A 72,089-nucleotide genomic window follows, 5' to 3' on the forward strand; every position below is an offset into this window, starting at 1 on the left:
CAATTCTCCTTAATCTATATGTTTGTATATATATATATATATATATATATATATATATTTGGCAGTCATAAACTCAGACACCGCTGAACCGATTGCCACGAAACTTGGTACATACGTGTAGAATTTCATGGAATAGGTTTATACACCATCAATTTCGTGATCCGTCGGCTTCGCCCCAGTGGCTCTGGAGTTTCCCATGTTAACCTTATGAGAAATGGAATTAATGAATCTTAACAGCTGTTTCAATTAAACAAGTTGGTTCTGTTCTATGATGTTCAATAGCATTAAAGTTACAAGGATTACCAACAGGGTGCAGCACTATTATTTCTTTTACATTTATGACAACAGCTAATTTGCAACCAAAAGGTGAGTGAGCATAGCGAACGAACTTCAACCTGAAGGCAAGTGAGCGCAGTGAACGATCTCCAACTTAAAGGTGAGTGAGCGTAGCGAACGAGCTCCAACCTAAAGGCGAGTGAGCGTAGCGAACGAGCTCCAACCTAAAGGTGAGTGAGCGTAGCGAACGAACTTCAACCAGGACGTGATTGAGCCATGCGAACGAGATCATCTTGAAAATTAAGAAGTTAAACGGGGCAAAGCTAGTGGGTTACAGCTAGTCTACAATTAAAAATATAGACTGTGAGTCAGAAAATGTCTCAATGATACATATCAGGGGTCTTTTATGTATCTCACAACTATGTACACCTTCGATTGAGTATAAAATGAAGGAAATAAATTACTCCATGATGAGGAAACTAATAAGTAATTTATTGACAAAAAATGGCACAAAAACCAATTCAGTATGTTTATAGTCTCTTTTAGTGTTACTGTCATTCATCACTAAAAACTGAGTTTCTGTAATTAATAAAGGGCTAACCATAAATTGTCATCAGAATTTTTAAATTTTCAGACCTTCCCTTTGATTGACTAGTTATTATATTTCACTGAAAGAATTATTTAAAAATATTATGGTATGGTTTAAAGTGTAGGTTTTGGCTGTTTTAAAAAACATCACTGTTGTTTTTAAAAGTATTACATTCACTTATCTTCGATTAATCAATTTACAGAAAGCCCCTTCCGAGTTAACCAAAACTTAAAACTAAAAATATCTAAGACTTAACTTAATCTTTTTGAATTTCACATATCTACAATTATTTATTTATATCCTAGCTAGTTAAAAGTTTGATTACTTTTTAAATCTCTTCATCAAAAATTAACATTAAAATAGTCTCTGTTGTAATATTATGTTGTATTAAATATTAAATTGTAATGATTAATTAGACACGAATTAGTTACTTCACTAAAAGCAATACTAGAAGCAAAATTATGACAAGAACAAGCACAAAAAATAAATACATAATATCATAACAATAACATCTCGTCGGTGGAAACAAACAAAATCAATTTCTTTATTGCATCTTAAGAGTTATAACAGGAATGTAAAGGTCTTAAAACTACAGATCGCCTAGTATCAGATACGGTTATAACAAACTATATTGTAAAAATAGAGTTACTAATTTTATAAGTGAAAATGTGAGCAGTGATGTCACATTAAATTTGACCTGAATTGCAAAAATATTTCAAGCAGAATAATATTATCAAACACTTATCGGTACAACAGCCAGTGATTTTTGTTTGCATATATATAAACACATTTTTAATTTGCTGTAAGGGCAAAACTAAAATTATTTAAACTTAATTATTTTTTTACAACAATGTAAAAATTTTAACATACAATAACAATGATACCATTCCTCTTTGTTTTTAAGTAAGTAGCTTTTTTCACAAAAAGGTTTTAGACATCACTAGTTTAAATTTGTAATAGGAAACCTGAGATATCTTTCACACTGATATATGCAATTTTAAATTATCTGCATTTACAGTCAACTCCCCCTCGTTCAAAAACCTCAAGCTGGACTTTTGACTGAACTAAAAACACTCTAAACTATAAAATAATTAATTGAAACTGTTTGGAATGGCTATATTTTTAGCAACACATCATTGGCAAAATTAGTAAACATTGGAATATTGCAAGTCTGTATGTATTGACGATGCACGAAAAACATGTTTGGTAATTGTGTTTACACATAGATACAGACACAGGTGTGTGTTGCACGTGCATGATTTATAAACCACACCAAACATCTAAAGACTGAACCAAGCGAACAAGAGGGAGTTATCCGCACTTAAAACAATAACCAACAACAGGTTGAAATCTTTGGTTCACCCAGACAACCATTCAAAGCGTTTCTCCCAATAGAACTTGGGTTCACAAAAATATAACTCCTCACCACATTCTAAGGCAATCCCTCATCCCAACGGACAAGCTGAAAACACCTACGATTCTCCTTACAAAGGAAACATTCAAGCAGTGCGTCGCCGCCACATCTGCATCTACTCTACGGATAATGTTCGTAACGCGAGCTGTGAATCAAGAAGCGGGGGTAATAAATAACTTTATTCTAACAAATCAACAGCGAATAGAATACTAAGGATTAGAAACGTCGAAAAACTAACATCAGAATCAATACTGAAAGATGACTTAGATGTATCACAATTAAAAATTTCTTGAATGTGTCGAGATTGAAAAATCGGGGGATAAAATTATGCTAAAACTCGGGTATATTGGTGCTGCTGGTAAGGTTGTGGATGTCGTCCAGAGTTTTCTTGGCGGAGGTAGAGAACTCGTCCATAGATCTGCGTGCACTCTCCAGTGACTTCTTCAGCTCGTCAGTGCTCTTAGCTGCGCTCAGCTTCAGGTCAGTGACCTCCTTGTCAATGATGCCGATCACCCACTCAATAGCTTGCCGGCCCTGTACAATCAGAAGAAAATATTCTACTATGTCAAATCTTGGTCTTTGATAGAGAAATGCATCATTGAATTGGCGTGAATTATGGCCAACATTTTAGATAATTTGCAGCAATTCATATTTGGGATGATTAACAATTCAACTGGATTGTAAACTAAACTAACAGACTGTCAATTTTAGATTCCAAGGTTCGGTATTGTACTTCTATTCAAAAGCCTGCCTTTTAATCTTTAATACCCATTTACTGAGTGTATATGTTGGCATAGCTTTAAAAATATTTTGCAACCATTCATCAGACAAGTTGGAATCACTTATATTTGGAATTCAAATACAATTGACTGAAATTTATTACCAACTTTAGGAAGTGTAGGCTGAGGTTATGTTACTAAAAAAACACAAATACAAAATTATGTGTATAGTTTTAAGACTTGACACTATTAACTATTAAGCTTAAAAAACTCACCACTTTTTAGAGAAAACGTGAAACAAGAAAAAATAAAAAGATAATTTACTAGTGATAGTTTGATAATTTACTAGTGTACATGTTGCTCGAAATCGAGCAATTGAAAAGAAGTAAAGTAGTTCTTTAAAAACAAATAACTCATTTAAAAACTAATAAAAGTCATAGTTTCCGATTAGTTTAAGACTCGACTCATTGATTACGTACCTAACAGTTCCATAAACAAAATCAGTAAATGTACCCAATGTGTTTCATTGATTTAAAAAATAAATAACAGCAATTAAATTATACAGCTGATCAAAATGTAAACAATTATGATCTTCATAAGGATAACATGGGAACTTTAAAAGCCGTTGGGGCAGAGATAAAGGGATTTTTTCAAAAATGTAAGGCCAGTTTGCAAATCTACGTGACCCGCTCTTTCCAATGAGACGTTAATGGATGAATTCGGTTAAGAAATGGCGGAGGAGTTCAACCGACAAAGTTTCATGTAGCGTATTAATTATAGATAAGTTTTAAAAAAAGCAAATCTTCAGGTCACGAATGTATTGGTCTTACCTTCCAGTGGCACTATGTCTCGTGCCCAATCAGCGTCTGAATGACCAGTTCTTTAAAAATGTATTGTCCTGTGTGTTGTAATCATTTAATGTATTTCTCATTTTATATCAATTTCTCGACACGCTCCACATGACAGATCATTTGGAAGACATATGTGACCTGAAGATGTGCTTTTTTTTTAAAAGCAAAAAACAGCTTTAGTCTATGTACTACCAAGGATAATTTTGTCAGCAAACAGGTAATCTAAACCTATAATAGTTCATTCAGACAATCCAGAGGCCATTTCATAATGAGATAAGACAGTTTAAAATAGAGTAGGCCTACATAATTTAAATTGTGGGTAAAAGGAAACATACTGGGCAAGCGAATGAAGCATGTACTGAGTTTTGGGAACAGCGTGTGAATCAAGTTTGGCAAAGACTCAAATCTTCAACATGGTAAGAGTATTGCAATTAGAAATTATTAGAAAAATATAGAATATAACATTTCTACAATTGACTTGTCCTAAGAAATCGACAGATGGATTGGGAGGGAACTTAATTCTAAATTTGAAGTAAAGAAGGATTTTCACCAAGTGGAAGGGAAGCAAACTCAGAGAGGTCACAGTTTTTTTCAGCAGAACAAAATGTCAACCTCTTTGAATATATCTAATAGATTTTAAGGTGCAGGGGTTCTCCTTCGTATGAACTTTACTGTTATCCTAACTTTGATTTTTTTGGTCTACAGCTTAATGTGAGTATTGCTAAAGTAAAAACGCCTCTACTGTATATGTACTAATAAGATGAAGCGATACTAGTCCCACTGAGCTCCAGGTTTCCGATCATACCATCACTATTAGTGATTATAATAATTAACACAAGAGGTAGCAAAGAAATGTGCACAGTACGTGTGAGGACTTTACAAACGATGAAGTATGCCTACCACTAAAAAAATAAGAAAGTGCAGTCAAATGCAGGTCTCCCTAAAGCCTAGAGCGTATTTTCAGAGTACAATCAGAAGCGGCAAAAGTGGTTGTCTCGACCCACTATGGTATAGTAACACCACACGGAAATAGTATGAGATTCCACAGTACAGTTTAAACTCACTAGAGGCCTAATCCAACAACAGCTAGTACGACTCTTCGCTTGATCTGACTGTGCCTCGCCTATCGGTGACAATGCCCTCACAATAATATAGTGACCATTTCCCTTGGTCAAGTAGTCAACACTATCTCTTGCAATCACAGAAAAAATGTTGTTTAAATACCCCGCGGTCTTAAGAACATCACCATCTTTTTTAACAATTGCAGAAACATTATCGCCATCCCCCGCAATCGCGCCCAAATCTAGTACATCTCCTTCGGTTAGTGATGTGGGTCGGGTAAATACCCAGTGGGTAGGTAAATATAAATTGGGTATTTACCCGGGTTTTTACCCCAGGCCCGGGTAAATACACAAAAACTGGGTATTTATAATTTTTATTAAAGTTAGAGAAGATTTAGATGTTGTTTTGCAATTATTACCCTGTAAGGATAGTAAAATGTGTTAAACAAAATTTCATATGGTCACTACTAGCATTTTACTTATGGATATAATCGCCATAAATACCCAGGTCTGAGCATATAGCATTATCGGCATAATACCCTGGTCGCATGGTTGCACTGGTCCTGACTCCTTATGATTTTGTAATTTCTATGATAGATAAATGAATTTATTTTATTGGAATTGAAGAAAAATAATTTGTAAAGTAATAATTATTATTTAGAAAGAATGACAGGAAGATTTAACCTAGTAGTGGCCTATGTGTAAACAACTTTAATAATTAAAATTCAATCTGTAGGATATGGCAGGATTTAATAATATTTTTGTTCTAGATCTTTTGTTGGTATCAATGGTATCAAAATAAAAAAAACCTAATTTCATAAACTTGTGAAACAAAACATTTGAATCTATAGCACAATAAATCTTTCAAAATTATATTAAGTTAGACCAAAAAACAGGAGTTACATTTTTTTAGTAGGTTTATCCAAATATATTATTGTTTCCAACTAAGTGGTAACACAGAAAAGTTTAATTACTTTTAGTATTCTGCCATTCTGCCTATGTCAATCAGGCTTAGGTCTGTCTAGCCTTCCAAGCCATTTATACAATAGAAATTTTAACTATCATAATTAAATAACAGTAAAAGTAGGTTTAGGTTCACTATTTCTCTGATGAGGTGTTGTCTTGATTTCATTTCATAGGGAGTGTTTAGTTTCTAGCATTCTCAATCAAAGGTAGCATCACAGGCTTGTTTTATTACTGCACACCTGCACACCCAGCCTGTTTATGTTATGGTTATAAATTTATAAAATGATAAAAATTGAAATAGCCACAGCCTTTTTTAATATCCTATTTTTTTTATGTTAAATTTAACTGATGTTACTCGATTTAAGACACGAAACCCCATGCTTATTAAGAAACTTTATATATTATTTACAAAAAAAGTGCTAAATCATTAAATAAAAGGTACTATCAAAGCTTCAAGTTACTGTAAAAGGTGTTATAGGCTATCCTAATTTATCATGTAGTGATAACAATAACATATTTAGGGGTAAATATAAACAAATTTAAATTGATTTCATAAATACCCAAAATACCCGGGTATTTATGGATTTTGGGTATTTACCCGGGTAAATACCCAGGGTATTTACCCCGAGTTTTAAATACCCAGATATTTTACATCACTACCTTCGGTAACAGAAAAAATTATCATCTAGCCTCCTAAGAACAAGGCAAAATATGGGGAACATAATCATCCTCTTCCACGATCGCGGAAAAATCCTTGACAAACCCCACGGTCATGGAAAAACTCATCATCGTCTTTGGCGATCGATTAAAAATATTGAACACCTCCCATACTTGCTGCACCTCAGATAATCCGACCTTTTCACTGTTCCGGCCAAGTTTTGGGTCCAGTAGGGGATGAATTAGAGGGGTAGTCCTATACTCAATAGTTTACAAGGAGTGTAATTAGTTGTGTCGGACAGTTATTTTTTTACTCAGACCTTGACTAACCTTGTTAGCATTCAGCATGATGGTCTTAGTAAGGATGTCCTCCATGTAGCTGTTGAGGGGGATCCCCTGCACTGTCACCACAGCCTCTTGTTTCAGCAGAGTTTTAGTCTTGTCCTCGGGATGTGGTTGGTAGCTAAGAGTCTCGTCTACTGCGATAAAGCTTCCGAACGTCAGCTGAAATATGTTCGATTTAGTAACAAAGTCCCTCCATATCAATAGCGTTCTCCTTGATATTCACAGGTTAAATACATTTAACGCCTGATCCAGAATAAGTCAAGTATACAATCAATTTCTATTTGTAATTGAAATATGACATGACATGAGTTTTTATGTTTGAAAAAAAAACAAAAAAAACTACCCGATAAAGAATTGTAACCTTGCTTATAAATTTTTGCCTAAAAAATTCAATGCACTATCTGATGTAATAGTATTAAATGAAGAATCTTGACCTTTTGTACGTCAGTGAGAAGAACATACGGTTAATCTTGAATTCCTTTTGGAGGCTAATGTTGCAGACATCAAGAATGAAAACTAATAGAACAACAGTTGGATAACTTAATGTTTTTAAAGGAAATCATCTCTACATTTCATGAATTTTGACCGAATGTTCATGACCACCAAATGTTGGTTCCCACAGCCCATCTGTAAAACATTGTACAATCTGCACTAATTGCAAAATAATATTCATACAAACACTTTTTTCTTTAAGTAGGTAGCTAGCTATAAATAACCTACATTCGTATGGTCGCCATTTTTAGATTAAAGTAACTTATTAGTCAATTGTCCAGTCTATAGTTAGCTTGATAAGATAGTTATATACGCTCAGTGAGTTACGGTACAGTATTTGAATACTTGCCGCCCTATCCAATTGACCTTATATCCTAACAAGTTATTATAAAACTCACGTTTCTAGTTTTTAGCTCCATGTGTCGTTTAGTTGGGTTTACTTCGGATTGTTCACTGGCATAACAAATGTTTGATGGTCCAACAAGCTGAAATCAAACCACGAATAATAAATAATCAACAAATACATCAATTGATGGTCACTAAAAATTCTCAGGGTGCTAAGAAAAATAAATATAATTGATAGTCATTATGAGCTATCAACATAATGCTAAAAGATTACTTCCTACTACGATATGTATTATGTATGCAAAACTGCATACTGGAGTAGTTGCTAGCGTAACCACAAAGCTAAAGCACCACTTCCACCTACAGGATTCTAAACTTTTTCGTAACAGATGACCTAAGATCATAGTTTCGTCTTTGCTCAATAAAGGCAAAAAGCAACTCATAAATCTGAGGTGGTTAATGCAAAATTTTAATTTGTTGAATGAAATCTCCTCGGGACATGTAAGGGAGAGGAAAGTTAGTTTACTAAAAAAAAATGTTTACTTTACCAGGCTTATTTGCTCTTGAACACAATTTCAAGGTAAAAGCTCGGCTGTAAATATTGTAATAACCCATGACGAAGATAAGGAAGAATGTTTTGAGCAAACAAGTGTTGTATTCATTATACGGGCAACTAAATATACACATGCATAAGGAAGAATATTGTTGTTTACAAAGAGCTAGCAAAATTATTACATAATATTCCCGCTCCTAACTATTGAAGCTGGGAGACAACTAACTTTTGTTTAGTAATTGCTTAAAGTTTATACAAAATTTTTAATTTGATTACTATTAAAAAATAAACTAAAATTACTGCCTTATTGTTATTAAATCAGAATTTTAACATTACTGAAGTTCCTCATGGATATTCTTAAAATTCACTTTTTTTGCTGCCCCAACCCTCAAACTTTACTAGGTACATATGATGAATCAGGTTCATATCAAATGATTTGAGTATATCTCTCTTTATGATGTAGATCTACAATCAAAAAATGTAATTTATTTTAAATCAGTAGTTTTAATCACCTAACTGTCTTAATGAACATACTCTTCGAAAGATGAATTGTATTTTTTTGCCTTGCAGACAAGTTTTGAACCCTGAAATGTGCAATTTGCACAAGGTTTCCCTTGTACAATTATTTTAATCCCGGTACATCATTTTATTTTTATTCCAAAATTTTTTAGGTTATAAGATACATCAATCCTATCAGTTTAAATACGAATGTGTTGCAATATTTTGGTTGAGTTTATTGCAATTGGATCCGTGGTGGATAATATTTTTGGCTGAGATGAGCTTGCCAAACTGCTCTGAAGTACAATGCCACGTGAGATGTGTGTGAACAGGCCAGCTGGCCTTGACAAAGGCCATCACCTTAACTAGCTACTGTTACACTCGCTTTCAGTAGCTTTAAAGTGATCCCATTCGCAAATCAGATAGAGACTAGTTTTTCTTCCATAATATAATTTCCAAATTGATCAAATATTTTAAAATTTCACCGGTAAAAAAAATAGTACCGTAAAAACTACAAATTTGGTTTGAAATTAAAATGTTACATCACTATTCATATCTGTTGTTGACAATCTGCATCACATGTTGCACTGCCTTCTTTTGACATTATCTATACACTGTAGCCTATTTTGTGTTTACATAATTATAAAGATTTGATTTGATAGAATTTCAGATAATGGCTCCTGTTTAACTATCATAATAAAATGATGAATTTAATTGAATAATCCTTCTTTACATTCAGACTTACAGACAATATCTGTATTAAATAAACGGTATCAGCATTCTGACACATACTTTCTCCCATAAGTTTGTCAACAACCTTTATCATGTGTAAGCGGTGAGAGTAAATATACAGTAATGGGATTGGTAAAATTTTGATCATAATTGAAAGGATTATAATGTACAAAATTATTATCAAAATAGTTCGGGCCATTTTTTGAAAATCCGATTTTCCCGTTATTTTACGGGGTTTTATGGGAAAATAACATAATCTGCAATAACTTTTGAACGGTAATTTTTACAGAAACGGGATTTGTACCATTTTGTTCAGAATATTAAGGACTATGACATACTAAATTTGTATCAAAATCGTTCGGGCCGTTTTTGGGAAAATCCTATTTTTCCGTTATTTTATGGGGTTTTATGGGAAAATCCCCATTAAAAATACAAATTCTGACAAATTTAAAAAACTATGAAAGTTGTAAGGACCATAACATACTATGTTAAATAAAACCGGATTTTTTCTAAAATATAATTTTTTGTTATTTTATGGGGTTTTTATGGGAAAATAACATAATTTACCATAACTTTTGAACCGTAATTTTTACAGAAATGGGATTTGTACCATTTTGTTCAGAATTTAAAGGGCTACAACATACTAAATTTTTATCGAAATCGTTCGGGCCATTTTTGAGAAAATTCGATTTTTCCAGTTTTTTATGGGTTTTTATGGGAAAATCCCCATTAAAAATCAAAATTTCAAAATAATGAAAAAAACACCTAGAGATACCATGAATTAGAACCTACATTCCAAATTTCATCGAAATCGGACCACAGGTGTAGTCCCTAGCTCTGTACACATCCAGACACACACATACGGGGTTTTACCGAATACTCGCAAACACCTAATTGTGGCATCTTTCAACCTGCGGCCACCAGTGGATGAAGGAAGGTGGTAGAAACATGTCTGCATCGATATGTTTAATGAACACTCCATTTTAACATCTAACATTCCAGTTTTTAAATTGTGGCACCATACCACAAATCGGTATATATCAACAGTGTGTGGACAGGATGCCACTAATGCGTTGTAGTGCTTGAGCGGTGTGTGCGCCCCCCCTACTTCTCGCGTGCGCTGTTGCCAGTTCTCCGTTCTAGTTCCTTCATTCCGTTCTGTATTCATGTGGCTATGCCCTAGCCGCTGTAGCTCATTTCCCGCGCTCATGACGTCGTCTTTTATTAGTGTAAGGATTTTATATGAAGTTTTTTTCAAAGCTCCAATAATTTTTACAATTATTGGATTTAAAGTCAATGGACCAAATGAAATGTCGTGAGGATTACATAAAACTACATGCTATTTTGTTGATATTTTATCGTCACATTGTATGTATGGTTTACGAACTGAGATACTTGGAATAAAGGCCAAAATAATGTGCTGGGTAAATTATCAGTTTCATGGGAATATACAAGAAATCTATTCTATCTATATATTAATTACGTAAGCCGATTCTTTGCGTCAAAATTGTGGGCGACTGGGAAGTCGTAGAACGACGTGAGAAGGCTCAAATTAAAGGTCTTTATCCCGTGACGGCGGGAAAAATAGTGAAATTCCCAAAATCTTAACACAAAATTAGATATAACGTACAATGTTCTCTATAAGAATAGCATTAGAAGGCATTTACTGCTGATTTTTGTTTACTTCAATCCAGCTGATCGTGATTTTATCATTAGCAAGTAAGCTTACATTTGGATTACTCATTTGCCAGTCAATTCTGCAATGTAATGTATACTATATAAAACCAACTATATAAAGGGAAAACGTTACCTTTAATAATCAAGACTTTTTAGTTATGTCAAAGTTGAAATAAATTGTTTTCAAGATTTAAGAAACGATTCAAGATTAAAAGAAGATCTTCTTTGTTTTTATTTCAAAACATATGTAAAAGATTTATTCCATTTTTTTTTAAATTTTCTAACATTTATATTTGAGATTTATTGTAGTGTTTAATCAATATTTTGTATGAAGTGGAATAACCTCAACGGTTACTCTTAGAAAACAATTTGGGAATAGAGATGAAGTAGGTTCGTACAGGTATTTAAACGAACCAAAAATATTTATGTCGTGATTAGTTTCGATAACTGGGTAATGGAACCCTAACTAGCCGCAAAATAGTTAGTAATTAGACGTTGACTAGGCCCTTTTTTTGGTAGAATATGTAAATCAATCGCACCTTTAGGAGCATTAACACCACATACTTACACTAGGCTAATAGTGGTTTTTTAATGTTGATCACAAACAAATTTAGATCCAAGTTCTGTCAATGGGATGCCTTTACTTAAGAATAATTTTGTTAAACCTTTACAAAATTAGCATAGACTTAGAAATAATAACTGGGTAGGGTATCTCAACACACAATTTTTTGCCTTTTCTTATTTGACGAAGACAATTTCCAATACTGTATTTCAATCGGGGAAGCCTTGTTATCAGCATTAACCAAAAAACCAAAGCTACCTTAATAAACCAATATTTATTCATAAACATGTTTGCTGCCTTTAGCAGTTAAACCTCTGGAATCATTCAAATTCTTTATTGAACATAACGTTATCAACAAAAGCAAACAAAGACAAACAACAAACTATTTTGTTTTTTTGCACAAAAGATATGTTGTAGTGGGATATCTAGGCCTATCCTGACATATAGATAATTTGATTCTGAGTTTGTTGAAATATTCCAACAATAATTCCTTTTCCGTAGCTTTTTAGGGACTATGTCCCTACAAGCCACTAGTTTACATTAAAATACGCAATAAGTATGACTCCGTTTTTTCTGTATGCATATAATTAATTCATGGTAATGTAAAAGTATGCGTAACGAATTTTTCACCTCACTATGATGTTTTTAGCTGTTTTACTTACATACATTTAGCTGGTTTATATTGGTGGCTGAAAGTTACGTTTTGCTGACCATGCCAGCTGTCATCGTCATATGGAACCGAGCAGGGGTTTACATCCCTAGGGCCGCAAAATCACTTGTTCGCCTATTTACTTAAAACATTAATGTATATTAAATGCACAAGCTGTATCCATGGCATTGCAATAGACTTGTTTTTTGTCACAGCTGCCTAGACAACTATTTATTGTTATTTTTGATTTTGCTGATTCCTCAAAATATTTTACAGAAATAAGAGAGACGTTATATTGCAAAACATACTTGGGTGAAAAATAGCGCTCGTACCACGAGCCAAAATGGGTTTGCAGCTCTCGATCGTTTCACGTTCTCGACTTCGTCCCGAACTTAAAACCCGATATCGATTCGGCAAAACCTCACTGTACGAAATATACTATTTTTTTTACGGTGGATTTAGAGACCCAAAGATTCTCACCCCGTTGCGAAGCATGGGCAGATAGTTAGTTATAAGATTATAAAGCCTTTACTGTTTTGTCTGTACATTGCATGAAGTGTTTGGTTATTTCTACGTTGTATATAATAAGAAAGCCGAAACGAGTCTTGTGTCAATATCTGTACGTTTGTTTGATTGTTACTGTCATTGTGCCTGTAACGCCAAAATTCCAATTCACGTGTCCTACATTGGGAAAACTAGAGTACCGTTCATGATCCAAATAGTTTTGTAATTGTTTGAATAAATTTGCCAAGTTTGATCAAAATATATCCATAAACAATTAAACTACAACATTTTACAATATTCTTTATATGAATAACAAGGGAATTTTAAATTTACAATTTTTGAATTTGTCCTGTTACCAATAACCGTACAAAAACACTTTGATATACTAAATTATTTGTTTTCTAAGCTATTTAAAAAGGTCTGGATATAAATTGGGAAATTTTGTATTCTTGAGGTAACGTTTTTCTCCATTTCATATATTAGTAACAATAAGTAGATATATTCATGTCACTTCTGGGCCAAAAAAGGAGCCACTCAAAAATTAAATGAATTTTCCTATTTTTTTATACAATATGCTATATTTTTTACCCTTTTAGGTCAATTTCTAACATTTTCATATTTTTCTAGAAAAAGTATACAATTTTGATGAAATTTTCATGAATATGTCTATATTTTACATAAAATTGACTACAAACTGAAATGTTTTAAAAACAAGTAAAATTTTAAAATTTTTTATTTAAATATTCTAAATATTTTATTTAAATTATTGTTTTTGTAAATAATATTTTTCCTATTTGAGTTATTCAAAATTTATTAAAAGTATTGAATTTCTCAGAAAATTCTAATGATATTTGATGTATTACAAGTCCATATTTCATTTTAAATAATTTTAAACTTAAACATGAAATGTTATCAAAAATGATAATCTTAAGATAAGAAGATAAGTATTGATTTAGATTAAAAATAAATGTCACCAATGAAAAGCTTGTTAAAAATTAGTGCTATTTCATATATTATACATTTCTGTATGATTAAAGATAATGTAAAAATCAACAAAAACAAATTGTGTTGTAAATATAATCTTATTGAAGGAATATTAGTCTATGGCCTAATTTGTTTGATTGATCTTTTGATGAAAATAAGTGATTGAATAAAATAATAACCAGTTGAATGTTAGTAAATTGCAGTGTGGATTAAAATAATTATTTTGATTTATCTAAACTAATCGAAAAGTATTTTATAATTAATGCTTAAAATGTATAATCAATGGTTAAATAGTTAGCTAATGAAACTAGCCGATTGAACAAAAAAAGTGTCAAGTTAGCAAAAATCTCGTCATTAGCTATCATAATGGGTGTGGCTCTGTCGACTGGCTGATTTTCTATGTATATTCTCATTTTGTTTTATGAAGAAATATTTAAAATAAGAGTTTATTGATGGTTAAAAGTTTATTATTTATTGATTGAAGATGAAGTATAAAGAAGATTAACTATGAAAATTGTGAAACTATCGTGTTGTGAAGTGAAATGTGTTTGAAGTGTTCATCACCATATTTGGATTGTTCAAGTGTTTTTAACTAATATTTTAATAAGTAAAAGTGATTTATTGAACTATTTATAGACTATTTTTATTGTTTGCAATCATAACTTGTTTATAAAACAATCAGAATTTTCAAGGTCAAGTGATTGCTGCTTTGTTTGATAGTTTTTTTGCCAAACCATATGACATTCAAGGACAGTGTGCTTCTAAAGCACGCTTTGATAAATCTGAATTGTACAGTAAATATTTTGTGTAGAAAAATTTAAGTGACTGCGCTGTTTTATTTGGCAGTTTTTTTTTGCCAAACCAAATGATGTTCAACGAAAGCGTGCATTGAATGCACGCTTTGATAAATCTGAAATGTTTAGTAAATATTATTTGTTTATGTTTGTGTGAGTTATTTTGAATTCCTATTCAGTAATTTAACTGTTAATATCGAATGTTTCAACTTATTATTCGATTGTTAGTATCGAATGAAATTATTTGAAATATATTGTATGTTATAACTTGAGTGTTTTTAAACCAATCTTAACCAAATTTGAAACATACACTCATTGAATATTAAAGAATGTTTTTGACTTATGTTAAGGGTAGTTTCATCCCTTATTTTGTATTTTATTTATAAAAATGTAAAAAATTATTGAATAATTCTAAAACTTAAAAATTATGAAAAATTATGTTTAAAATCAATGTTTTTACTAAAATTTTCCAATTTAGGGTGAACTACCCTTAAACTAAAAACCTTAATAACTTCTTTGTTTTTAAAGATATTTTCATGAAATTTGGTATGATATATCTATAAGGTAAGTACAAATTTATTAAATAATAAAATTTAAAATATTTATTTCTTGTGACCTTGAAAATCAAAAATTTTTATTTATTAATATTTTTTTATGAAACAAATTTTAAATTAACAATAGTAGTCTCATTATTCATAAAATATAATAATATTTTGAAAAATATGTCAAAAAGTAGTAAATAAATGGTGGTTTTATAATAATTTTATTTGATTTCAGTTATATCATTTTTAATCACATTATACTCTAATAATCTTTCAGACACAACAACCACATAGCAATTAGTTTTACTAGCAACAGTTATATCATAATCAAAATCCATATTTATAATAATATCATTCTTTGAACCAGAAATATTAACAGGAGTTTTTGTTGTATCAATCACATACAATGGTCTATTTTCAATGAATTCTGTTGGATCATAATACATTTCACTATTGTTATAATAAACCTTTTTATAATCTTGATACATTTGATATGCAATTCTAAATTTTTCATTATTTATATCTAGATTTATTAATTCATCAGGATAATAGTGACCATTTAATTTTACTCTAATATTTTTTATATACATACTATCAAATTTTGAAGTGTCATATAATTGATCATTAGTTCTACCTTTTTGAAAACCAATTATTATAAATTTTGGATTATAGATGTTTCGATAAATATTTGTTATATCAAAACTAACTGTTTTTCCAGTTATTGTCTTTTGTTCAATACATTGCCAATGATTAAAGTGAAATAGTATTTTTTTCTTTTTTAGTTATTTCATTAATATATTGAATTTTACTTGTAGTTTTATACTCAATTATTGGAACTCTAATGAAAAAGTCATCAATAATTACTTTTCCAACACCTGGTAATGTAGTATCATCAAAAGTTCCATCAACTTTTTTAGTTTTCCATCTAAAAATAGCATCATTATCTTCAGATCTAACAAAACATATATTGAATCCTCCTTTGTATATTGGAACATTAACATTTTCAAAGAAACCTAATCCAAAATGTGATAGATTACCCACAGCTTCAAATGTTTTTTTGAAATCTGATTGAAATCCATTACAAATGTTGGATACTGCTTCTGTTTTTGAATAAGTAACAGTACCTTTTATTGTACTCAATTGTCCAGGATATTCAATTTCCTCAATTAATTTATTATGTTTTCTAATTTCAATTTTTGAAAATAAGAATGGTATAAAATTATTAATCAACTTTACATTATCTGTAGCACTATAGTCTTTATCATCAGATTTTTTTAATGATCCTGAAATATAAAATTGAAATTTAGATGTACAAAAACCATCTCCAAAATCAATATTAAATTCAGTTTTTTTGTTTGGTTCATTCAAATGTAGTTTAGATAAAGGATAAAAATTTTTATATTCAGCTCTTTCAATTTCATAAGTATTAGCCATTTATTAAGGAGAAATTTATGAAAAAAGTATGGAAAGAAAAAGGTTTTTTAAAACCAGTAAAATTTTTGTAATAAAGAATAGTTTTATAAATCTTTTTGGAATAATTTAATCAATCTCGTCATAATCCATTTTTTCTTTAAACTGTTCAATATTCAGTGCATGATCTATGATGAATTTTGCTGATATATTTTGATATTGTAACACTATTTCCCAATCCAAATCATTTTTATATTTATCAATAAAATCTTCATCTAAATTTTGATACTTACAAACCAAATTAATATAAGCATTAAGTTGATAATTAATAAACTCATCAATAAATTGTATACTTAATGTTTGATATTGTGCAATTTTTTCCCAATTTAGTTTATTTTGAAACAATCTGATCATATCTTCATTCAATTCATATTTTTCTGAAATAATATTCCAATCTTCATTGGTCAACATAAATTGGTTTCTGATAATAAAAAGATCAAATGAGTTATAGTTTGCCATTTATTAGGAAGAAATTTTTGCAAAACAACTTTTCTTTGAATTACATATACAACATTTTGCTTTAATCATATTTTTATTTTTTAATTTTATTGCTTGAATGTCTTTAGAATTGGTTTTTTGTTTACATTTAAGACAGTAAATAAACTCCATTTATATAGTAAAAATTATTGATCTTCTTGGTTTTCTGTATTAAGTTTATCTTCTAATATTTGTGCTAATCCAGCAGTTACTAATCTTATTTTTTCAGCAAGTTTATCTTCAAGTTGTTTTTCTAAATCTTCAACATACATTTTTAGATTAAATAATGAATTAACCAATTCATTTAAATCCTGTTTAGTTTTTGAATGATCATTACCAACCTTAATAATAGAATTTAAAACTTCATTTAACTCAGATTTTATGACAACATCATAGTCGTTAATGCTTGGTTTTACATTAACAATCCTTCTAGAATTAATACTTAAATAATTTTTGGATAGACTAATAGCATTAACCAAATTATTAGTTTTCTTAATATGGTTTTTTAAATCCTTATTAATATCATTAAAAATGGAATTTAATTTTGAATTAATATAATCATTTTTTACTTCAATTAAATCTTTTTTCTGTCTACCAAATAGATCAAATATATTTAATGAATCCATATTTATAAAGAATTAATTTATTGATTATGTTATCAAATCTTATATTTTTATTCAACTCATTTAATACAAAAACACACAAATGACCACATATAGGTGGATCATTATAATTTTGAATTTGTGAATCATTAAAAAATATATTGTCTTTTCCTAAATATTTAACAATTTCCTTAAAAGGTTTATTAACAATTTTTCCATAAGAATCAAAGTAATATTTAATTTTATCTTTTTTATAATAACATATCCAATGAGTTCCATTACCAGAAAAAGAATCTAAATTGACTACACCACATTCAAATTTATTAACAGTTTTTGGAAGCATATCTCTCATAAAAACACCTCTAAAATTCTTAATATTTTGACATAATTTTTCTAAATCAGCTAAAGTCAATGGGTTGAAATTTTTTTCTTAACATATTTTAATGTTTTTTCATCTAATCCAGATCCTTTTACATTAGCTAATTCTTGATCTAACCAATTTATAAATTCTCTAAATTTTGGAATAACATTGTCTTTTACTACTTTAGCTCCTCTTCTAACTTTTGGTGTTAAACTATTTATGCCAGGAATATAATCAGCAACATTTAATATTTCATTTAATAAACCACCATCTTTTATTTGTTTAAGTTGATTGTAAGAAAATTCAAGTCTTAATCCAGTATTTAATTTTTTATGTTTTTCTAATTTATTCAATTGTCTTTTAGTTAATAATAATACATCATTACCATTTTTAAATTGATCTATTTCAAATTGTATAGTCAAATTTTTATTTTTCTTAAAAGCAGATTTAATTTTAGATTTTTGATAATCAGTTAAATTTACCTTAACTTTCTCCATTTATATAGGTTAAAATTTTAATCCTATTTCTAATCCCATTCCAAATTTTCTTTTTAACCACATAGCACCTGATGTTGGTAAAGCAACTAATCTTTCACCTATATCATGATCACTAGATGTTGCTATATCCCATGCTTTATCTTGTAATATTTTATCAGCAATATCATTTCTAGATTCTGTATCTTTATGATCTCTATAAAATATATCATGTTCTTTAGCAGCTTTATCTAAATCATTTATTCCAGGATCACCTCTTTTTAATCTTTTTTGTAGCTTAGTTCCAGGTCCTAGATATTGAAAACCAGGTACATGCAATTCAAATGGTAAATTATTTATAAAATCATTTAATAATCCTGAACCTATAATTGGTGATGTTATAGTTGGTAATATTCTTTTTAAATATTTTATACCATCAGGTTTTTCAATTAATTCATCTAATTTGTTTGAAATAAAATCTTTAATAGCCCTTTTTTCATTGATAAAGTTATTATTTCCAGCTTTTTCTTGAGCATATATATAATTGATTATACTTTCTAATTTGTTTAAATCATCAATATATCTGTATTCAATTTTATTTTCTGAATATTTTCTTATACCAGATCCTTCAATATTTCCTTTAGAATCCCAAATAAATTTAATCAAATTCATATATTTATTACCTTTACTTGATTTTGGTTTTCTAGTACTTGGATCATTATTTTTATAAATTGAATCTGTTTCCCATAAAATTTTTGAGTAATTATTTAAATCATCTTGACTATATAAATTATCATCTGGTTTGTCTTTATATGTCAATAATCTCCATAAACCTTGAGTGCCAGTATATGTTTTACCATTAACAAGTAAATCATCATTATCAATTACTGTTATTTTATCACCAATCATAAATGATTTTTTATGTTTATCCCAATACAAACCAAATTTATCATCTTTTGCTCTAGGTAAATATTTTTGTGCAATTGGACCAATGATTTTATTTAATATTTGAGGTGAAACAATATTTGGATCTATAAATGTTGATTCTTCTTCAATAATTTGTTCTCTTATTGGTCTAAATGGAGTACTTGAAGGTAACATAAATTCTTCTTCAGATTGTGGTATTGATATGTTTGCAAATTGATTAACAATAGGTACTAAATCCATTAAATTTTTATTTTCATTTAAAACATCACCAATTTTATTTTCTACTTTACCAATTGCAGATGTTATTGGTTCATATGCTTTTTGTTTAATTTGTTCATAATTTTCATCAATTTTAATCTGATTTTTAAATTCTTTTATTAATTTTTTTTCAATTTCATCTAACTTTTTAGCTTTGTCAACAGTTATGTTATCCATTTATTAAAAGAAAAAATATGTTAACATAAACATAAATGATGTTAACATAAACATAAACCATGTTAACATAAACATAAACTATGTCGATTAAGCACAATCAACACTACACTAATGATTAATATAAATAAAACAAAAATAATAAGTAAATCTAAAATTAAACACAAACACATCATTTTTTATTTTCTGTAAATTTAATAAAAAAAATAAACACTAAAGATAAGGCAAATATTATTATAACAAATATTTTATCAACAATTAAATCAAGCATACACCACATTTATTTAGAAGAAAATTTTATATTAGAAAACTTATTCATATATTTTCCTTCATTTGTTTTTAATATCAAATTCATAGTTAAAAATCCATAATTTTCTTTCCAACAATCATTACAAATATCCTTAAATTCATTAAATGACATATCAGAACCTACAAAATGATCAAAAATTTGTTTTACATAATGATTATTTTGCTTAAAAATACATAACATATTTAAATTATTCCTTATTAATTTAATGTCAACTTTTGAATAACATTGTGAAAGATAAATACATGATATGTTTTTATGTCTACCCATTACAAAATACTCTTTTATTTTATCTTGATTTTCTAAAATACAATCATCAAAAACAATTAATGAATTTGGTTTACAATCATTTAATGAAATTATATCTTCACATGAACCAAAGAAATTTGCAACTTTTTTGTTAATGTTCATTTCAATATTTTTAAATCTATGTTGTAGTTTTATATATGCAGGCTGCTCTAATGATTTACTAAAAATATATAAATTTGTGTATGGTATCAATCTTTTATAGATAAAATTTAATAGTAATGTTGTTTTACCAGAACCACTTGATCCTATTATTAACAATCTAATTGGTTGATTATTCTTGATTTTTTCATCATATGTATCAAATTTTATCTTATTTTTTTCCTTTAAAAATTTTTCCATTTAAATAAGATGAAATTATTTAAAATTATAGGCAATTCTTCAAAGATTGAACTAAGATTAGAACATCCAATTCATTTAGATGGAAATTATAGTATTGGTCTTTGTGGATTTTATTCAGATAATTTTATATTAAATGTACCAAATGATTATATAAATATATATGGTTTTAGTATTATTGATCAAAACAAAACAATTGATCAATATTTTAATATAAAGAAAGGATATTACACCTTAGAAGACATAAAAAAATTATTTACAAAAAGTTTAACAGAATTTAAAAATAAATATGATAAATTTAATGAAAATGAATTTTTATTAGAAAACAATGGTCCTTTTATTGTAATAAAATCACCTGTTAAAATTATAGTCACAGCTTTCATAATTGATCTATTAGGGTTAAAAGATGAAATGATTGAACCAAATGTATTAATAAAAGGAATAAAATTACCAAAATTAAGACCTTTTGATGTTATTGAAATCCATTGTAATTTAGTTGAACCTAGCATTGAAAATCATAAAGATCATTTACATTTACATAGAGAATCTGAAATTTTATATTCTTTCTTTCCAAATATTGAATATGGTTTAAAGATTAGTGAAAAGCCAAATGAAATTAATTATGTTCCTTTAAAAAATATAAATAAAATTCAAAATATTAAAATTACTATTCAAGATAATGAAGGAAATTTATTGAATAATGAAAATGTAAGATCGATTGTGTATTTAAAATTAAAAAAAGAATCTTCTATATAAAATTAGATTTAAATGATTAAAAATATAAGTTTATAAAGGTTTAATTATTAAATAAACTATTGAATTTATGGAATTTATTAAGATGTAAGTCACTAAAATTGCAACCAGTTTAATTGATTAAAAAAACAAGTTTGTAAAGGTTTATTTAAGGTTTAATTATCAAATAAATTATTAAATTTATGGAATTTATTAAATATTTGACGCGTCGCAAAAATCGCGACGCGTTAATAAATGATTAAAAATGAGTTTATAAAGGTTTAATTATTAAATAAACTATTAAAAAATATGAAATTTATCAAAATTATTAAAGTTTTTTATATCATAAAAATCTTGAAGTAGATTAATTGATTGAAAAAACAAGTTTGTAAAGGTTTATTTAAGGTTTAATTATCAATAAATTATTAAATTTATGGAATTTATTAAATATTTGACGCGTCGCAAAAATCGCGACGCGTTAATAAATGATTAAAAATGAGTTTATAAAGGTTTAATTATTAAATAAACTATTAAAAAATATGAAATTTATCAAAATTATTAAAGTTTTTTATATCATAAAAATCTTGAAGTAGATTAATTGATTAAAAAAACAAGTTTGTAAAGGTTTATTTAAGGTTTAATTATTAAATAAACTAATAGATTTTATAGAATTTATTAAGAAATAATCAAGTCACTAATATTGTGACTTGTTTAAATAATTAAAAATATAAGTTTATAAAGTTTTAAAACTAAATAATATAGAGTTTGAAGAAATAAATTATAAAAATGATAAATGTAAATTATATAGTTCTATTAAAAATGATATAAAACAACTTAATAAAAGAGAAAGAATTTAATAAATTGGAAAAAAGTAATATACCTATAAATTGTAATAATTCAACTATAAATATTACATATTAATTATATTTTGATCATTTTCTTTAAAACTATCTTTAACATATTTTAAAACTATATGTAAAAATGGCATAATACAAAAATTAAATGTTAAGTGATAAACATAATATTGGTTGTACTTAAAAAGATAAACTAAATGTTTATTTGATATTTTTGTTTTATATAAATATAATTTTTGATCATTTTTACTATTTATTAATTCTTTTGGTATAATTATTATTTCCATTTATTAAAAATATTTTTTAATAAATTCTTTAATTTTAGTTCTATATGGTTTTAAATTTTTATCTTCTTTATTCTGATATATATTATAATTTTTATATCTAAATAAAAATATTTTACCATAAGTCATATTTGGATATAAATATATTATTTGGTTATCATTTATATTTAAAACTTCTTTTGGTATAATTAATGCATGTGGTTGATCGCTCATTTAGTAATATTTTTATGTCCCCAAGGTAATGTATCTACTCTATTTTCACATACAAATCTTTTATTATCTTTATTACTTAAAGCTAATTTGTTAATTCTCACTGTGTATAATTCATGTTTAAAACTTCTAATACATGTCATCTCTCTATATTGTTCCACATCATCAAACAAACATTTCTTAAAATCATTCATATTAATTGACTTATTTACAACACTTTTCTTGATTCCTTTACATTTAACTGGATTTTTCTTATCAAACTCATAACTGTATAGCTTTGATCTTAATCCACAATATTCTTCTAAAATTTCACCATTTAATTCATCTTTAAATTTTCCAATTACTTTTTTATTCTTTTCATTAAAACATTCATGATCTTTCTTATAATCACTTGTATCAAAATCATTTATATTTTCTTTAATAATTTTATAAGGATCTTTCTTTAATTCCACAAAGTAACTATCAGTGTCCATATATAATAGTTTTATATTTGGATCAAATTTCTTCAATTTTTCATAATAAAATTCATACATCAATAGCTTTGATAATTCTAAAACTGAAAATCCTATATAAATTGGTTTATCAAATTTTACTTTTTCTTTAATCATGTGAGAAGCAATACAATCGGTATCAAATATCTTAAATGTTTTAAAGTTTGGTTTTTTAGCTAGTTTTAATGAATATTCTTCATTACCTAATTTTATATCACATCTATTTCTAACATTTTCCATTGTCTTACCAAATACGGAATTATTCATTAATTTGAAGAAGTCTTTTTCAAAATCTGACTTTGATTGAGCTCTTAATTTTGTATTCAATTGAATATATTTTTTCATATAATTGTCTTGATCAAATGCAATCACTCTATTGACTCTTTTTAATTTTAATCCTTTTTTTAAGTAATATTTTAAGTTTCTTGAATGAACCACATAGTCTTTTTTATTAAATAATGTAGTACAAAGCTTATTATTATAATGTTCAGGAGCTAATGGTAAATCCTTGTGATTATCATGTAATTCCTTTGGATATTCTAAATCAACATCTAAAATATAACCATAATCAGCATTTTCATCTAATTCTAATATAGTTTCTTTCCATTCATCAGTTGTATATACATTTGGATTCATCCATTTAATATCTTTATATGGTAGTTTTTGACTTAAGGCCCATCCATATAAATTGTTTGCATCTACATATAACATGTAATTTTCAGGTTTATTAGGATCATAATTTTTGGTATATTTGTTATTTGCTTTACAATACCTTGTAACACATTGAGAAATTCCACCTCTTATACCTTTTTCAATCATCAAATACATATCATAATCACTTATTAATTCTAATTCTATTTTTGTTAATTTTAACATAGAGTCCCATGCTAATGATGGTGATGTTAAATAATGTGCAGGATCTAATTGATAGTTCTTTAAACAAACTGATCTAAAATTTTCAAATATATCAGCTAATAGCATCACATCTTGAATATTGTATAAATCAGAATAATTTCCTAATGTTTTAACTTTTAATTTATTCCAAACTTTTAGATAGTATTTATAATCATCATCACTAATATTTTCATCAGTTAAAGAACTATAAAACTGTGCTTTATCTAATATTTTATCATAATTTAATTTTTCAATATCATCTATAAACTCATAAGGAAATATACCTTTAGAAGATAATATTTCAAATGTTTCATCATCTTTTTCAATTATATCAATGTTTTTTATAAATTTAGTCAAGTGTTTAAATTCTTTCAGATTTTTAGCTAACTTATCAATTGATGAGGCCATAAATCTAAACGTATCTACAAATGAGAATTTTACAAATTTTCTAGGTTTATCATCTTCAAATTCATAACCATATCCTGAATTTACTGAATAATTTATATATTTTTCATCAGTATTTGCTATTAAATCAATTTTACCATATTTTTTAGCTAATTCTTTGATAAACAAATGTGTATCATAGTTTGAACTATTATGACAAAACACAGGTATATTTTGTGGAAATTTTAGATTTAAATTACAACTTGAATGTGCTGCACCTCTAAATTTTCCTGTTAAATGACAGTGATCTCTTACCTTTCGTCTTGTGTCATTATCAAAACCACTAGTTTCACAAATATGACAAACACTTGCTTTATGATATTCAATTTCTTCATTTTTAGTTAAACTCATAGGCTTTTTGTTTTTCGAATTATATTTTTTAGCTATATACTTTGAAATCTCATCTAAGTATTCAAATAATTTATTTGGTACATTTTTCATTTCTTCATCTGTTTTTGCTCTATAACAAATTGGTTTATATATTTTATTAGTCACTCTAGAAACTAAATAAATTGTGAATCCATAAGGTATATGTTTCTGAATTTTATTTGTATATGAGTTGTTTGATTATTTTCACAAGTATTAATCTTTTTCAGAATGCTTTCAAAATCCATATAAATTACAAAAGGATGTTCAAGTTTTTTACAATAATTTTCAAATTTAACAGTTTCACCAGGAAATGGCAAAATTGGTCGACAAGGTTCAAGAGATTTACAAATTATTAAATGTTCACTTAAATCTTTGTTTTTGTAAAAATGTGTTAAACATCTTCTACAAATGAATTTCTTATGTCTGTTACTTTTTGTTAATTGAGTAGAAATAAATTTACTTAAATCTGTTATCAAAACATAATGTGAATTATTATCATTTTTTATATACAATAGATCAATATCTAATCTCGCATTGTAATTTTCAGATATTTGTAATGGAACAATCTTTTTATCTTCATCAAATCTGTATACATTAATTGACATGGATGGATAATTATATTTAGAATCAAATGATCTTTTTTCAAATAATTTTATATCTTTTAAACTCATTGGATAATCAAATTCTTTAAAAATTTCATCATTCAAGTAATTTTTATATTGTTTTACTCTATGTGGATGATCAAACTTTTTATCTTCATATTTATCAATAGCACATCTAATTGCATAAATAAAACAATATTCATCTTTATTTTTGAAATTTATACAACACTTTTTATTTTTTATTTCAATTGGTAATTCAACATATGAACCACCATTTAATGAATTATGTTTACTTATTTTTAAATTTAAATCTAAACATCTTTTTAATGACCAACCAGATCCTTTTGATGGTTGATTTAAATTTTCTCTTAATATTAATTTGTTAAATTGATCATCAATAAATTCATCAGTGTTTAATATATCTGAACTTCTTAAAGGATAATACATTTGGGTTTTTTGACTATCACCATTTACTAATTGTCTTTCATATTCACAAGATAATGATAACTGACCTCTTTTATTTTTAAATTCTTGTTTTTCAATCAATTTTTAATTTCATTTCTTTGTGATTCTAAATATTCAGATATATCTAAATCATCATTTGAATTTGTTAAATAATACTCTTGAAAATAACCTTTTAATGATGACACTTCCTGAATATTTATTACATTTTCCTTTAGAATTGGTTTATTTTTTAAATGATCAGTTAATAATCCAATCAATTCTTTTCTAGTTTTATCTTTTATTTTAATACCATTTTTAATTGATAGATTTTGAATAAATTGTAATGATCTATATTTTAGATTATTAGGATTTTGTTTGATATTATTTAATCTTTTAATTAGTTCATCTCTATTTAAATTGTCAACATTTCTAACAGATAATTTGTTAGCAATTTCTTTTAATTTTTCACTGTTAAATAGTGAATAATTAATTTGTTGGATCATATGACTTCTTTAATTCTTTTAATTGATCTAAATTTTCGTTTTGATAATCAACTATTTTATTTTGTTTACACCAAAGTTTTAAGTTATTAACTTCAGTTTCATATTTAGTTCTATTTTCAAAATGTTTCTTTGAATTATAATGTCTATTATAATTTTTAGATAATATATTCTTATTACAATAAGGGCATAATACATTTTTATTTGTACGCTCCATTTATTAGAAGAAAAATGTGCACGATTTATTAAGAATAATTTTATTTGAAAAAATTATTGTTGTAAAATATAAATATTAAGATAAATATTTATGTGTTAATTTAAAAATTATAAAAGTATTTTAAATAAAACTTAAACTTTTTTAAAACCAGTAATTTTTTTAAATAATACTTTCAAAAATTAATATTATTTTTATGAATTTTCTAATTTATTTATGTTTTTATTATGAATTTTAGTTTGTAAATGTTTTTGAAGATAACTAAGCCATTTTAAATCTCTACCACATTCACAATGGGTTGTGACTCTCATCATTTTTCTAACACATTCAATACAAATTGCAAATTTTTTATCTTTACTATAATAATGTTTATGAAAATTTTCCATATCTTTTGTTTCCTTACAATTCAAACATACTTTTTCACTTTTTTCTTCTACTATAATATTATCATATAACTTTTTTCTATAAATTAAATCACATTCTTTACAATATGAAAGTAATCCATCTTTATATTTTTTATTTTTATAAAAATTATTAATATTTTTTAATTGTTTACACTTTGAACATTCCTTCTCCATTTATATAGTATAAAATTTTACAAATTAGTTTTCTTCAATTCGTAATCATAAAAACTACCAAGTATATCTTCATCATTCAAGTCTTTAATACTATATGTAACAGGATTTATTATTAGTATTATTTAGTATTATTAATTCTGGAAACAACAAATATTTCTCTTGACCAATTGTTTTTATATTTATTTGAAAAAGTTGATTTTTTGTTTCCTATTCTAACTCTATCATTTATTTTAAATTTAGATTTTGTAATTATTTTTGGTGGGATATATTTAAAAACTGTATTTAATAAATCATTTTCATTTTCTTTATTTACCTCAATTGGTTTCATTTTAATTGTTGAATGATATGAATTATTATATTCTTTAACTATTTCTTTAAGAATATCAATCCATCTAAAATGTTTATTAATTTCAAATAAAACTTTCATTTTTTCATTTTGAGTCCTATTATATCTTTCAATAATACTTGATTTTTCTTCATTTTCTGTATGATACATTTTAATATTATATTTCTTTAAAATTCCATTAAATTCTTTATTTACAAATTCTAATCCTTTGTCTGTATGTAATAAGTTTGGTGGTTTATGGCCAATTTTTATTGAATCTTTAATTATTTGTTCAAATGCTATAGATACATGTTTTCCATCTTTTTTCTTCAATGGTTTTGACCAAACATATTTAGAAAATGTATCAATAACATTCAACATGTATTTATAACCATCATTTTCTTTTTCATAATTTTTCATAATGATTAAATCAGCTGCCCATAAATCATCAATACCTAATGTAACTATTTTTCTTTTTCGAAATTTTTTTCTTATTAGAGCATGAATTTCTTTAGCTTCAATTATTTGATCTTTTTTATTTAATTCTTTTTTTATTATTGGTTTAATTTCCTTTTTAATTATTTTACTTTTATTTGTTTTACAAATTGAACATTTAGTAGCAATTCTAAACAAACCATTCTTCATTTCAACAATTTCTGGATTAATATTTTTAGTTTTCTTCTTACATTTATGACACTGAATAAGTTCTTCCATTTAGATATAAACATTTTATATATAAATGGATATATGTTATAGATGTCGTAATTTTAATAACTTTACAATTATTAAAAATTATATAGGATGTAATATATGTAAAAAAACTATTTCTGAAAAAAAGATTAATAAACGAAAGAATAAGAACAAACATCTTATAAATATTTTAAGAGAATTTAATCATTTTCAACCATATCGCACACAACAATTAATCAATGAAATCTATACATTATGTATTTTAGACAATAGTTTTGAAATAACACCTAAAAATATAAAATTATTCTTAAAACAAAGAAATTATACAAACTGGATATTTTACTATCAATTCTTAAACAAAATATTCAATATTGATTTTGAATTAAATTTTGAAGATAAAAGAAATATTACAGTAATTTTTAATGCATATTTCAGTTTTACAAAAAGAAATATATCATTTAAAAAACTATTACCAATGATTTTTAAACTTTTAGAATTGAATTTTTATATAAAACCAGAATTTGATGATATTTTTTTAAAATTCTTAAAACATCTATCAACTTTAAATGATCCATGCATAATAAATTAACATAATGGTTTTTCTGATAACATAAGTGATACATCAGATATTATTAAAAAAAATAGAATTTTAAATATCACACAACAGTTTGTTAGAACTGTTGTGTGATATTTAAAATTCTTTTCATATATTTCAATTATTAACTGTTTAAAATTTCTATAATTATTTTTTGTAATAAATGGATCTATTAGAAGAGATTAATAATATTGGAGAATGTAAATTCAAAGAATATAAACCAATAAAAAGTTTAGAATTGAATACAAAATATAAAATAGAAAAATTTGAAAAAGTTAAAGATAAATATGGACCAACAATTATTGTTGAATTAGAAAAATGTAAAGTTCATTTACCTCATAGATTTATTAATATATTTGATGAAAAAACAATTAAAGAACTAAATAAAAAAGATTTAAACTTAATTATTACTGAAATTAAAACATTCAAAGATAAAGAAACTGTTTTAGTTAAATTTGTATAAAAACTACTCATTAAATTTTAAAATTTTACTTGTTTTTAAAAACATTTTGTTTTGTAGTAAATTTTATGGAAAATATAGACATATTCATGAAAATTTGATCAAAATTGTATACTTTTTCTAGAAAAATATGAATATGTTAGAAATTGACCTAAAAGGGTAAAAAATATAGCATATTGTATAAAAAAATAGGAAAATTCATTTAATTTTTGAGTGGCTCCTTTTTTGGCCCAGAAGTGACATGAATATATCTACTACAATATGTATACTGTAGTATCAAATTCAGTAATAACATTGACTACTGTATTTAAACCTTAACACAAGTGTTTATATATTCATTGAGGCTACTGGTGCTACCGCTGATGGCTTATGCATGTGTACGTTAGTAGCTAGCAGACAATTTGCCAACTAGGAACATGAAATCAGCTGTTCCCCGTCCTCACTGTCGCGGTTGCTCGCCTAGCATGTCAACAGCTGACTGTGTAAAAATTGGATGAGGCGACAGTAACTTTTTCTAGTACGCTTCTTTACCATGGCATCTGCTAATTCAATTTTGTCCTAAAAAATGTATACACATCTCTAAGATTTGTTGCCAACTAACAAGCAATTTAAATAAAAAAAAAATAAAAAAAAAAAAAAAAAAAAAAAAAAAAAACTATTGTTAATCATATTGCAAAACTGCTAATAATTCATGATCAAATTTTCATCAGAATTCCGTTAGTTTAAATCAACGATCACATAAGACCAATAGATGGAGCACATCTATATAACTAACATACAAGCAGTTGAAGCCAGGTCCGCCTTCTTAGTGCAGGTTAGAAGTGGTAGATGCCAATGAAATCGGCACCAAAACTCAATATCCAGCTTCAAAATAACTTGACATTTAGACTAAAGGTAAATCGTTGACACTTCGTGTGAAAGATGTCAATTAGTCTAGGACACTATTGGTTCTAATTAAAAGCTCAAAAGTTTATATTTTCTATTTTAAATCTTGAAATAAAGTCGGTACTTTTAAATGAGTTTTTAAATATGACATAACAAAGTTCGTCGGCTGCTACTGTTTTTATTTCTTCGTCAGGTAAGTAAAAAAATGGTGGATTTTGTGGCTAAAGAGCTCAATTTCTTGGATAATATTTTTTTAAATTTTTATAAAGGAGAGTTGTATAAAGAGTTTCAGAAACCATCTTGTGACTTTGAAAATGTTTACATTGTAAACCAAACGCTAAACCTTTAACACACTTTAATACGATATAGATACATATATTATAAATTAATTTGTAGCTTTTTAGAACTTTTCTTTCGCCCAACAAGTTTTTGTAATTATTGTAAACTAACTTTTTCTAAGATACGGTAAACGCTAGAAAACAAATTAAAAGCGTATTTTAAAGGCCATTGTTCAACCGTCATGAACTGTTACATACCAACCTTTAGGGCCCATTGGTGACATTGGGGGGTGGAAGTCTAAATTTAGTTCATTACAATTACGTCAATGACCTTGAGCTCTGCTAGTAAGATGCTGTGGTATGGTGGCGTGTCGGGGAGAATGGTAAAATTATTGTTCATGCTTACTCATTCGCTCTTACCCACAAACAAATTTATTTCAAGCCTAAAATGAAGAATGTAGATCTAACTTCTATATTCGTTTGGAAAACGTCAGTAAGAGGCAAGTCTAGACTGTTCCTATTTCTGCGCGGTCCATCACTAGTTACTTTCTTTACTTATTTGTTTTTGAAAGCCTATGTGTCGATTATGTATCTTGAGCAATGTAAAATCAAGATGACGTTGTTCAAATATAGATATAAGTTTGGACTTCCTTGAGTGACCAAAATGGTCGCCTACAGAGCAACAGAAGAACCTACAATTTCTTATAAAATTAGTTTTATTGACATTTGCAGACAGTTTTATATAATTGTTTTAAGGAAACCCAAAATCTATTGGCAATCATAAGTTAATATGATTTGAACTTTTTGCCTTATACAAATGAAATACCATGTGCATATTGGTCCTCTGGTCCTGTTAATACAATTTTTTGAAGGGTTTCTTTTATAATTTAAAACTATATCATTGCACAAGCATTTTCAAGGACTCTCTGCAGTTTTGCGTACTCTTGCAACTACTGATTCAAGAATCAGTTTGATGACCGATTAAAAATAATGTGTTTATACGTTATAAAGATTCAACTGTTAAATATCATAGTTTTTGAGGGTGGGACTGGAAATTTAGACTATATTAAAGATTTGCATTCATAGTAGAACATTATATACTTTAAGTAAACCAACAGAAAAAGATTGTTTAAAATTTTCAAGTTCATTTTAGAACAAACTGTTTGCTCCGCCTCCCAGTTAACTGAGAATTTTAAGAAGTAGAAACATATTAAATAAATAATAAGTGAAGTTAAATATATCCCACAGTGATTTTAAAAAACATTACACAAACTTCACGGATGCCAATATACTTCTAATAACCTTACTAGGAATTTCCTAAAACTGATATTGTACGTTGAAATAGGTTCATCTATCTATCTATTCTATTATATATTCTATTCTATATTCTATACTATTATAAAGAAGAGGAGGTGTCTGTGTGTGTGTTTGTATGAGCTAATCTCAAAAAATACTGATCCGACTATGCTCAAATTGCACACAAATGAAGCTACAGCTCCGAGGATACATATAGAACTATTGCCGCTTCGATATTCACCTAGGGCTTTGCCCCGTGGGCTTTCAAAAATCTGAGATGAGAGATTTAAAAGTAAATATTGATTGATGGTATCCATGGTAACAAAGAACAAACCTAGTAAGTTTAAAAATGTAAACAAGCAGAACTAACTAACTGTCAAATTGATTTTGATTTCACAATTCAACACAGCTGGTTCAAACCTAACTGCACGAATATTAGAACAGAGAGGGTAAGGATTATAAATTTAAAATAATGATGTCACTAGCCTGAATGTAAACATTATTTAACATTACCTAAAGGAGCTGCCAAACCATATGTAAATGTAATTTCATTATTATAGGATTGTTTCGGTAACAGTACTTCATTTGTTTATGATCTAACTATACTGAGTCTGTTTGTTAATTATACTTAAATATACTTAATTTTGTGAAATGTTGTAATAATATTTATTTATTTTTATAATAATTCATTGTAAAAGAAATCATTTGATGGATATAGGAAATAATCAACATTCTATATTGCCTTATCAACCTAGGCCCTTATCCTGAGTTATGAGGTATATTCTTTTGATTTATTTGTTTGTAAACAGTAATATAATCCCCCTGCCCCAGCAAACCTATAGACTGAGCGAATTCCCGTTTGCCTGATTATAATTTCACTAAAATATGTTAGAAAATTGCCCTATTAACATGTTTGGAACTATTGTGATAGGTTTTCGTTTACAGTGCAAACCATTAAACACATTCTTTTATTATAGGTATATGTGTGCTACACTATAGGATACCGTATAAATTAAAAGACCATATTTTCTTAATCCGTTTCCTCTCCCATCACTGCAATGATCATGTTCTACTTATATGCCAACCCCGTACGAAGGACGGGTATTCTACTAGTTATTAATAAAGTTGAGAATACTAAAGGTTCTACAAAACAAAACATTGAATAATAAAAATACATTTGTATGAAAGTAACAGATAGATTGACAAAATTGTAAAACGATCGTATAATATCTAACAATATCAAATTATTTACAGTATCACGGTTACAACTTTTAAACTACTTTTGTTATGACTCAATGTTAACCTCTTTAGGACCTTTCATTTTATGCTTTTGTTAGTGGGGACTGGTTAAAACACCACAGTAGGTTTTACAAATATGATTGTGAGATGATATTATAATCTGAACTAGATTATGCGTGTTGATAATAATATGTATTTTAATTTAAGTACTTTAATTGATTCGGTTATGTTTACCTCATATAACATTTGAACATGGATTGAAACATTAGATGTCTTTGGAATACTCTGAGAGTGAGAAGCAAAACATAACTTTCAGCAATGATGCATCGAAATCTACCTTTACAGACTGATTCAGAAATGTAATTGCAAAATATTTTGTCAACATGACTAAAATGTTAAAAAAATAGATGTATCAGTACGAAATAATTTAAATTATTATTTACTACACAAATTATTTGTAATGTAAAACATTGTTCACCATTTGGAGCAAAAGTATATTATTTATGGTACTTAAATTGTTTTATAGTACGTGGCAGTATAGTATTATCTATCTTTTCGGTTTATGAACAAAAATAATTTTTCAATTGCTAAACCTTATTCGTTTGAGTCAATCAGAAGCCTCTAAATGACACTGTTGGCAAAGTTAATCCTGAAAAACAAATTGTGCGGAGCGGAGCGAGACTAGACTGACTTAAGTTACTCATATTATTAGTCTTGTTGTACTAAACAAGATTAGTTTATTAGTTGCTTGTTGCACTGTTCTACACACTGCTCAAGCTCTACAACTCATTAAGTGGCATCCTGTCCACACACTGTTGATATATACTGAATTGTGGCATGGTGCCACTATTTCGAGTGTAGGCTGGCGCGAGAATTGGCAACGTAGCATTAGGAAAGTTATAGTTCCGGCGGACGGCGCGAGGCGCGCTAGCTACCTGTATGGTTTCGTGTTCCACAATTCGGTGTGTACCTGCGCTACTTAAACTCACATCAACGAGTTCAAAAATACTCAATTGTGGCATGTGATGTTTAAACGACGTAATAATGCTGGAAAACCTAAAAAATGATCGAATTAGCTGTGGCACCCTGAAAAAGGTGCCACAATTTTTGAAGGTGCCACAGTACGGCCGTGTGCCTGTGAAGGATGCCACTATTCGGTGAATACAAACACACAGACACACACACACACACACACACACACACACACAGACATCACTTCGAAAACCACTTTTTTGGGTCCAGGGGGACCCAAAACGAATATATCCACTCAAAACTCAAACTCGAAAATTTTGACGAAAACAATACTTTCTCCATATACTATGGTATAGAGGGAGAAAGTAAAAAAGGTAGGTACCTGTGTCATTTCAGGAGGGTTATCAAAATAAATCGTAAGTTACTAATTTTGACCTATCAAACAGTAAAAAGCTTATGAAAACAAAAAAATTTAAATAGTAAAACCCAACTAAATAAGTTAACTATCAGAATTTGAACCTGGTTATTTCTTTTATCTTTTTAAGGAACAACACCAAATTTTAATTTTCAGTAAATAGCTTCTAGTTAGTAAAAAATGTGTTCATTATTCTAAATGGGTGTACTTGTACAATAAAATACATTGTTATAGGACAACATAAAATAATACTTAGTAAACATCTCTTTTACTCTTTTGTGCCTCATTTTAACTGAATTTGGAAAAATAAAAGATTAAAAATAGTAATACAATTGGATATGAGGTAGGTAGTCAATAACACTACCCAACATCAATATTTTTAAATCTGTAATCCAACCATTTAACAATAAAAATTTCTGTAAAATAATTTCATTGACAACGCACTCCTCCCGATAGTGTTTAGGTCAACAAAACCAATCAATACTTATCTTTGAGATTGCAAATATGACGAAATGATTAAGAAGTTTGCAATCAAGTGAAAAACTCTTCAAATGACTCATCGTTTGACAAGGTCAAACCAGTTATCACAAACTTGTCAAGTCTAGAGTGCCCCAACAATTGTGGACTTTGTCCATATGGAGTGGTGTGGACATAGCCCAGTCTCGCCATGAGATAAGTCTCATCAGCTGATAGTCAGCTGTTATTGATGCAACAAGCCCCTTTTATATAAACAACACCTGATTTATAAATTGGATTGGATTTAAATTTAAAAGTGTGACCAGAAAAACCGAGAAAATTATTAAACTGTAATTATTAAACTAGGTACAAAAGAGCATTTGAGTTAGTAATTTAGGTTAGTATTACTATCCTACCTCTAACGCAAAACAAAACAAATCATTAAGCTATTTTTACAACCAACATGTTTTAATAGAAATGGTGAGACTTATAACATGCTTTCAACACGTATTTTGGTGAAAGCTACTATTTGATCTTCTTTTTATTTTCTATGTGAGGGAATAAATATCAGAACTTAATAATCTTTCCAGGTTTAGGTCTATATCAATAAACAGATTAAAATTACCTAAATTTGTTTTAACGTACCAAAGTAATTCTGGTAAGTGATAACATTCAATTACTAAAATAGAAAGAGAAATTAATAAAATTGTAAAACCCTTGCTTATTATAAACCTAGACAGCCATTAGCCTAATGACTGGTAATGATCAAATCAATAATTTAGGAATACCCTGATGTGACAAGGTGACTTAACGGATTTCAAGAATCAAATGTTTATTTCCAGTTAGACAATAGATAGTATGTGGAAAAGTAAAAGGGAATCGCGTTGGTTCACATTTGTCAACAATGAATACAGGAGAAAAAAATAATAATGGGGAGAAAAATATGCAGAGAGGATATAAGCTATAACCTACAAGAGAAAAAAAGAACAATTTTTGTTGATATCTGGCTTGAAAATATATAAATTGATTTCTGGCACTCATAGCCAGTGAACTTATAAATATGTAGCTTTATCATTAGCTAAAAACAAAGAGCAACACGAGAAGGAAAAACAAAGAGACGTGTTAAGAGTAACCTACGCTCAAAAGTAAAATGTTGAAACCATATTTTAAATCTCAAACATAATTTACAAAATAGGCCAAATTAATATCTATCAAGGGTTAAAGAAATCTCTGAAGTGATTCTTTTATTATAGGCTTAGAGATATTTGAATAAATAGATTGCCAAATGTTAGTTTACATAACAAATTTAAGCGTTAGTGGGTTTTTAGTTTCAATTAAATCTTTCACTCCATGAAAACAATACAATTAGGAGAGTTAGTGACAGAGACATGTTTTTCATCATAACCTGTGCATGTTGTACCCCACTCACCAGGGACTGTAGAACAAAACACAATAACATGACTTTATACATTATGTAGATGAAACTTAAAATATACAGTAGCAGTGAATTATCCGGCACACTCAGTGATTCTATTCTTCGCCAAATGAGGAAAAGTCTGTACACAGTTCTGAAAGTCTGGAAGTTTATTTATTTAGGATTAGGTCCAAAAAGTTGTTAATGTCATGTTATGGGTTTGATGTTTTTATTCAAAACCCCCCCCCCCCCCCAAAAAAAAGCTAATAATTAAGAATTCTAAACCCATAACTTGCTATAGGTTACTGTAACATTTTCTAATAAATATATATGGACCAATCCTACTGGTCATCAACCAGGCCCAATTGGGTTGTCTTAGCCTAAAAAATTGTCTTCTTCCTGGCATTTTGCAATGTTTGACAGTTTAATTAGACTGGGAGAGAACATACTTAGAGACAATACTTAAATTGACTTAACTTACTACTGTAATATGACCTAGGTGTGTAATGTGACAATAATAGTGGTTGCATGGCTTCAATTGGTGGTTGTGTTCATAAATAATATAATTTATTGAGAATTTATAATATAGGACATTTCTGATTGTGACAGAAAAATGTCAGAAACCACGTGAAAAACACTTGTTTAAAACAATATTGGTCTGTTTAAAACATAGCCTAAACATTAGCAAATTAACCTTTTGTATTTAGCAGTGTTTAGGAGTGTTATTAACTTACAGACTTGCAGTGGCGGTTTCTAGGACCTTGTCAAGGGGGGGCTACCGGGGTGCTTGGGGGTCAATAAAGGAAGAGGAACGGGGGCCCTCCCCCAGGAAAATTTTATACTTTCAAAGCCGTTTGGTGATTTTCTAAAGCCATTTTTAACGCCTAAAACTGTGACCAATTATTGTCCATATAAACTGCCATTTCACCTGTTGTTTGTTATGAGCAAGTAGACATTTAAAAAATTAAACTATGACGATTGCATTCATGAAAATCAGAACATACTGTAGACTACGACCATAACCTCCTAAAACCCATTTGTTGACTTTCTTAATGTCATATTTTTAATGTCTAGAATTGTGCCCAATTGTTCAAAACCCTCCTATTTCACCTCTTATTTTTCATGAGCAAGTAGATATTAAAAAAATTAAACTATATGATGAACTTGTGCAAGTCTTAAGAGAGAACAACCCAATCTGTTCAAGAAGCACCTGACAACATGGCTTATGGACCGGCCGTTCTACTCAGAGGATGAATTCTTAAACAATAAGCTACTATAAAAAATAAAAAAATTCTAATTGCAATTGCAAATCAATGTAATAGTTGTACCATGAATGGTCTCTAGGAATATTTAAATAAAGTGTTTGTCTATTGTCTACTTGCATTTTTTTAATTTAAAAACATACTTTAAGCTGTAGCCTACTAAAAAACTGTTCAAAACTGTACTAAAGCCATATCTCCTAAAAGCCTTTTGGCGACTTTATAAAGCCATTTTTAACGTCTAGAACTGTGTCCAAATTAACCAAAAACCTCCCTTTTCACCAAGTAGACTCGGTTTTTCTCTATTAGACAGATCTGTAACAGTTTTCGGCACTACATAAAATATTTAAAGTAACCAACAACAGCATTAAACAGTCATAGTAGACAACCCACAATATAGTATCATTTATAAGCTAGGCTTTCTGGCGATACCGCTGATGCTTGTCAATGTCAGTAGCTAGCAGACAATTTGACTGGGAACATGGAATCAGCTGTTTCCCTGTCCTCGTTTTTGCACTTGGCGTTTGCTTTTGCCCCGGCCTAGCTTGTCAACAGCTGACTGCTGGAAAAATTGGATGAACATAGCGTAATATTGTTTTTTGTCGTCGTGCTTTTGCCCCACAAAGTTTTTTTCTATGTAGAGCTTAATACTAATCCTGCCATCGGTTATTTAGGCTAAGTTAGTTTGGTAAAAACTACATTGCTGTCTGATTTTATAATGTTGCGCATTTCAAGGACAAAATGTATGTTCAAATTATTTTTTCCAGGGTCCAAGGGGGGGCCTTTAGCCCCCCCCTTGGAACCGCCACCGCAGACATGCATTTCTTATTCTATTTAAAACTTAAGAGGAGGTAGCCTGAGTAGGCCTATTCATAAATATAGTAGCCTAGCTTCGCATTTCAATGGCTCAAAACTTTTCTTAAATATATCTTATTGACAGGTAATCTTAAACAGAGTGATATTGGATGGTGTTCAAATGTCAAAATGTGTTTGATCAGTTACACTTACTCTTTGTGCCCATCCAGGGATGCCCCATTTTGAACTAACAAGCCTGTGGGTATGAAGCACTCCATTGACTACTTGACGTTCTACGACATCAGTCCCCAAGACAGCTGGGTTCATGGGGTTTGGGTACTTGCGCCATGCCGCCTGAGCAACAGTCTCCCATGGATGACTGAAATAAGGTAAAGTTATAAACATAAAGTTAATAACAACTGAATCACATTGCAATCGCATTACAATAATTAATTTCACTCAACGGCTAAGAGTGTAGCTGAGTACTTTTGCACTACATTACTGAGACAAGAAACTTATAAAACTTGGGTTAGAATACTTTTAGGCCTAATGATATAAAAATGTACACAGATTGTTGGGCATGTAGGCTATACCAAAAAAGTTGCTTAGAAATAGGACAAATTAAACGCTCATATAAAAATCTACATTTTCATTTAAGAATATAAACCTGAAATAGTGGTTACACAACCTTGATAGAACATCGAAATAGGAAGAGACCCAACAAGGTTAAATATTAAAGTGTACAGTTCCATTTAACAAATAGGCCTACTCACTTAAATGTGTGTTCAGAAGTCCAAATTTTCATTCTTAAATCTCGTTCCTAATACACTTTCACTAAAATTTAAATTTCACTACAAATTTATTTATTTGTAAGCAAATAACAAAATCCCATCTGACGTCTTCCGCAGACGATACCAAAAGAAAGATTTATTTATGTGATTTACGATTTACATTCTAGTAAAAAGTAGTGCAGCCAACGACCAACGAAGCAACACGAAAAAAATATTAATGCATACAGTACTATATGCATTGACTATACACCTCTACCAACACCCACATTATAAGTATGTAGAGGTGTATAGTCAACGCACTTTATTGATTTAAATTTAAATTTATGAACATAAATTTATTAATATATTGAAAATAAAACATACAGAATTGAAAACCGAAACAGTATGAATTAAAATCTATATCTGTACATTTTTAAGCCGAGTCAATATTGTCATAGTCCAGTAACCAATCTTTCGTAAATACACAAACCATTAGCTGCTTCCAAACAAAACAGCTGTTACAGCACCACTTGCGACGGGGACAGCTCACTTACTCTACAGATCATAGACTATACGAGCTTTTTAAATAATATTGAAGGTTCACTTGCACTACAGGCTCGTATACTATACGAGCCTATCGAAAATAAAAAATAAATGAAGAGGGTTCACTTACTCTACGAATCATTGTGCCTATGAGCCTCGTGTATTATATTTAAAAATACAGTAGGAAGGTTCGCTTACTCTACAGATCATAGTGACTATGAGCCAAGCTTACGAATTATTTGATAATTTAGGAATCGGCTCGTATAGTATACGAGCCAAAATAATGAATAATATAAATTATAGGAATAGGCTCGTATACTATACGAGCCTGCAGAAAAATATTAGATGGCTCACTTACTCTACAGTTCATTGGCACTATGATCCGTAGAGTAAGTGAACCCTCTTCAAAATATTAGATGGCTCACTTACTCTACGGCTCATTTAGCTACTCGTTGCGCGGTTTGCGTTCGTGAAACTTTAGGCGCTATGCCCGGATTCGACTGCTGCGACTGCCTACATAAGTGTATTGCATCACCTCAATTATTTATTAAAACGAAATAAATATGTATGCACAAGTAAATTTATTACATTTTTGGACTGAATACTTTAAAAATGGAGGGAGCATGACTTTTATGTTTAATTAAATTAAACGTTATAGAATAAAACATATTTTGACTAATATCAGGTTATATAATACACACTTGTATGATCCAGATACAGAGCTACAGACAAAACCTGTGGTCCGATTTAGATTAAATTTTGTATCTGGATTTATCCACGAGTCACTAATTTTTTAAGCACGGGTTGAGAAATAATGGCAAAAATTTATAAAAACAGTTCACCAGTTTAGAATATTTCTCAGTTACTGTGAGTTGCAAAAAAAGTGTATACAGAAGCATTTGTGTACACAGAAAATATAGAGGACTAGATGTATACAGAAGATATATTAAAATACAATACGCACACAACTATCAACGTTTACATATGTAAAATTAATGAATTTGTTGTATTGAGTATTTTTAACATTATGACGAAGCCTTAACAAAACATATTTTTTTTAAGGAGTTCTAGGGTGTTGAACTATATTGTATTTATCTTTTGTGGAGGATTCTGTCCACGATTTATGATTGCTAACAATTTAATACAAAGATTTAAGTCTCTGTACGTGAAGACTAAAAACACAAAACAAACTTTAAAGTGATAGAAAAGATTTGATCAGGAGCTGGCGTTTGATACCTTTTGGGAATAAATATAGCCTCTACTTCAAAGGTATACATGGTGAGGTAGCCTCTGGAAGTCCAATTTGGTTAGATGACCTATTGACGTTTTCTGAAGATGGACTTATTTTCAAGTCCGAAACTATAGTAGTGTAATACTGAAGAAGGATCACTTGACGAAGCCAGGTAACTTAAACCATTTAGCTTAAAGTTATACAAGTTGGTTTCACACCAACATTTCATGCACATATGAAATCTATATAATTAATACGCGAACACTAAGTTTGTCGGTTGAATCCTCCACCATTTCTTAACCGATTTTATCCACTGACGTCTCATTGGAAAGAGCGTGTTGCGTAGATTTGCAAACTGGCCTAATTTTTTTGAAAAAGTCCCTTGGCCTCTGCCACAGTGGCTTTTTAAGTTCCCATGTTATCCTTTCGAAGAACATAATATTGTTTACATCAGCTGTTTAATTTAATTGTGTTCTTTGTTTTTCAATTCAACGAAACACATTGGTTACATTAACTGATTTTGTGGAAATTAAATATCTATCTATATATTAATTACGAAAGCCGATTCTTTGCGTCAAAATTGTGGGCGACTGGGTAGTCGTAGAACGACGGGAGAGGGTTCAAATTAAAGGTCTCGATCCCGGAAAAATAGTGAAATTCCCCAAATTTTAACACAAAATTTGATAAAACCTTTGACTTAGTCAATAATATAACGTAAAATGTTCTCCATAAGAATATCATTAGAAGCCATTTGTCTGTTGATTTTTGTTTACCTCAATACAGCTTATCGTGATTCATCTAAGCCAGTAAGCAATATTACATTTGGATTTAACTCATTTGCCAGTAAATTCTGCAATGTACTGTATACTATATAAAACCAGGGATGACGTTACCTACAATTGAGACTTTTGTCGTTATGTCTTAGAATGTTGAAATTAATTTTACTGTGCAATTTGCAAATTTGTGTATTTGTATGTAAATTAGCCAAGCGCATGAAATTTAGTAGAATCGTGGGAGATGGTTAAAATCAAAGTAAATGGAAGTAGAATGGCTGAAACATTTAAGATTTGGTTTCTTTAAACATATGTTCACGAAGTTTACAAAATTATTTTACTTTGATTACATTTCTTCACATTAGTAGGTTATTGTTGTGCTGAAGGAATGTTTAACATGAAATAGCCCCATTGACTAAATAATCAACGATGCAAGATTAGTTAGAAAACTTCTGTTTTGTTTTTATTTCAAAACATATGTTGAAAATTTATTCAAAACTTTTGTTTTAAATTTCATAACATTTAATTTGACACGTAATTGTAGTGTTTAATCTATGATTTTATCGAGTGGAATAACCTTAACAGTTACTCTAGAGAATAACCTGGGAATAAAATTTGAAAAAGGTTTGTACAGGCAATACATATATTCCTTTCATTAATTACTATAACAAATTCCAATGGGCGGAAAAATAAAATTGTTTGGAGTAGATTTTAACCAGGTATCTACTGTCTGTTGCTCCAAGGAAAAAAGGTTAAAATAATATAGCCCAACATGCATTGTATATATATACAATCTATATAGATAGTAAAGATAGAATCTATAACAGTAAACCCTGGAGGTAGTTTCCGATTCTTTATGTTTCACTAACCAAAAATATGTACCTATATTAATGCTGATGAATTTGTTTTCTTGATTGGTTTCATTAACATGATAATGGAACCCTAACCAATGGCAAGTAATCAGTCGATGATTCGCTTTTTTAACTGTAGGCTAAATAAATACTAAAAACGGTAAAATGTTTTCAAACAAAATTTACATCCATTGAATGAAAAATAATATACTATTAACATGACTATAGCTGATATGGGAGTGAAAATTTAAAAACGTACGTTTTCATGTCCCTGGCCTTTTACTTCGTAGATACTGGATTTGTAGTTTATTATTATGTGTTTTAATATTTTTTGGGACGGGGGCAACATGTTACACACATTTATTTAGTTTTAAATAGGTTCTAGGTATTTTTTTCGTATTTTTAAAGTCTCGAAATTCACGACCATGACGTGTCCCTAGGGTACATTTTCCAACTTTCACGCTGTTTTAGACTAATTATTCATGCCGAAATATATAAAGTCATATTTTTATGTTATCAATGGTTATTAAACTTACAAAAAAGGAGTATATTATAATTTTATTGTCATTGCAGACTGACTACCATGACAAAATAAGTCTGTCCCTCGATTTGGCGTCACGACCATTTGGGAAAATTTTTCAACTTTGGAGCACGACAGTGGCAAGCCTGGCGTCGATGGAGTCAGTTGGTTTTAGAGACTAGTTCGGGGTGTACGTCAGGATTGTAGTGCCGGTCGTTTTGAGTTGAAAGGAGGAATTACAAGATTAATAAAGGAAAGATTGTGTTTTTTGTAATTTTGGTGTGTCCATGACCGTACGTAGTCATTCGATGAAGTAGACATGGTGTTAATTTTTGTTTATAAGAGATTTCAATTGCTAGATCAACCTAGAAGTCCACTTTGTATCCTCGAACATGAGGTGCAGGGCTACCGCCAGAACAGAGCCAAATAACACGTAATTTCACGACCAAAGTTTCACGACCATCGCGGTTTTTTTCACGGCCAATCCAGCCTTATGGATTATAGTGAGTTTGGTCGTGACAATAACTTTAATATAATTGTAAATTGAACAGTTTAGTTCAATTGAAACACATAGTTTTATTATAACTAACAGTATAATTGAAGGATTGTTTGGAAAGATTTAGATTATTCCAGACAATTCACGACCGTACCGCTTGTCCCTGACCATCACGTTTATGATTTCTATCATAAAAATTTCAAAAATTAAAATATCATCATATTTCAATGTTTTATACACAAAAGAAGCACACCTCTATACAAACATAACGATTTTTTGGGTCTCAGGTAAGTTTTTTCGGAGTTATACAAACTTAAAAAGATTTTATTGACTTTTTTCTATTTTATGAGTTTTTTTAAATTTCTTTCTAGAAAGACCAAATATACCAAAAGCTCAGTGACCTTTTTACTGTATAATGGTCATAAAAGTAAATTAGTTTATAGCAAAACATAGTTATAAAAATAATATTAACTATTTTTAATATTCATTTAAACGTCCGTTATGGTCGTGACAGGATTTTGTGTTTTTCTACTAAAGATGCTCTTTAAAAAGAAAACTACCAAAGATATTGCGTTACCATGGACATTTTATGAAACTTAAAATGTTAATGAAATAAAAATAATAATAAAAGTTTTGAAAAAAGGGGAAAAAATTTGCAAAATGCTTTTCCTGAAAACGTACGTTTTTAAATTTTCACTCATGGCTTAGCTGTCGGCTATCTGTACATTGCATCATAACATCAGACAGCGCTGTGTTATTAACTTAAAAATTATAACGGATTAGCAAATAAATACTTTACTATGGTCTTAACAAACTATGAACCCATTGAACGTTTAAATTGGCCTATTTTAAAGAGTGTATAAAATCAACCACAGCTTTAGGAGGAATACCACCACATAAGCTGACACAGAGAGAAGTTTATATTTTATGTTGATCAGAAACGAAACTATAATCAACTATAACTATCAACTATAACTTATAGGGCAGCCTTTACACTAATTCAGTTGTGCCTTTACAAAAGGAGTAGAGCTATAATATTAGAAATAATAACTGGGCCAGGGTACTAATATGAGTACATGTAGTATTGTAGCACTGTATCGATTCTGACACATAGATAATTTTATTCTGAGTTTGTTTAAATATTACAATAGTTTGTTTTACATTTGAGCTTTTTAGGGACTTATGTCCCTACAAGCCACTAGTTTATCAATATAAAGCCCAAAGTACACATGAACTTTTGTGAAAACTACAAGTCATACCCCCATAAACCATATACTTAAAATGTTCGTCATGACGAGAAAACTAGCGCAAAACTATCCATTATTTCATAAACTGCCCTTAAAGGTCGTAATTGCTTTCCAAGGAAACATAGGAAAGTCATAGAACGCCACCAAGTAGCAGAAATCGAGATTTTTAAAAATATTATCGTTATCATCCTATATAAAAGAAGAACACCTACAATATGAAGATTATCCCACAAACAATGAACAAGGATGTTATCGGAAGTGCTACTATTTTGTTGGAAACACGGACTTAACTTTATGATGATTTGCAAAGGAAACCCCTCTAAGGCTGAATTAAACTGGTACGGCAAGGACATTATATATGTTTTCATAAAAGTCAAGTGATTTTAAAATAATATGACTACATCCAAGAAACCTTATTAAAACTTGCATTGAAGGATTCGCATTATTCACATTCAAGGGAAACAAAAACCCATCTGAACAACAGTAGGCCTTACAATTCTGCATATTTTCAGGTAAATATAACTTACGTTGTAACAGTAACTAGCCAAATTAATGCCAATTGAGGCAAATAAAATTGTGACAGAGAGGTTATGCAGAAAATCAGGCAGTTCTTAAGTACCTATTGTAAACAAAATTGTATCTCTATAAAAAAAATACTGAAATTTGTACTGGTGACAATGGGTAGTACCATGCTGACTACGTTATCATTGACGAAGATCAACATGGACTACCTAATGTGGCTATAAGTGGGAAATATTTGTAGAATACACTAAAAACCAGATCAGCTTTTGAAAAATGGTAAAATATTTACAAGAAATGTTTAGGCTATTATATGGAAATGTTAGGTACGTTCCATCTATGAGTTTAGTCTTTTAAACTCATCGGAAATTATTACTTTTATTCGTTTTTAAATAAGTTAATAATTGTTTTTAAATAACTACTTTACTTCTTTGCAATTGCTTGATTTAGAGCAACATGTACACTAGTCGTTAATTATACTAGCACATTTTTGACGTGAGATAATAGCACGTTTGAAAAACAATGCTAATGACATCAATACACACAGTAGGAATTTATTCGATAAGAAAACTCCTTAAACGATCTATTTTTAGCCTTTAAATACTACCCTGTGTACGCCACTATCTGCCCTGTATTTTGCTCATTTTCTTTACGCTGCCTCTACCCTAATCACTAATTCAACTGAACAAAGGAAAAATATGTGTGTTATAACATTTTGGATCTATGGTATTGCGTTTTAAACCATAATAAAAGCTAAAATACCATTTAAGAGTGTTACTGAGAGAAAGTCACGTGACCCTGTAATTTTTCTACCTTTTTTCTATCCCACCAACACATCTTACGCTAGTTCTAGCCCGTAATAGTTGAACACAATATTTCAGGCAAGTCCTAGATCGTACTAAGAAATAATGTACAGACAAAACTCTAATTTTATTTATATAGAAGATGTCTCGTGTTCACATAATCTCTCAGTGAACTGATAATTTGTCACTTAGTAATGCTATCATCCTTCATTTAAATATTGATATCAGTAAACCAAACTATGAACAACGGTTTTTATATGTAATTGTTTTGGCAGAGCTTTGCTACTGCTAAAAAAAAGAAGTTTCCCTACTTATATTTATTTCAAACTAATTAATAAAACAAATAATAAATAAACATGCCTTTATTTATCAAGCCGTTCTCTCAAATTAGTTGAGACAAAGTTTGACATTAAACATTTCGAATCCTCCATGTTAAACTTGGTGTGTAATAATATCAAATGTTAATAAAAATATCTTATGGTACTCCTTATATACTGTATAATACGTGAAGGTGATTTCTACGAAACACCACTCCTCCGTTAATAATGGACGGATTTTTAAAAACGATGTGTCAAAATGAATCGACATCATTCAGTTAGTCTATATAACTTTAAGTACTCGGACTCCTTTTACCATCGGCACAGAAAACATACTACTATCTGATTGGACCGTTAATACCCTCTAACATTGAACCAAAGTATGCCCAACTTTATGTATACGACGTAAACACAGCTGTTACTTACAGAATGGGCCACAATCCGTGAAATGCGAACAACTGCAGATGCTTGATCTAAGTGAATCTATATATTAACTAGCTGTGTGCCCGTTCTACGCACGGGGATCTTATTGTAGTCAGTTGAAACCTTATTATTAAGAACAGAAGTTGGGTTTGCATATTTTCAGATATGCTGGCAGAACTATAAATAAACCTTCGCAAATACAGTATCTGACAGTTTCAAGCCAAAACAAATGCTTTTAAATTAAATTTAGTCTGGGTCGTGTTGGTCCATATGTTAAATCCAATGATTAAACTAAAAAATGCTTTATAGATCTATGAGGCATAGCCCTAATGTAGGCCTATAATTGAAAGTTACCTTCCACAATGATTAAAAGTATTTAAGGTACTACCTCAACCTCACAATTTAACACTTTATTCGGGTTGACATTTTTATTATAAAGGTGCTTTTGTCCTTTCCGTGAAACACTGAGAAATAAGGACATTAATGCGTTACCAACAGACATACACACAAAAATACAGAACTTAATTAGGGAATTTGCTACGTTTTAAGCATAACAAAGTACTTATACAATTAGTATCTGAAATCTTTGTTAATGTCATCAAATTTCATCATAACAATTTATATTTGCTTGGACCGATGATGACCCGAAATGACGGCTTACTATAATATGAAATGAAGTACTATATACGATTTAGATTGGTAATTTATAATACAAATTACCAAAATAGGCCACGAACTATTGATACATAAACAACGTAAAGCGTTTAAACAGTTCATGATGGTTTGCTGAATGAATGTTTTACTAAAATGCGTTAAGTTTTATCGTTTTCTTAGCATAAACTAACATTTTGGAATCAAGAAAGAAAAAGCAAAAATTGTACAGTTAAGACATCAATTAAATTGAATACGCCTGTAATAATAAATAAGGTGCAACACCAACGATAACTAATTTGTAAAGTACAGTGATGTGTTGGAACTTAAAAATGATTCTTGCTGCTACCAACAGTACCAACGGTTCTAAGGAATAGAACCGGTACCAAAAACCAACGTTCACAGTTGAAAACTATAGTAGGCCTACAGCAGACCAATTATATGACTTAATCAAGTCCCGAGGTTATTGATCTCTTAGTTTTGGATTGTCTCGTAAAACGTTTTAAAACGGCAATCAAAGTTATTTCCCATTAATTGCTTTATTTGTAAACAACTTTTAATGTAATTTATCGGTGTCAGTTTGAAAAAAAAAAACAACCTCATACAAACAACTTTTTGTTATTTAATAGATTACGTATCCTCTAAACAATGATTGGTAAAGGCTATCTATTAACATTAGAAGGAAATGTGACAAAAATCACACAACGTTGGGTTTTTGGACGTTTGTAATTTTATTTCTTAAGTAGGCCGTGTATTCTAGGGAAAAGTACCGGTATCAAGGATCGTCGTGGAAAAGGTTGTTATGAATAATTGGGTAGGCGTACGTACGTACCCAAGGGATGGGCTATGGGCCTATTGGCTGTATGGTCCAGCGATTGCATCACACGGTGAGTAGGTACTATTGACTATATATGTATAGTCAATGGTAGGAACAGAAAATAACACATTAGAAAAGCGAGCTTAGCATCATCCGTAAACCTCTGTTACAATCACCCACTGCAGTTGTGATTTTTTACTTTACACTTTACACAACCACCATTGAAGCGCCGTCAATGAGTGGAAACCATGTTTCTAAGCTATTGGCGACGATCATTATTAAATTGAAGTTTCCCAGCCGTATACAACACTGATTCAAGGTCTTCTTTCTGGTTATCAAAACTCAAGAACAATTTATACACAAAGAATCTCTGGTTCCTGAACTGGATGATGCATAGTTATTTAATTTCATTTACGGTTACACTATTACACTATATTATTGCATTTTCGATTAATTAAATCCGTTATGTAAGAAGTTTTTAATATCACTTCTCACTTGGTTGGGATTTGCATTCAAAACGTGATTGAAAAAGGTTGCGGTATTTGTAAACAACATTTGTAAACATATCAGTGACAGCTAGGAAAAATAATCTTGATCCGAACAGCTGTTCGTTATTTCATAGATGATTATGCAATAAAAATTGGACGAAAACTTGACATAAATCGCACAAAACTGCATTTTTGAACGTTTGTAATATTATTTACAAAGTAGTGAGGCCATATTTTAATGGCTAAAGACAATCTCGCCAATCCAGTGAATACATTAAAATGACTTGGATCTTGATAGGTACTCTCGTTTTCCAGGAGAAGATTGCGTAAAATGCCATCTTGAGTGTTACAGACAAAGGGAAAGACAGACAGACAGACAGACAGACAGACAGAAGACTCGTTTCTGCTTATTTAATGTATAAGACGTAAAATTAACCTAAAAATATATAATTCTGAGCAATGTACAGACAAAACTCTAATTTTATTTATATAGATAGGCAAGCAGAAATCTATATATAAAGCCAAAAGTACCCATGAACTTTTGAGAAAACTACAAGTCACACCCCCATAAACCATAAACTTAAAATGTTCGTCATGACGAGAAAAACCTTGCGCAAAACTATCCATTATTTCATAAATCACCCTTTAAGGTCGTAATTTCTTTCCAAAGGGAACTTTCCTTATACATAATGTTAAAAAAAACCTCAGCTGTCTTTATTTGTATGTTATTCTTTCAATGTATTTCCTTATTAAAATCAGGTGTAATTATTTGTTTGTATTTCTGTATTCTGTTTTGTTTATTCAAGTTTAACTTAACCAATCAATAATTTTATTAATACTTATGAATTAAAACGGGGTGGGTGAAGCCCGTGGGTAACAGCTAGTATGCTTTAAAACCTTTTTTCTCAGCTTATGTGCATCGCAGGGGAAATCTACGCATACTGTTAGAAAGATAGTTTCTTGTGGATGTGCAGAATGCCTTTATAAATTAAAATACAAAAATAAGCACAAAATTATAAGTGCTTCGCTCAATAATATAAATGGGGTATTTGCATTTTTGTGACGCTTAACATCACGCACACTGCGCCTCTGCGATGAAATCAAGCAGTAGTGAGTAGACAGACACAGCAAAAAACCGCCAACCGGGCGCTCGAAGGCTTGTACAATAGGAAACAATGCCATTGTTTGCGCTTCCGTTGGTAACGCAAATATTTAGAGCTCGATATACTAGGAGCAGCACACTACTATAGCAGGGTTTATTGAAATCGTATTGGTGGATCTTTTGCAGTTAAACACTTTACCTGCTCTGGTTTAAAAAAAATGCTAAATTTTTATAATTTTTTAGTAGTGATTTCTATATGTCCGCTATTTTACCAGTGTAAAGCAGATTAATCTATGATTTTATATAAGAAAAAATATCTGTTTATTGAGAAGGCACGTTCTAACTTCAAAGGGATGTATATCCGTTTTTGATTTTTCCTTCGTCTTGTCGCGTCAGTTCATATCGTACATATGTACTTCTGTGCAAATAAATAACCCTCTATCATAGTTTTGAGAAATTGGTTGTGGGGTTACTGTTAAAGCTAAAATTCATTGACATGGGGGATGTCAGTTAGTTGTCTCAGCCTTATACATAGGCTACATAAAGTTGTCAATTAATCTCTCTACGTAATGTTAGGGGCTTACTCGTTTATATGGTCATGTGGCTTCTTTTGCAACAAATGATGCAAATAAAATAGCAATGTGGCATTTCCAAAAAGCAAAATAAATACTGTAAATTGTTTGTTACGTAAATATTAATTTGTCTGTATACGTAACTAGCCAAATTAATGCCAATCTATCTATCAAATATGACAATATGTATAATTTTACACTACTTTTTAATGAAACAGTATGTATTTCTTGTAATTTCAAGCAATACATAATGGTAATTTGTAGGAAATTTTATTCTCTTTCAGAATATCACGCTCCACTTTGCTCGATTTCCTCGCCATTTCAAAGTTATTTGCAAAAACGTTAAGCAACCTCCAAATGTATAGTAGTGAGAAAATACTGAATTAAAGATGTTGTTCTTAAGCTTTGTACAATTAAATCTACAGTTCTATTGAACCGATTTTATTAATTAATATGTCATTGGATAGCCTAATTTGTGAATACACCGTATTTGCAAATAATTATGAAAGTACTGTTGAGGTTGCAAGCAAGATCGTTTGGATATAAATCGATGATAAAGAACTCAATTTTTTGAACAATTTGTGTTGGTCGTGATTTTGCTGTGTGCTTTAATGAAATGGGAGTGGTATTTCAATGAAGGTTCTTAGGTCAAAACAAATAGAATAACGTAGTTAGAATTAATTAAATATATTTAAAACTAAATTCCATATCCAAGATATAATGCAATTTATACTTTATGATTGAGCGATACAGTATCTTGAACTTAATTGATTAAAACTATCAATATCTCAAGTGAAAGCTTTTGAAGTATTTTAAGACATATAAAATAACTTAAATAAAAATAGAGTTACGTATCATTGATTGCAGATAGGTAATTATCGTTGATTCGTGATTCAGCAGTGTGCTTTAGGTAGTCCGATCTCAATAAACAATACAGTAGCTCAAATAAATCTGCGGTACGTCCTTAGTTGGCCAAAATTATGAAAATCGGTCGGGTAGAAGAGCTAACCCGACTCGGAAAAGAAAAACCAATTATTTTTATAGATGGTAATAATAATTGGTTTACCAGTATGTATAATCTAATCATACGAAACATGTGTTAATAATTCAACAGCTTATTGTTATCTAATTAATTTTTCTTTGATTAAATTTTCTACATTCTAAACATTCTAATGTTATGTGCTTAAACTGTACCATTAATATTAGTGAGTAAAGTGGTGTATGGATTTCATAACCATTATTTTACTAGAGACCGTTGTGTTTAACCATAACGGGCACTGTTGCTAGTAGATCTATAAAGCAGTTCCTTTGCTTCCTTCATTAGATAGATATAAAATATGGACTAACAAGATTGGGTAACATTTAATTGCGAAGCATTCGTTTTGGCTTGAAACTGTCAGATATTGTATTTGCGAAGGTTTATATGTATTCCTATACAGTAATAGTTTTCCCAGCATATCTGGAAAAGTGCACACTAAATATGGAAACCAACTCCTATTCTGAATTTAAGAAATTTCTACTAAGATTCCCGTACGTAGAATGGGCACCAGCTACCTAATTCCAAATCAAGTAATTATTATTTATAATTTAATTATCGTCTTCAAATTAAGTGATGGTTGCTCTTAAAATAATAAATTTAACATAAGCAAATCCATAGATCTATTACTTATTTAATACGCAAGCAGGTTTTTTGTGACAATTACTCCTCAGAAACTACTGAACCGATTGACATGTTTTTGGTGTCATTGGAAAGACCGTAACGTGAAGTTGTGCAGGAAACTTTCTTTTTAGGGAAATAATTAGAGAGTGAGGCCCTGGAGCCCTTTAAAGTTTCGTATTTCTCCATAAGATTAACATGGTAATAAACACAAAAAACCACCATGCTCATGTAGGGTGTGTTTTGTTGACATTGTTATGCAACTCCAACTGTTGTCAGAAATTAAAAGTGAGAAAAAGAAAATATGTGAATTGAAAACAGTCAATAAGTTTGCTAATTTAACAGTTTACTACAAACATTTACTGACTTTGTTGAAATGAAATATCTAGAGTCGATTTGCAAACTATGTAAACATAGGAAAGTCGTAAAACACCACCAAGGAGTAGAAATAGAAATAATTTTTTTTTCGTTTATAATCGTTATTATAGACAACCTAATGCGGCTATGAGTAAGTCTATTTGTAGAAAACTCTAAAAAACAAGATCATCTTTTGAAAAATGATAAGATATTTACAAGAAATGTTGATTATATCGACCTGTTATGTACATACTGTATTGAGTATTTCCATAATCTTTGAGTCGAATCTTTTAAAGTCATCAGAAATTATGAATGTTATTCGTTTTAAAATAACGTCTGTAATACTTAGCAATTGCTCGAATTCGAGCAAGAGGGACACTAGTACTTATTTAATACGCAAGCAGGATTTTTGTGACAATTACTCCTCCGAAACTACTGAACCGATTGACATGATTTTGGTCTCATTGGAAAGAGCGTATCGTGAAGTTGTGCAGGAGACTTTCATTTTAGGGGAATAATACCTTTTTATTGTTATCTTGCAAATACTGTCATGGCATCCACTTAACCCATAAGGCCCATGTTAAATTTCTAAAAGTTTAAATTCACATAGGGAAAACCCCCGTGGTCCGATTTGTTCCATTTCAGATTTATACCTTCCCGTGGTTGGGTACTATAACTGTGCTAAATTTCATGCAGATCGCTTCAGCCGTTCATGAGGAGTATTTGTAAAACTAAAGCAGGAGTGTAGTATAAGAGCTTCGCTCGCTTCGCTTCGCTCCGTTCAAAAAGGTAAACAAAAGTTGTAACATGTGTTTACAAATAAATCATCTAAACTAGCACATTGCAAAATAGAGAACAAAAGGGAAGAACAATCGGATTGATACCGTTGAGCATTATTTGCTACAAAATGTATAACCAATAAGGATTATGCACCATTGGCTTTTGATGTTACAAGTAGACATTTTTCATTTACGTGAACCAGACGTACAATTTACTTTGAATACTGCACATAGGGATTCCAAATTATGTGAACCAAATATATCATTGACTTTGGATAGGTACTGCAAGTAGACATTCCATTAACTTGAACCAGACGTGCCATTGACTTTAGATACTGCAAGTAGACATGTAATTTATGAGAACCAGATGAACCATCGACTTTAAATACTGCAAGTAGACATTTCATTTGCGTGAACCAAATGTGCCATTGACATTAGATACTTCAAGTAGACATTTAATTTATTAGAACCGGATAGACCATTGACTTCGGATACTGTAAGAAGACATCAACTTTACATATAACACATTTGGGTTCTGCAAGTAGACATTGAGTCGTTATCTAGCAGTCGATGAGGAAGGACCTCGTTATCAGTTAACCCACTCGCTCGCCCGGTCCTGCGTGCCTCGCTGCTTACCATTATACAGTACCTTTAGTACGGTAACATTCAACATTTGTAATAACGTATTTGGGACATGACGGAGTGTTGTAAGTGCAACGTTGAGTGCAACGAGAACTCGTCCGACGTAATATCGTGCGTGGAGTGCAGTGACGTGATGCACGTGCAGTGTGCGGGACCTGACCTGAAGAGGAAGACCCGTAACCGTCCGTTCAAGTGTGGCAAGTGTAATAAGGAGACAGCATCAATGTCAAGTGTAAGTGATACCGAAGATTCTACTGTCCTCAAAGCAATTAACAGCTTACACGCCAAGTTTAGTGACACCCTTGATCAGAAACTTTCTGGTTTAGAAGGGAAAATTAATGACTCGATTTGTGAAAAACTTGACGTAATCAATGAACGAATAAATACATGGCAAGAAACAATTACGTCATCGTTAAGTGGCCTAAAATCAGAAAACATCTTATTGAAACAAGAATGTGTGGATCTCAAATCACGTTGCGACGACCTGTCTAAACAAGTAGACTCAGTGACGGAGCAGCTACAAGACTTACAGCAGTACAGCCGGATTGACAACCTGGAGGTCGTAGGGGTGCCTTTAACCAAGAATGAAGACGTGTATGCCGTTCTAAAGGCAGTTGCTAACACCATCGGTACGCCCTGGAAGTATGAAGACATTTCAATAGCGCATCGGGTGCCTTCAACCCGCCAGAAACATCCTAATATCATCGTAAAGTTCACCCGCAGAACTTCCAGGATGACGTGGCTACTTGCGGCTAAAGAAATCGACCTAACCGCTAAAATGGTGCATCCGAGCTTTCCTGATACACCAATATTTATCAACGAACATCTCACAGGCCATGCCAAAGAAACTCTAAACTGCGCCAAAAAGCTCGTCAAGGAGAAGAAACTAGCGTATGCATGGGTCAAAGAAGGCAAGATCCTGGTGAGGAAGACGGCAGATGGGAAACCAGCACGTGTGAGGAGCCCCGAGGACGTCAAGGTGATAGCGGCTCAACCAGCGGCTCAGTCTACGGCTCAACCAACGGCTCAACCAACGGCCCAGCGACAGCTCAGCGGAGGTGTCAATCAGCGCGGCAACAGCGGCTCCAACACGGACAATGCTTCATCGTAATCATTATGCAGTTAATGGGTTGAATAATGCACTCAGCCTATAAGGTACATAGGTATTTTTAATTTGCTCTTTAGATTTTTATAATGTGTTTCATGGTTAGGTAAATTATTTTAAATTAACAAATATCATTCTTTCATGAGCTGTCAAGTAACTTGATGTCATATTTTAATAAGCTAAAGTAAAAATATTTGACCATAAATTGCAAACTTTTTCCCATTAAGAGTAATAACGTTCATTATATGATAAAATAATATTTGAAGCACCAATAATATTTATATAAAAATATAAATACCTTGGCGTAATTATTGATTATAAACTTTCATGGGCAGATCACGTATCATATCTAAATAATAAACTAAGAAAATATATCTATGCTTTTAACCAGTTACAGCAGATTTTGGAGTTTGAAGAAATCAGAATTGCATATTTTGCTTACGTGCAGTCCCTACTTGACGGAGGAATAATAGCCTGGGGCTGTGCATATGGTTATATTTTAAAGCCATTAATTATCACCCAAAAAGCGATAATAAAAGCAGCCTTAGGCAGGAATCGGCGCTACCCTTCGGATGCTCTCTTCAATGTAATGAACGTTCTTGACATCAGACAATTGTTTATTCGAACCATGACTATTTACATATTCAAACACTCGAATGACATTTTTGAAAGAGTAACACACGAATACAGAACCAGACATGCACTAGGTGGAGGAATTTATTTGCCGAGACTAAATAGAACTTACTCTACAACAAATTGCTACTATGTTGCTCACACTATCTACAACAATCTGCCCTACAACTTACGCGAAAACTATTTTGGACCACTGGTCAAATACAAAAAACAAATTACCCTATGGCTACAAAGCATTGGGAGATCAACTGCTCAAAATTTACTGATCTCAACCTACAGACAATGAACAACCTACAGGCAACAAATTTACACTCACATCAGCTGATAGAGTGAAAGAACGATTGTATGCTAGCACGTATGTGAGCTGTTCCCGATTCTGCGCCACAGGGACAGAGCATTGACGGCCCTAGGGCTACCAGCCGCCTGTTGGTGTCGGAGTGAGTGCAGCAGTGTGAGTGTGCGTGTGCCTGTGTGTGTGTGTGTGTGGGTGTGTGTGCGCGCGTGTTCGGTGTGCTTGGGAAGTACAGTAGCAGGTTATCTTTTGGGGGTAGGGTAGGGGGGAGGTGGGGGGCACCATTCGCTCAGTCCTCCAGCGCAACTTTCAACTTTTAACTTTTTTTGTTCAAATTTCCTTTTTTCATAATTTAAAAAAAAATCTCTAATAATATAACGACTCTCTCCCACTCACAGGATTAAATTATCCTTTGTGGGGGATAATTTCGCTTGATTTTAAAAAGCTTTTATAGAAAATTAAATATAACCTAGAAAAATAAATAATATTGTAAATATTTTTGTACAGGGATCATAATATTATGTTATGTCTGTTTTTTGCGAAATAAATGATATTTTGATTTGATTTGATTTGATTCCATTATTTATGTGAATCATACGTACCATTGACTTAGGATTCGTTAAGGAGACATCTCATTACGTGAACCAAATGTACCATTGACTTTGGATACTGCAAGTAGACATTCCATTTACTTGAACCAAAATGTGCCTGTGCCATTTGCATTGGATACATCAATAGACATTTAATTTATAAAAACAGAAAGACCATTGGATTTAGGTACTGCAAGTATACATCTCATTAACGTGAACCAATTGTACCATTGACTTGGGATACTGCAAGTAGACTAGACATCCCGTTTACGTGATATAAATGCACCATTGACACTGGATACTGCAAAGAGACATCTCATTACGTGAACCAAATGTACCATTGACTTTGGATACTGCAAGTAGACATTCCATTTACTTGAACCAAAATGTGCCTGTGCCATTTGCATTGGATACATCAATAGACATTTAATTTATAAAAACAGAAAGACCATTGGATTTAGGTACTGCAAGTATACATCTCATTAACGTGAACCAATTGTACCATTGACTTGGGATACTGCAAGTAGACTAGACATCCCGTTTACGTGATATAAATGCACCATTGACACTGGATACTGCAAAGAGACATCTCATTTACGTTAACCAAAAGGAGCATTGACTTTGGATACTGTAAGTATACTTCCCATTTACGTATAACAAATGTAGCATTACCTTTGGGTTCTGCAAGGAGACATTACATTGTTTATGTGAACCAAACGTACCATTGAATAAGAGGATTCGACCAGGAGATGTCTCAATTACGTGAACTAGATTTAGCATTGACTTTGGATACAGCAAGTAGACATTCCATTTACATATAACAGACGTAGCATTGACTTAAAAAATGATTAATATACTTGCTCCGCTCAATATTGCAAGCATACAACTGCATTGCACACCTAGTATATATAGATGATGATGATGATATTTTGTTCTGCATCATCTGATGTTTTGCAATATAACGATCAATTACGAAATCTTTGGAAAATCTGAATACTACAATAACTCTTAAAATAATTTCTTATCGAATTATCTTATATCTATTGTACGTGTTGGTACAATAGATATAATTGTACTGAGATATAATTACCAGGATTACTATATATTTAGCTAAGTAAATTCCCTCACCTCATCACATCAGTAAGCCTCTCTATGAGTGATTTTGATCTTTTTAAACCATGGATCTTTCATATAACGTAACACACTAAAGAAATTTACACAGTTAGTTCTTGAGGGTGTAAAACTCTCTAGCCTCTACTCCTCTGTAGAGGTAAAAGAAACTTACGAAAACCTTGACCAAACATAATTTACTTCAAAGGGGGGAATGTAACTAGGGTAGAGTACTCACTAGGTGGAGGACCTCTAGGATCGTGGAATAAGTGAACACCAGTTCCAGTATACTAATTATGATTTAATAAAAATAACTAAATGTGCACACATAAAATAAGTACATAAAATGAAGATAATTGTTATACAGTGATATTATTATTATTCAGAATAGAAAAATTACAAATAAAATTGAAATAATATAAATGACTATTTACAGCCTATTTTGTTTTTATACTCTGTTTCTTGTATAAGGATATTTAAAGAAAATTTCCCTTAACACTTAAATTGTATTTAAAATTTCTTTATACAAAATGATAAGAAATAAAATATTTCCCTTGACACTTAAATGTTATTAGTTATATGAATCGTAAACACTTAAAACATTCTAAGCTAAATTAAACCCAATATTTACATACAAGTTAGTTCATCCCTCTGATAATATATATTAACTAAAACATACATTTAAAATACGTGCTTACGTGGTTAACACCCTAATTTTCAATTATTTACTCATATTTGAAATTGCCTCTATTATTATATACACGTCTATATTAATAGTCTAACTAACAGGTTTATTTATTTGGATTCGTTTTGAATCCTGTTTTATTCAAACTTCGAAATTGCTCTTGTTTAGGTTGACCCCTTTTAGTTTAATTGAGGGTTGAAGTTTATATGAATTTTAAAGTAACTCTACTTCGTCTGCCCTATTTTTATATATTTACTTTATCTTTCTTATAGTTTATTCATTTCATTTATATATAGATTTTGTTATATCTTATGGAGTTTCTCCTTAACATTTAAGTTGTGCACGCTACCAATTGAGTGAAGATATTTGGACATACCACAAGACGAGGCAGTTGGGCAACGATTGGAAGGTTCCCCGGGGCGTTCCTTTGGTGCGGGCGTAGACTCCGGGGTTGTTCGCTCGAGTCTCAAGGGTTGATCCAAGCGTAGTCCTACCTCTCGTCGTCGGTCGCTCGTCCTATGGACCGTCCTCTTCGGGTTGCTTTGGTCCTTGGTAGCGTGGTAGTGTAGTGGTGCCTTTGGTCTTGAAGAATAGCCGTGGTTGTGTCCTCGTGATCTTGAGTCTGGTCGGGATCTTAATAGGTGCTTCAAACTACCCTGTTAAGTCACTGTCCCTACTCGATCCGGGACTCCCGACGGTTTCTTCTTTGAAGTGCTACTTCTTGAGACCTCTCCAAGACTGATTAACACTTTTCTTCCCCAAGACCTCCTTTCCCCTCCTGGATTATCGGTTCTTCCCCCCGATGTCTTCGGGAAACGCCTACCCTCCAATCATCGGTGGAATATCTTCGATCATCGTCCTCATGACCAGCCTCCAGATGGCGTGGTGCTGACCGTAAGTAAAATTATTTCTTTATGCATGTAAAATTTCTCGGAATCGATGGGAACAATATTGTTTCTCGTCGATTGTTCCCATCGGTTACAATTTCTTCTACGATGCATTCCAGATCGAAATTCAATCTATGCCTGGCTTGTTCTCAGCCAGGACTTTGCCCATGAGAACGTGACTTGAACTTGAGATCTTGCGATCATCTTTACTTTTCATTCCTATGAGGGGTCAGCGAACGTTTTGTATTGTTCATGAGTTTGTAAAGAAAATGATTTAATAATTTAAATTTTTAATTTCCATATGTTTATAAGGGCATTTAACAACCGCGCAATTAATAAGTACTGTAAACCATATTACTGTAAAAGGCCGGTCTTTATAAATTATATAGTTCTAAAAGAAATTTCTATTTGACCTCTTTGTCACAAAAACATACTTCTTTGTATAATGATTGTTATGTAAATGCAGTTGTCATCGTAATTTACAATTATTGATCTGTCTAAGTGTTATTTTTTCAATAAATGTAAATATCTTGTTTGGTAAACAAAGGATGTAATTGAATCTGTAAGTTAAGACAAGTATGCGAAAACTACAGTTTTCCATTAGCTCAAGCCTAAATTATATTGTATGTAAGAGTGAATAGCCAGTGAAGGGATGAACCATAAGTGTTTGAGAAAAATCTAATTAGATATAAGGTATCAGTGACAGTGAATTTAAAGTTAAACATAAAAAAAGACAGTTAAAATAAAATGAACCTACTCAAGACAGTGTTTATAGAATATAAGTATAGTTTTAAGTTTTTCAACCACACGTGTTTTACAACACATGGTTGAATATTTGTATAAAAAAATGTTTTTTATGTGAATAAAGATTTTTGAACTGAACTGAACATAGCCGCATTAATGTTAATGTGCATGTGCATTTTCGCCAATGATAATGTACCAATGTCGACCGTACCAATGTCTAAACTTTACTTTCAAATGAATTTGTTGTTAAATTTTTTTTATATTTATACATCATACAGAATTTAAATGTTTTTACGTGACAAAAATAACGAAATATAACAAGCTTGTTATATTTCGTTATTTTTGTCACGTAAAAACATTTAAATTCTGTATGATGTATAAATATAAAAAAAATTTAACAACAAATTCATTTGAAAGTAAAGTTTAGACATTGGTACGGTCGACATTGGTACATTATCATTGGCGAAAATGCACATGCACATTAACATTAATGCGGCTATGTTCAGTTCAGTTCAAAAATCTTTATTCACATAAAAAACATTTTTTTATACAAATATTCAACCATGTGTTGTAAAACACGTGTGGTTGAAAAACTTAAAACTATACTTATATTCTATAAACACTGTCTTGAGTAGGTTCATTTTATTTTAACTGTCTTTTTTTATGTTTAACTTTAAATTCACTGTCACTGATACCTTATATCTAATTAGATTTTTCTCAAACACTTATGGTTCATCCCTTCACTGGCTATTCACTCTTACATACTATTTTATATTTACAAATCGTTTAACGGTATATGCTTCATTCGATAATTAATTATATCACTTTGTTTGATTGAGTTATTCTTTATCAATTCCTTTAATTTATTTTTATATAATTCAATTTTCATATCCTGCATATTTTTGAGTACTCTAAAATTAAAGTTAAAACATTTTACTACTTTATGGTAACACTGTAACCTGCTTGTGTCTTTCATAACAGGTGGTATCATAAGCATACCCTCAGTATAGTTTCTCGTACTCCTATTAATAACAACTGTTTGAAATAAACTAGTAAACTTTTTATCCTACTAATATTATAAATGAGAAAGTTTGGATGTATGGATGTATGTTTGTGACAAGTGAACGCGAAAAATACTGGTCGGATTGGGCTGAAATTTGGCATGATGATAGCTCACATTCCCGATTAACATATAGGCATATTCTTATTTCAAAAATCCTTTCGGGCTCCGCCCCAGTGGCTCTGGAGTTTCCCATGTTAACCTTATGAGAAATGAAATTATTGAATCTTAACAGCTGTTTCAATTAAACAAGTTGGTTCTGTTCTGTGATGTTCAATAGCATTAAAGTTACAAAAATTACCAACAGGGTGCAGCACTATTATTTATTTTACATTTATGACAACAGCTAATTTGCAACCAAAAGGTGAGTGAGCGTAGCGAACGAACTTCAACCTGGAGGCGAGTTAGCGTAGCGAACGAGCTAACCTGAAGGCAAGTGAGCGCAGCGAACGAGCTCCAACCTAAAGGTGAGTGAGCGTAGCGAACGAGCTCCAACCTAAAGGTGAGTGAGCGTAGCGAACGAGCTCAAATCCTAAAGGTGAGTGAGCGTAGCGAACGAGCTCCAACCTAAAGGTGAGTGAGCGTAGCGAACAAACTTCAACCAGGACGTGATTGAGCCATGCGAACGAGATAATCTTGAAAATTAAGAAGTTAAACGGGGCAAAGCCCGCGGGTTACAGCTAGTAATAACATAAAATCCTACTTCCTACTAATATCATAGACTAACCAACGTATGTTTTATCTATGCTAATATTATAAATGAGAAAGTTTGGATGTTTGTGACAAGTGAACGCGAAAAATACTGATCGGATTGGGCTGAAATTTGGCATGATGATAGCTCACATTCCCGATTAACATATAGGCATATTCTTATTTCAAAAATCCTTTCGGGCTCCGCCCCAGTGGCTCTGGAGTTTCCCATGATAACCTTATGAGAAATGGAATTATTGAATCTTAACAGCTGTTTCAATTTTAACAAGTTGGTTCTGTTCTATGATGTTCAATGGCATTAAAGTTACAAGGATTACCAACAGGGTGCAGCACTATTATTTCTTTTACATTCATGACAACAGCTAATTTGCAACCAAAAGGTGAGTGAGAGTAGCGAACGAACTTCAACCTGGAGGCGAGTTAGCGTAGCGAACGAGCTAACCTGAAGGCAAGTTAGTGCAGCGAACGAGCTCCAACCTAAAGGTGAGTGAGCGTAGCGAACAAACTTCAACCAGGACGTGATTGAGCCATGCGAACGAGATAATCTTGAAAATTAAGAAGTTAAACGGGACAAAGCCCGCGGGTTACAGCTATTTGAATATAAATATATCTTCTCTAGCTGCATTACGTCTAAGTACTGAAACAGTGGTGCAGCTGAGTCAAATTTCTTTACACCACAAATAGTTTTTAATGTAAGTTTTTGCATTATTACAATTGGTTTAAGTATTGTTGAAAACGTCCCTCCCCAATGAATTAAACCATACTTAAGAGTAGATTCAAACCAGGATAAATATAGCGTTCTAAGAAGTTTAGGAGTAATAAACTGTCTCAAATGAAAGAAATTATAGTTAATTTTTCTACGTTTTTTACATAGTTGATTAACATGTGTATGCCATTTTAAATCTGAATCTATATGAAGGCCAAGATACTTGACCGAATCAACAAAATTAATTTTTGTACAGCAACAATCACGAAAACAAGTAACTAAATGACAACGTAGATCGATCTCTTCTTTCAACGACTCTGTCAAATGAGGTTTGTAAGTAAATATCATTGCATTAGATTTAGAAGTATCTATATCTATACTTATTTAATACGCAAGCAGGATTTTTGTGACAATTACTCCTCCGAAACTACTGAACCGATTGACATGTTTTTGGTGTCATTGGAAAGAGCGTAACGTGAAGTTGTGCAGGAAACTTTCTTTTTAGGAAAATAATTAGAGAGTGAGGCCCTGGGGCCCTTTAAAGTTTTGTATTTCTCCATAAGATTAACATGGGAAACAAAATTTGTAATGCAACTCCAGCTGTTCAAAAATTAAAAGTAAGAAGAGGAACATATGTTGATTGTAAACAGTCAATAAGTTTGCTAATTAAACAGTTTGCTACACACATTTACTGACTTGGTTGAAATTAAATATTTACCATTTGAATTTGGGTTGGTGTAAATATTACAATGGAAAAAAGCAAGAGAGCCTGGATAGTTTGATATACTAAAAAGAAAACTGAATTAACACTGTGCTGCATTTCTTATAGTAATCATTGAAAGAGCCGATTTGCAAACTATGGAAACATAGTAAAGTCATAGAACACCACCAAGGAGAAGAAATAGAAATAACGTTTTTTTTTTATAATCGTTATTATGGACAACCATTGGCTATGAGCAAGGCTTTTTTTTAGAAAACACTAAAAAACGAGATCAGCTTTTGAAAAATTATAAGATATTTACAAGAAATTTTGATAATATCGACCTGTTGTTTACCTATTGAGTATTTCCATAATCTTTAGTCAAATATTTTAAAGTCATCAGAAATTATGACTGTTATTCGTTTTAAAATAACTCCTGTAATACTTAGCAATTGCTCGAATTCGAGCAACAGGTACACTAGTTGACGATTAATTTGTTTCTTATCACCCAATTTGATATTACGTCCAAATCATTATTAATTTTCATCCTCAGTAAATCATAATTGTTAGCACTGCATACTAAAGATGTATCATCAGCAAAAGCATATATCTTCGATTTTAAATCCATTGATAACATGTCATTAATATAAATTGTGAATAAAATTGGTCCAAGCACTCCCCCTTAAGGGACGCCAAGCCTTTGAGAACATACATCTGAGTAAACGTTTTTTATTTTAACCATCCGTTTTCTTTCATTTAAAAAAGTCTCAAACCACTTAAAACTATTTCCCTGAATTCAATATAACTTTAGTTTATGTAATAATATGTCTTGATTAACTAAGTGAAATGCCTTAGTAAAGTCAAGATAAACTCCTATTGTTGGTTTACGCTCATCAACATGATTAACTATCTCGCTTATATGTCTTTCAACTGCTAGGTCAGTATTTTTACCTTTCATGAACCCAAATTGATTATTTGAAAATAAATTGTTATCTGAAAAATATTTAACTAATTGGCTTTTCACACAAGTTTCTAACAGCTTAGCAAAGGTATTTAAAAGTGAAATCGGTCGGTAATTATTCATTTGCAATGGATCAGCTGCCTTATATACTGGAACAATGAGTGCTGTTTTTAGACTAGAAGGAAAGTAACCTAGCTTTATACATAAATTAAAAATGTGACGTAATATTGGGACAAAAATCTTAACATTTTCTTTTATAGTATTTATGGAAATACCATCAAAGCCAACAGACTGTTTATTTGGTTTGCTTAAGGCCGGGGCCACACGACGCGGATCATCCGCGCGGACGGACCACGCGGATGATCCGCGTGGTCCGACAACACATTGAATCAAATGAGAGTGGCCACACGGGGCGATCCTAAGCCGCCTGGGCGGATTGTCCGCGCCATGTCGCGGATTGTCCGCGCGATCATAAGCCGCGTTGGAGGGGATGACACACGTAGTCTTATGAGAGTGGCCACACGATACGGATTGTCCGCGCGGTTGGAGCTCATTTTCAAGCATTTGTAGTGGTTTTTTTGTTTAGTTTGTGCTTGTGCATTTCGGTTTATAGGTGTCAAATGTTCGATACAGACAAATCAATAGAACTTGTTAAAGATAATGTGGGATTTCTCATGTTGCACATTTCTCATGAGTATATCTTCCTGAGTTATATGCGGTCAAAGCAATTGAAGTAGCTCGTCAAACGATGCTATCTACATGCGATAGTAACAAAAAAAGACTCCGAACTATGGTTTCGCATGTGCTTGTAAAAGGTTTGGAACACAAATGGTTTATCGGTTATGAAATGATGGACCCAATGACACGCTTCTAATGCACAAACTAACATACGTGTTTCTTTCATGACTACAACGAGAACGAGTGAATTAAACCATGTTAGAATCTCAGTACGTAGGCTGGGAAACCTCAACCGGAAGCGGTTCATCCGCTCCGTGTGGCCGGGACATCGTCGCGCGGCTTATGATCGTACGATCATAAGCCGCGCGGACGATCCGCCACGTGTGGCCCCGGCCTAAGATTAAACTTTCTAATTCTACCTCAGTAATTTCAGATAAACGTAACCTTGAGCTGCACGCTAGACCGATATCCGGCATGGCGGGGAATCCCGGCCCATACAATTCTCTAATCAGCTTATCCGGCATACCAGTAAAATAGTTATTGAATGAGTCAACAACTATTTTTTCATTACCCTCAACCTGTACAATTTTATTTTCTATATTAATAGATGTTAGTTCATTTTTTGACTTTCTCATAATAGATTTGAATATATTCCAATAAGACTTTGATGCAGCCCTTTACTGCTTCAATTTTAGATGAGTAATAATTAATTTTTTCCCGTCTTTTCAAATTAGAACATTCTCTAGAGAGTTCTTTATATCTATTAAACAAATGTATGTCATAGTGCTTTTTCAATCGAGAGTGAAGTCTGTTTTTTTCATTTATCTTTTTAATTAGTGTGTCCGATATCCATGGAGTTCGATGCCTATTTTTACTGTTAATAGGCCTTAAAAAACTTGATTGCTCAATACATTTATTATAAATATCGTAAAAAACTGTTAGAGATTTATCAACATCCTCACAATCAAACACTGGCATCTAGCTCACTTCAGCCAACCTTCTTTTTAAAATTGAATGATCTACAGCCTTAACTCCTCTTTCAAAGCACTATCACAACTTGTTACGCAATTTACATTAATTTCAGCATGATCAGTAAAGTCATAGTTTTCTAAATTACTATGAAAAATTAAATTAGTCTTACTTCTGATGAATACATGGTCTAAACACTTTACCCAATTTTCTCTCCCCCAAGTTGGCTCATTTATAAACGACTCAAAACCAAATGAGTTCATTATACTTAAATAATCAATAACACTGTTATTTTGTTCTAAAATGCATAAATTTATATCTCCTAACATAATAGCTGTGTTTTTACAATTACTCAAAATACGTTGCAAATCATTGCGGAAAAAATAAAAATCATATTTATAGTTTCTATACAAAGCTATTAAGTCAATTTCAAAAGGTTTATCATTTATGGTAAAAACTAATGTCAGTTTAATTAATTCAACTTCACGTGACTGAAAGCGTTCATAATTTAAAGTTAAATGATTAGAAATATAAATTACCACTCCACCAGTCTATGTGTATAAGTTGAGACACGTTTGTAGAAAACACTAAAAAGGCAATCTTCTAAACAATTTTAAAATATTTACAACTTTAATTATATAGAAATGTTCATAACACAGTAAGTAATTCCATTAGTTGCATAAGCTTTTACGTGAGTCTTTTTAATTAATTGAAAATTAAGTCTGTAATAACTCTTAAAATAGCTCCTGTAATACCGGTACTTGATAATTGCTTGATTTCTAGCAACGAGTACACAAGTTAAAAATTCAACAATGCATTAACATAACAAGCTCTCTTTCACGCTGCAAGACTAGTAAACGGCAGAAGTAAGGCAGAACGGCAGAACTGCGGTATTGGTTTACCATACACGCCTGCAACGATGCGCTGCAAACCGCGCGACGAGTAGCTAAATGAACCGTAGAGTAAGTGAGCCTTATAATATTTGTAGAGGGTTCACTTACTCTACAGATCATTGTGCCAATGAACTGTAGAGTAAGTGAGCCATCTTCTATTTGTGTAATAGTTATCATGAAATAGGCTCGTATAGTATACGAGCCTACTCCTGTAATTTATTTAAATTCAGTATTTTGGCTCGTATACTATACGAGCTTATTCCTGAATTATTCAAGAATTCATACGCTTGGCTCATAGGCACTATGATCTGTAGAGTAAGTGAACCCTCTTAATTTATTTGATATTTTTGATCGGCTCGTATAGTATACGAGCCTGTAGTGCAAGTGAACCTTCAATATTATTTACGAAGCTCGTATAGACTATGATTTGTAGAGTAAGTGAGCCATGTGTTTTAAGAATTACATATTTGGAGGCTCATTGTGTCAATGATTCGTAGAGTAAGTGAACCCTAACCCTTGCGACGTTGCCAGTTCGAAGGCCGCGGCCTGGAGTTAAAGGGGGCCGTGAGTCAACACACTGCTTGATGTTAAGAGGCTTCTTAACATATAGTATTGACTATACACCTCTACTTATAATATAATGTTGGTGTTGGTAGAGGTGCAATAGGTGTGTATAGTCAATGCTATATGTTAAGAAGCCTCTTAACATCAAGCATCCCGTATCTTCATCTTCGTAATGTTACCGACAATGAAATACTAAATATAATATAATTTCTTCTTATGTGAATTTAACTACCGGTATGTAATTTCAAACGTTGCCAAAAAAGTCAAACTATATGCTATTTAAAAGTTAAATTTTAATGAATGCGAGAATCACCATCTTAAATAGGTATAGTCCACAGAGAAATAAGGTACAGAGAAAACAATCAATGATGGTACACTTAACATTTAAGTGGTGTGTCTAGCAATAATGCTGCTGGTGTCTCGGGGCAATTTTTCCAACACCACTCCCATGGACCTAAATTGGTTAAAATTTAAAACTTGAGTTTAAGTGCCAAAAACTTTTAGTCAACAATTCAGCTGCAACCTGTTTTGCTCCAAACGATGTTGATGTTATATTAAAGATATTTATGTGGTTCCATGCTGCTTTGCATGGGTTTGGAGATTCGGCTATAGCCACTGCTAAACTAGGAGGATATAAACATTATTTAATTCGAAACAGCGCGCGTCGCGTTTTTTCCTATCTTTCCAATGTTATAGAGGCGGCTTTTTGCCACTCTACGGCTCCTCGTGTCCCTCTAGTGTTCTGCTGGTTCTGCTAAAGCTGGCTTCACTGCAACATGTAATATTCCTATTCACGTGCCATCTCCTCCCCTCCTCCCTTATGTTTAATCCTCCTAGCTGCACCAGTGGACTGCTTTGCCTCCTTTAACTTCGCTCGGCACTCGATCCCTCCGAAGGCGGCGTAGGTCATTATTAGTCAGATGAGGACTAGTCTTACACAAGTCACACACAATCAGAATAAAGGATCTAAGAGATTTGCCAATTCAGGATTATACCAATATCCCACCATTTTAACACTATTTCATAATAATAATAAATGGTCTTTATTCAGCAAGCGTTTTTCAGATATTTACAATTCTGCTTTACAAAACAACTCTTGTCATTAACCTACTTACTTACTTACTTACTTACTTCTTACTTCTTACTTCTGAAGTCTTCTCCGCAATCGGGTGATTGGGGAATCGTCAAGATTCATCTGTTTGGTTCTCGAAGTGAGTCCCGTTATCTAAGGTGTTGAAAAGTGTGTTCCTCGGTATACTCTGCTGTGGTGTAGTAGGGCCTATTGATTAAATATTGTTTAAGCTTGTAAATAAATGTGTTGTGTTTGTCAATGGCTTTTATAGAGTTCGGCAGTAAATTATAGAAATATGAACCAGTGTACAGTGGGGAGTTGCTGAATTTTGTGAGTGTGTGTTGTGGAAGATCAATGTTTGCCCTATTTCGTGTATTGTAGTTGTGTTTATCTTGTCTGAGACTGGGCGAGGAATTTATGGCCAGGATGATGGTTTCCAGAATATGAAGTGAAATAACGGTGAGGATTTTATTTTGGACAAAGAAGGGTTTGCAGTGTTCCTGATAATCCAGCCGCAGTATAGTTCTGATGGTTTCCTTTTGAAGGATAAGGACTTTGTCAATCTTGTTAAAAGCTGCTGATCCCCAAGCCGCTATTCCATATCTCAGGTGTGATGAGAACAGGGAGTGATAGGCCACCCACGCTGTTTCTTCATTTGTAATATTTCTGATTCGCCTAATTACAAACTGCGCAGACGTCAGTTTTTTACAGAGATAATCAATGTGGTCACTCCAGTTTAGGTTTTTATCAATGAATACACCGAGGAATTTTGTCGAGTTTGAGTTTGTTATGGTCGAGACTGGATCTGTATCAATTCCTGTGCCATGTCTATTGCTGGGCATGAAGGTTATATGTACTGTCTTTGTTTTGTTGATGGTTAGGCTCAATGTGTCACAGATTTCGGTGGCTTTGTCCAAGGTTGAATTTATTGTGTTACTATTGTCAGTTTTGGGTTGGATGGGGGTGAGAATGGTAGTGTCATCGGCGAATAGAATACATTTCTGTTCAGGGTTTAAGGAGTCTGGAAAACTGTTGATATATATTATGAAGAATAGTGGACCGAGTATCGATCCCTGTGGGATGCCTATTGTACTTCTTCTGAGGGAGGATTGTACACAAACTATCGAACTGAAGCGTTGGTGATCTATTTCAACATATTGGTATCTGTCTGTAAAGTAGCTGTGTATCCATTCTAGAACTTTGTCTTTAATTCCAAAGGTTTTTAATTTGTTGAAGAGGATTTCCCAATTTAGATTATCGAAAGCTTTATGTAAGTCCAAAAACACTCCTGAAACATGGTTTTTACTTTCCCAGAGTGTTGTTATATGTTCACATAGTTTAGCTATGGCCGTATTTGTACTGAGCCCCTTTCTGAAGCCATGTTGACTAGTAGAAAGAAGTTTATTTGTTTCTAGGTGGTTTATTAACTGGTTGTAGACAGTTCGTTCCAGGAGTTTTGATATTGTTGGTAGGTTGGAGATTGGTCTATAGTTACTTGGATCTTGTTTGCTTCCTTTCTTATGTACTGGGTGGATTTTTGAAATTTTTAGGTTTTTGGGAATTTTGGACTGCTCTAAAGATGTGTTGATAAGATGATGAAGAGGGGGCATTATTTGTTCTTTGCAGTGTTTAATAATTTTTCCAGTTATTCCGTCAAATCCTGATGAGTTATTGTTTTTTATGTTGCTAAAAAGCTTTTTCAGATCATCCACAGTGATAGGGTTGAAGATGTTGAGTGATGTTTCATTGGCGTCTGAATTTTGTAGGTCAGAATCCGCAGTGTGGTTTTGGGGTGGGGGGGTTCCAATGGGTGTTGCAAAAAATTTGTTGAAAATATTGCTAACATGATAGGCATCTGTGACTGGTTCATTGTTGTGGATTAGGCTAATGTTGCTTTGTTTTCTTGCTTTTTTATTTCTTTCTCTATTGACTGTATTCCAGAGCTCTTTATTTTTATTGTCTGCTTGCTGAATTTTAGCTGTGGTGTGAAATTTTCTTTTATTCTTGACATCTTGGTCGTAAGTTTGTTTGATTCTCAGATAGGTATTTTTGTCATCTTCAGAGTTCGTTAGGTAATATTTGTTTTGTGCTTCATTGAGCGAAGCCTTTAGCGAAAGTGTTGCGTTGTCCCAGAAAATTGGAGTTTTGGTGTTTATTATTCTAGTTGATACTCTGGGCATAGCCTGTTCAATGTTTAGTTTCATTATACTCAAGAAATTTTTGTATTTGTCATCGATGTCCAGAGGCTCGTAAACTGATGTCCAGTCGGCATGGTGAAGTTGGGACTTTAGTTGGTCTAAATTTGATTTGGAAAAATTCCTGAGATATTTATAGGTTGCCTTTTGGTCTTTAGTCCTGATGAATATTGTGCATAAAAGAAGATGGTGATCTGAGATTGTGTTTTTGTGTGCGGTAACTTCTAATTCTTCATCCAGGAAGTTGGTGTAACATCCATCTATGCTTGTAGTGCTAGTTGGGGTTTGTCTTGTTATTGGGATAAAATAAGCGTGGCAGCCATGTTTTCTGAGAGTGTTATTTAAATTTATGGTACTCTGTTCTTCAGGTTTTAAAATGTTAAAGTTTGCATCACCAAGTATTAGTATTTTAGTCGAATTTGACGAGAATCTTTGCAGGCATGTCTCTAGTTTATTTAAGAATTCGGATTCTGTTTGATGGTCAGGGGTACGGTATGTTCCAATAAGTATAAAATTGCAGGTCTTATGTTTTATCCTTAGGACTGTTGTTTCAAAGCTCATTTCTGCTGGTTCCTGATGTTCTTCCAATTTTATCTCTTCAACGCTTAGGGTAGTGCTGTTTTTAATAAAAATTGCAATGCCTCCCCACATACGGGTGGTTTGGCAGAAGTATGACGCCAGGCTGAATCCTTCAATATTTATGAGTTGTAGTTCATCTTCTTTATGGCCATGTTCCGATAGGATTAAAATGTCTGGGTTGTATTTGTTGATTTCAATAAGAAGACGGTCAACTTTGTTTTGAAGGCCACGTTGGGTGTTGAGGTGAAGTATTAATAAGTTTTTGTCTTGTCCGGGTTTAATTGTTGTCTGGGGGGCTGTGCTGGGGTGTTTCGGGGAGTCTGATGGTGTTGCTATGTTTTCTTGGGGGGAGAGGCTGTGTTGGAGTTTGGGGGGGCAGTAGTGATTAGGAGGGGGGCTGAACTATTCTCACAGATGTCTTCATTGAGTTTCAGTGCCTCTAGGATCCGTTTTGTCACTATGCTGGTGCCTTCTGAATTCAGATGAATACCATCCCAGTTTAGATGTTGTTTTCCCAATATATCTCTGTAGAGATGGGAATTATCGTTGTTTTCCGGCAACGGTTATAACGATAACGCAGCTGCCCAATAACGTATTGCAGCAACCTGTTATTTCAATAACGATTGCCAACTCGTTGCCGCTATAAACTGTTGTCCGCCGGTCGGTGTTGCGGCGTTCAGTTATCGTTGTCGGTTGATCAGTTCAGTTTTCAGTTGTAGTCGGGAGTCGGGCGTTGCCGCGTTGTCCAGGCAGGATGCGTTATTCTAATTCTAGTTCGTTTCAGAAGTTATCGTTGCT

At 31.2% G+C, this 72,089-nt stretch overlaps 2 protein-coding genes across 2 annotated transcripts; one reads left to right on the plus strand and one right to left on the minus strand.

Moving 5' to 3' along the window:
• Positions 1-1,769: 1,769 nt before the first annotated feature.
• Positions 1,770-39,507, minus strand: LOC129000795 (protein slowmo-like). Its single transcript, XM_054427802.1, has 5 exons — positions 39,373-39,507; positions 38,813-38,978; positions 7,769-7,855; positions 6,864-7,037; positions 1,770-2,813 (listed from the first exon to the last, which is right to left on the minus strand). Exons 1-5 carry the CDS (start codon positions 39,402-39,404, stop codon positions 2,610-2,612), a joined length of 663 nt encoding a protein of 220 aa, XP_054283777.1. The 5' UTR covers positions 39,405-39,507; the 3' UTR covers positions 1,770-2,609.
• Positions 39,508-54,209: 14,702 nt separating this feature from the next.
• Positions 54,210-55,268, plus strand: LOC129000674 (uncharacterized). The gene has a single exon (XM_054427636.1). It carries the CDS (start codon positions 54,210-54,212, stop codon positions 55,266-55,268), a length of 1,059 nt encoding a protein of 352 aa, XP_054283611.1.
• Positions 55,269-72,089: the final 16,821 nt, after the last annotated feature.

The sequence above is a fragment of the Macrosteles quadrilineatus genome, unplaced genomic scaffold (assembly GCF_028750875.1).
Source record: "Macrosteles quadrilineatus isolate MER2022 unplaced genomic scaffold, UCM_ALF_1.0 Scaffold_8__2_contigs__length_117827958, whole genome shotgun sequence".
Lineage (NCBI taxonomy): Eukaryota > Metazoa > Arthropoda > Insecta > Hemiptera > Cicadellidae > Macrosteles > Macrosteles quadrilineatus.

Bases quoted from the DNA above. Each gene is read 5' to 3' on its own strand.
- LOC129000674 (XM_054427636.1), top strand. From the start codon at position 54,210: ATGACGGAGTGTTGTAAGTGCAACGTTGAGTGCAACGAGAACTCGTCC.
- LOC129000795 (XM_054427802.1), bottom strand. From the start codon at position 39,404: ATGAAAATTTGGACTTCTGAACACACATTTAA. The intron at 38,979-39,372 runs GTGAGTAGGCCT...ACCTTATTTCAG, and splicing joins ACTTCTGAACACACATTTAA to TCATCCATGGGAGACTGTTG. The intron at 7,038-7,768 runs GTGAGTTTTATA...AACATATTTCAG, and splicing joins TGGAGCTAAAAACTAGAAAC to CTGACGTTCGGAAGCTTTAT.